At 39.3% G+C, this 72,089-nt stretch overlaps 2 protein-coding genes across 2 annotated transcripts; one reads left to right on the top strand and one right to left on the bottom strand.

The window, feature by feature from the left end:
- Positions 1 to 22,847: 22,847 nt before the first annotated feature.
- On the bottom strand, positions 22,848 to 43,007 carry LOC121301417 (pyroglutamyl-peptidase 1-like). The gene is made up of 5 exons (XM_041230797.1): positions 42,810 to 43,007; positions 39,243 to 39,295; positions 31,414 to 31,530; positions 27,345 to 27,577; positions 22,848 to 26,674 (listed from the first exon to the last, which is right to left on the bottom strand). Exons 1-5 carry the CDS (start codon positions 42,841 to 42,843, stop codon positions 26,482 to 26,484), a joined length of 630 nt encoding a protein of 209 aa, XP_041086731.1. The 5' UTR covers positions 42,844 to 43,007; the 3' UTR covers positions 22,848 to 26,481.
- A 3,159-nt stretch (positions 43,008 to 46,166) lies between these two features.
- On the top strand, positions 46,167 to 54,386 carry LOC121301486 (U6 snRNA-associated Sm-like protein LSm4). Its single transcript, XM_041230937.1, has 5 exons — positions 46,167 to 46,268; positions 46,730 to 46,771; positions 47,259 to 47,357; positions 50,871 to 51,063; positions 51,497 to 54,386. The coding sequence occupies exons 1-5, from the start codon at positions 46,266 to 46,268 to the stop codon at positions 51,607 to 51,609; spliced, it is 450 nt and encodes a 149-aa protein (XP_041086871.1). The 5' UTR covers positions 46,167 to 46,265; the 3' UTR covers positions 51,610 to 54,386.
- The last annotated feature ends 17,703 nt before the right edge of the window (positions 54,387 to 72,089 follow it).

The raw sequence follows: 72,089 nt of genomic DNA, 5'->3' as shown, positions 1-72,089 counted from the left end.
GGAGATTTCTTATCTTCTTCTATTAATCTCATCACATTTACTACATATTGTGTATACTATTCACTACATAATCACCTCCCGAATCCCCCAAAACTAGTAAATCAATCATTCGTAAATCTTGCACTGTTCTTATTTGATCAAAAGTCACCAGTGTATATACCACCGCCCTCGCCATTTTAAGTCTTCAACTGCTAGTGTTGTCTTTCAGTGTTGAAAACTTCATAATCATAAAAGGAAATACAATCCCCAATTTTTATAAAAACTGTTTTACCTTTCCCTTTGATCTTTATTATACGGAAGCACTATGGCAGATAACCCCATAAGAAAACCAAATGAAAGAAACTGGTTTAATTCCAGTCCAGTCCCTGGCCCACCCAGTCTCTGGTCCTTCTGGTCCTTGTTGTTGCGGGGCCAGTGCTGGGCTGCACTAAACAGGCTGTCTCCTTACCGCCAGCACCAGCTTTCACAATGCAAAAAGTTCAGCAGAAGCTGCTACTAGGACCTCCAGAGACCCAGGTCTGTCTGACGGTTTCACGGGACTATTTTAACATGAGCTTAAAAGGTACTGATAGGGCACTACACATTTAAATAAAAACACATTACAACTTTCGTATAAAAAAAGGCTTTCGTTTTTTGTTTAAACAAAATAGATGCCAGTACATTTATAAGATTCTGAGGTAATGTGTCGATACGGAGAACAATGAAATGAAACCATGTCAGCAAAATAATAAACTGGTGCTGGCTATTGCACAATATTATCTACTACTATTATTATCCTTGTTCAAAATCGTTTTTTTTTTTTTTGTTTTAATAATTTGTACAGTCAAACGATTAACTGGCTTTACTGTCATATAAGAATGATTGAAACTTCCTTCATTTGAGAGCATTTTCTCCCTTTTTAATTAGTTGTTCTTCCCTATAAAAAAAAGTGAGCGATGAAAACATTGAAAGAGCCGTGTTGTTTGGAACCTGGTAGCAACCATCTCTAAGGAAGTGAATGTCAATGATGAAAGCACTAAAGAGCCGTGTAATATCACTGTAACAGTGTGATTGACAAGCCTTGATGAACATAGCAGTAATTAGGTGCTACTGTAGGATCATTAAAGAGTAAGCAGCTCTATAACTTTAAAGTCTGTTTTAAAGCTAATTTCAAAATAGCACACTGGAGTTTGAGATCTGTCCTCTAAATCACTGCAGGAAGAGCGATTAAAAAAACAGAAACATAACAGCAAGTGCTTCGCTTTTCTGTTCCGTACCACATCATGGATCATTATTGCTGTGTTACCTGTTTGACAACGTGGGCAATAATCCTGACACTATCAGTGCACTAGAGCAGACATTTTGAAAAGCGCTTTGGAACAGACTTTAAAGTTATAAGTGTAAAAAGTTGTCAGCATGTTAACAATGAAATGACAGGTACGTGTGAACGTGTGGGTGGCAGTGTGTAGCTGAAAGGACGATCCAGACATCGATAAACACAAAGTTCACGGTTCAAGTTCTTTTTATTTTCTTTTACTGATCTCCTTGACCATTTAAATAATAATCCTGATCATGACGTCATGTCCCCCTAAAGTACCCTACCCGCCCCCCTTCGATAGCTAGTTCAATCACGTCTCCTCCAATCCATGACTGAAACTTCGCTCACCATACTAGGGTGATGACTCCAGGTACAGTGACGCTGCCCCCTTCCTGAATGGCCAACTTCCGACTGCCCCCGGAATGAACTGCCTAACCATTCAGTACGAGGCACACTGTTCCTGCTGTACAGTGCCCTCACAGGTCGGGAGGGAGATTGTTGATTCGGATTCATTTGTTCGCTGTCACAGTACGTTATTTAAACAGTTTTAGCAAACATGTGGGGATGTGCAACGCTATATTTTTCAGAACTCCGCTTCTTACTCTAAGGCAAGTTAAGTGTAAAATTCTAATCTCCGTTGAAACCGAACTGACATAACACTGGGCGAATATAAAAATATGTTTTATTGAAGACAAACATGCAAAAGAAGTGTGATAATTCAAAGACATGTTGGTAAATACAGTTCTGTTCTGTTTAACAAGCAGAAAGAATGCCACACAATTCAACTATAGTTCTGACTCTTTTTTTTTTTTTTTTTTACAGTTTATGCTGCCGAAAGCAGTGCCTTCCAGTTTAGCAAGAAAAGAGACACAGGGTGTTCTGATGCAATCGACGCTATGCTGTTGCGGGTTTCCTTATACAGTGCATGCAGAGGAAATGCAGCATGAATCATAGCTAGATACATGTATAGATATATGTAGTGCTGGGACAAATATTCAACTGTGTTAAAGAATTTCATTAGAATACTTAACGAAACTTAATAAATTCAGTGTTTGAAACTATCGTTTTGGCCTGCTCAAATCTCACAGTGCATAATGAAACTTCAACATGGACAAAATAAATTGATCAAATTGGATACAAAATAAAGGAATTATGGCTATATATATATATATATATATATATAATATATATATTATATATATATATATATATATATATATATATACATACACACATATACAGAGAGAGACAGAGACAAAAAGACACACAAAAAAAAAAAAAGACTCACTAGGACCTGTCGTGATCTATATAAAACCTGTTTGTGTGTTTTAAATAAAACCAAAAAAACCCCAACATTCAGATTATGCATCCCAGGTACCCTGATCATGTGACACAAAGATGAGGCTATTCACTGTGGCTTGAATAGCCAGCAAAGGTGGTAACCAGGGCAACATAACGCTTAAACAGCTCTGGTCTCCTGCATTGCTGATCCACAAATATACATATATATATATTATATTTATATATAGATATCCTGATTCATATGGTAATATATATATATATATATATATATATATGACACCGAACTATCGGTGTTGCACCATATTTGTCGAGACCAAGGAGGACGTAAACTAGGGGTTTCACTACACACACATATATATATATATATATATATATATATATATATATATATATATATATATATATATACACACACACACATATATATATATATAATATATTATATATCACTATATTTGTGAAACACGGAAGTTACCACCATTTCTCTTATTTTGTAAAGATTTTGTGTGAAAATGTTTGTTTACTGCCCTGAGGTAGGCCTGTCAAAGCAGCAACATTCCAAAACACACATATTCAAAGCCACCTCCTAATGTGGTCATCTACCGGAAATACACGAGTAGGCCCTCGTTTTAAAAGTCTGAATCTCTGTATTGCAAGCAGGGCTGTCTCTCACAGTGCCTGCGTAAAAAAAGTTAAAGGGCCAGATCGCCAGCGGGATAGTTAACATTGGGTGGACCCTAAAAGGGTAATTAAATTGCATATCGCATTGACTTTGGTTTTGTCGCAGAGTACCACAGCATATTTCACCATTTTTATAGCCAATTTTGGCTGCCGCTGCCTGCTGAGCTCCTGGGTGGCTGGCTTGGGGATTGGAGGACACCCATTGACCTTCAGTGCTCCTGAGCTGTTGTGGGAAATTGTTGCAGTGAAGGAACCTAATTGGAAATTCTAAATTGGGGAGAAAATCAGGCGTACAATAATTCGGTACTCTAATTAAAAAAAAGAGGACACAGCTGGAAATTAAATGGAGACGTTCCTTTACACAGAGTGTTGAGAGAGTATGGTATGGGTTACCAAGCCAAGCTGCTGCTGAATCATTGGGATCCATAAGAAATTAACAAAATCACACTGCTTCACCAAAATGATATAATTATATAAAAATTCCACAAACCGAGTCCTTAATTCGTTCCCTGATGAAAACACTAGCCAAAATGTTTGTCTACTTTACTTAGTTTTACCTTTCAATTTTGATTGAGCATTTTGAAGTTATGGTAAGCCTTTTAAAAGTTCCCCACACTAAAAGCACGGTACAATGTAATTTAACACAGTGAAAGCATGCAAAGTCATGGTAAAGAATGTTAAACTATATGAGAAACAGATTATTTTAACAGTGCTACAGCTTGTCTATGTGTGTGAATTGACTCATATTTATGATTTGTTTATTGTTCCCTAGCAGACTAATTGATCATTTATTGATGTTGCTTGTGAAAACAATACAATATTCATATTTAAGAAAACATTTCTCGTTAAATTACTATTTTCACAAAAGAATCAGACACAGGATGTGGTTTTGCACAGAGCAGAAATGAGTAAACTCCTGTTTATTTAAATACCCACACAGCAGTGCTGACGTTATTAAAGGCTGATTAGTACTGCAGAACTCACTGCACCACAAACCAGAAGCATCAGGCTTTCTGATTGGATGACATGTCATCAGGCATACTCAGAGCTTGTTGAGGTGCAAGCTGCAGCCAATCAGGACGCAGCAATAGTGTCTTTGTTTCTCTAAGAGCCTATTTTAATATTCTAAATGACATCACCACACTGAAGTTTTAAACCACAAGCTTTTAAAAGGCATATACAGTACAGTTAACTCCTGCAATGCTGCAGGCTTTGAAGTGCAGGGCTGAGACTGGTCATGCTGCTCTTTTCAACATTGGGTTCTAGGAAGCAGGTCTTGGTAACACTTTACATTAAGTGTCTCTAATTACTATGTATTTACATAGTTGTTACAATGTTATTATGCATAGTTACAATGCACTTAACGCTATTTTTGCACTATATATGTAAGCACACAATTAAGTACACCTGTATTTACTAAGTAACAGTAATCAGAGACACTTAATGTAAAGTGTTAGCCAGATCTTTTACTTTCTTGACACACTGACAGTGTATAAAGTGCTGCTTCAGAAAAGTTGGCTTGAGCAACAGTCCACTAATTCACCTGTGTTCTTTAATAACAGTCCTGAGGAAATGTAGATACACGTTCTTTTTAGTTCCTAATGTACAGACCTTTCCAGTGGCCCACAGTGTTGTGTTGTGCGTGGGGTGTCTCTCACTGTGTGAGAGGTGTCATCTCATGCAATGTGGGCGAGAGGACAGCAAAGCAAACCTGTGCAAAATGGTGTTGTATTAAGTTTTTATAAACTACGATTAAACATATCACAAGATTTGTGCAGCATCCTTACCTAATTTAACAATAGTACCCCAGATATTAAAACCAGCAAACCCGTGATAGCCATTGTTCAACACGCAAAATAAAACAGACTTGTGAGATTGGATTTAAGGCTGTTTCCCCGTCTCAGTGCAGAGACTCAATAACCAGATGAATGCAGAAAGTGGATTAAACTGTTCAGTTAATGAAAAACAAGCTTGTCATTATCAGCGTATGATTGTATGAACACTCCATTCACTGAGGTGTTCTTGAAAGTTGCAAATGATATCATTTTAAATTAACCTGTGTTGCTGTGTTCTTTTTCTTTTATTGATTCGAAATGTAATTTTAATTATTCTGGGCGGATTGTTCTGGGCCTGCATTCCAGTTGATGAAACTTGGGACCTAAGGCAGCGAGATCGGATTTGAAAAGGATTAATAATATTGTAATCCGATCATCGCGTTCTCAAGGGAGCGAGATCGGATTTGAAAAGGATTAATAATATTGTAATCCGATCACCACGTTCTCAAGGGAGCGAGATCGGATTTGAAAAGGATTAATAATATTGTAATCCGATCACCACGTTCTCAAAGTAGCAAGATTGGATTTGAAAAGGATTAATAATATTGTAATCCGATCACCGCGTTTTCAAGGCAGCGAGATCGGATTTGAAAAGGATTAATAATATTGTAATCCGATCATCGCGTTCTCAAGGCAGCGAGATCGGATTTGAAAAGGATTTGAATCAGGTAACCCGTGTCTGCAACTCCCATTACCTGGAATGGGATTGCAGAGAGAAATCCGATGCCTAAATCTGATTGCAGAGTTTCCGAATCTGATTGATCTGTAATTGGATTTGAACAGGATTTGAAGCGCCATGTAAACGCACTGTAGGAAAGGTGGTTTTGTTTTAGTTTTTTGTAGTAGGGTTTTTTTTTTTTAATGAGAAATAGATAAAGTCCACATGAACTGAGTAACCGTTTCCAAGGTTCCCATTTTTGTATTGGGTGTATTATCGATTAAAAATGAAAATCAGAAGGCCTAATCTCAAGGTTATGTCAGTATTTTTTGTGATGACATGACCCCTTCCTGGGTCGGTACCCCCAGTTTGAGAAACATTGATTTAGGGTATAAAAGGTTGTCTTGAGAAAAGAGCAAGCACTAGCCTCTTCTGAGAGAGGCACAGTCTAATCTTAACTTAATCATTAACCTGCCCCCCTGCAACACTCCCAGCGGAAGTAATAAATAGTGCACTGTGTTTTTCACATCTTGTAGGGGCAGAGCGTTACGGGGGAAAACTGTTCCTGACTGGCAGACATGCTTCTGAGAGCTCTACAGAGACCAAAGGGGGGCTTTGAACTGTCTTAAAAAGACACCAGGATGTGAAACCGAAACCGAAAATGATACAAAAGAAATCTTAACAACAAGAAGAATACATTCACTAAGACAACTCTGATATTTCACAACCAAGTTGCTGTTTAAGTATTGTCTAGATCAACCACACAAGGTGACTTCAAATCGAAAAAACTTTGACACTTCAGTGCCAGATGCATATATTAGAGAAATAAACAATTGCTGAGACAGAGAGACAAGCTGGAGTGAGGACACAGAAGAGAGAGCCAAGGAGAAGCAGGACTGCAGAAAAGAGAAAGCAGAGACTGCATGCAGTGGCTGAAACAATGTGTTTTTGGACTGTCTTTTCTTTTATTATTTGTCAGTCACAGAATTGCATTGCGCTGCTCAGCTGTAGTTGTACCATGACTGGTAAAGCAGCACGCTTTTACCTGCCCAGTGTAGAGCCCTGGCTTAATAAACCATAAATTCCCGAACCTGCAAATATCAGCGTGAGCTTCCTTCATTTTCCATGTAACCCTAACAATACATTTTAAGAAAAATGAAAAAATATTCTATACCACTCAAGCGGAACAAGCTTCTATAATTCAGGGTAATTGTGTCATTCCTCATTTGTGGGACAATTCAAGATTCAAGGCAATTACCTCTGTAGCCTTCCCACGTGAGTGCAGTGGCTTTCTTGCTCAGACCATGAAAAAAAAACAACAACAGTTGTCTCTTTTTCAGCTCGCATCTGCAAGCTCGTGACAGGAAAGCCTGCATTATCAGTTGTGCTGATCTCTGAGACCCGCAAAAAGGAAATGGCCCTCCTTCTGCCCCCCTTCAACACTTTAAATGGGTGGCTTGAGTACCTGTGCTATTGGCTGGGCTCGAGTGAAGCTGTTGCTAAGGGAGAGCAGCAGGAAGGGCACACCTCTGTGATTGGCTGTGGGTGGAATGTAGCTTGAATGTGATTGGTCCTTGTGTTTGTTCTATTTCCCCCAGATTTTGGCAGGCCTTACTTTCTCACAGTGTAGCTGACCTTTCAATGTTCTCTCTACTTCCTGTCTCATAAAAGTTTCAAAGGAGGTGTAGCTGCAGCAAACAAAAAATAATACAACAATGGGAAGTTTATTTTTACACAAAAGGTTAACACGATTAAATAAATCATTGAAACCTTTTGTGTACATCCAAAAAAACCTCTTTCACTATCTTCATCAAGGAAGCATTTTAATGCAATTAAAAGACTGGCTGAACTTGTGCTCACTTTGAACAGTTTTTCTTTTAATGGAAATATTTTCACTCAAGTAAGGGGTGTTAGCATGGGAACTAAAATGGGACCATTATGTGCTTGGTCCCAGCAATGCAGCAATACAATGTTTACAGCAATACAATGGAAATACAACCAAGCTACATCTCAGATAAATTGACAGCCAGCTCCCCAGTAATGTTGTTGAAGCTGATGCCCTGGGATCCTTCAAGAAGCTGCTTGATGAGATTTTTGGTCAATAAGCTACTAACAACCAAACGAGCAAGATGGGCCGAATGGGCTCCTCTTGTTTGTAAAGTTTCTTGTGTTCTTGGATTTGTGTACTTTTGGTTATATGCCCAAGCATTCTGTTTGCTTGTTTGATTGCTTCCCCACACTCTGTGGTTGCTGACAGCATGAGTCTCTTAAAACACCAAGGTCCTTCTTGTGGTGGGTCAGCTGTAGTTTAGGATTATGTGATAAGCATGGTAAAGAATAGATAAGCATGGTAAAGCTTATTAAAAAACATGGCAAATCACATTAAAGTACGGTAAATGTTTCATCATGGCAAAAGTATGGGAGGAAAACTACAAGATTACTGCGGATTTACTATGGTAAACTTAGGGATAGACTGACGAGTATCATTCAGCCAATCAGAGCGCACGTTTCACCTGTAGTATTCAGCAACAAGTCACAGAGAAACTCATGACATCAACCGTACCATATTGAGTTTCTGCCGTGCTTTATTTTCAATATTGGTACAGCTGACGTGACGTTTGAAAAAAAAAAAAATCATACCTTAGGTTCTTAATTCACTTCAATTGCAACTTTCTGCTAATGCTCCATGACATTCTGCCCACTGTATTGAGTTTGTCCGCTGTATTGAGTTTGTTTGTTTGAAAGCAGTGTGTTAGAGGTAGGATCTAGTGAATGAAAGTGCACACATAAGATTTCTGAAACTATTTTGTCAGCTTGTGGCGCAGTTGTGTCCCAGTCCAGATTGGCAGTGACAGAGACTCAGATGCAGGAAGCTGCAGGTTAAACTGCGTTAATGTGCTCTTTTAATTAAAATAAACTAAAATAACATGGACAAAACACTTACAAAAACACACTTGACAAAACGAAAGGCACAAGTGCCAAAACAAAATATTTTACACACACTCACAAACGTAAACAAACAGCCAGTTCTTTCCCAGGGTTCAAGGGAAGTCAGCCAGCTGGGAAGAGGGCGAGACTCTGTTGCAATAACGCATTGACCCGGAAGGGAAACGACGTGGCAGCCGCAGATTGGAGAGGCGGTTGCACTCGTTTACCAAGGGGTCATGTGTGACATCATAAAAGGGGATGGAAAATTAAGCCTGTTCCTTTGTTTGGTTTGAGCATTTAAACTGTAAGGTCTGTGAGAGACCCTGTGAGAAACACCATGTTGCAAGCGTGTCTTTTCATTTAAAACCCTCTGTTACTACTTAAAGAACGTTCTCAGTTTCTTTGCCTTGCCTTCTGGGAAGCCCGACACTTGAACTTCCTAGATCAATAAACCTCAGAAGTCTGGCCTGGGTCATGCATCTTACTGGCTGCACAGCATACCAGCCATTAGGAGAATCAGCTGGCTGGTTACTGACAGGAAAGAAGGCCCTGAAGAGCAAGGCTGTCTGAAAGCAAGGCCAGCAAACAGCTAATTCTTTAACATGGTGTAGTACTAGATATTTTTTAATGAAAATACTGGTTTGCTAAAACATAGGTTTCTTTAAAAGATAGTGATGCACTTCTTATAAAAGCAAAAACTGCCAGACATATGAAGCTGGACTCTGTGGCTTGTGTCTGCAGCGCTGCCTGGATGATGCACCCTCTCTTTATTGCTTTGTGTTGCACTTCATCAAAGGGGCCCAGATGTCTACTGTATACAGTGAACTGAACAGCCAGGACTGTGTTTGTAAACTTTGTAAACAGATGAAATCTACCAAGTTCCTGTACAGAATGTTCCCAGTGAATTGGCCTGGACTCATAAATAGATGGCAGTGTCATCAATTTTCAGCCTGCTTGTAGAGACCCTAACCTTTAGCTTTGACATGATTCCACAGGAGCTGGGATCAGACAGCCAAGTTCACTATACGAGATCAAAACCACAGTGTGTCAGGATCTACTTATCCTACAGATAATACAACAGACAGTTCATTCATAGTCTGCAAGAAAATCAGGTTTACACATTTTAGGACGGCTGTTTTCATCAATTTTCTTTTTTAAAGTTTATGGGAAACTTTTCTTTAAATAGTAAAGCAACACATATGCACAATGTGTGCTGGTTTATTCACTGTAAATGTTTGACAGGGGACGAATTGCCAATAGTGGGAAATTAGGCAGGTACTTGTCTTACCAGACATTGCAATGCACCCAGTAACCATTCAGGAATTTAGGGTCCTCATCCATAATTGTAAACAATCAATAGTGCTGAATTTAGAAATACTAAAGAAATGTTTTAAGCCTTCTAGTCAAAATGTTTCTCTTTGAATGTATTGAGTTCCTTTGAGAATTTAGAATTGCATCTCAGCTGTGAAATGTTGTGCTCCATTTGACTCAAAAACAGACAATCCAAGGAAGAAAACAGCAGCAATCCACTCCAGAAAACTGCAAAACTGCAGGCCAGGCTGCCTCAAGGGGACTCCCATCTGTGTTTAGTTTACAATGCTCATGTAAGTGTTTTGTCTAGGGCCTGGTAACACTGCTTCGCTCTTCCTGCTTGGCAGAGGGGTCAGAAATACTGTTTAAAAAGCTGTTTTGATTTGTGGAGCGCTGTGCTCCGCTGGTACATGGTGTTTCTTTAGACTGATCAATGTGAGCTATCAGCCCTGGGCAGCCAGCACATCTTTCATATACACTCCCTCAACCCAAGGAAGATATATGGGAGTGCCTGTCGTTCAGTACATTTATCCATCTGTATGTCAAACACTCAATTTTGCATATATCTTGAGAGCACAAGCAGTGATTCCACATACTAATGATATCAACACTTCATTTGCTTACCTAATGATATCTAAGACTTAAATACCACTTTCCAATTTTTATTAAAATATTCCTTGCCATTAGCTGTTTCATCACACTGTTAGCTCTAATTGGGAATTTACAGCCGTGGCGGGAAACAGATGTTACTGACATACATGTACAGCTCTGGGCAAAAGTTTTGTATCACCCCATAGAAGGAACTCACTTTGCTTCCTTAAGTCAAATGAAACCTGCTGAATAATATTATGTTAAAATATTGAGTTACATACCGCTTTGTAGTTTTCCATATACTGACAAAAATAAATAAAAGTGACGTTCCGAAATATAACATGAAATACTGAACTACTATTATGGTTCCACTTTTGCTAGATCATTTTGTAATGTATTTGATTACATGATGAAAAACAATGTCTCAGTCCTAAAATTCTAGGTGATGCAAAACTTTTGGCCATAGCTGTAGAGTGCAGTAGACTGTATAATTCAAATAAGTTGTATTGATGAACAGTACTGTAAGCAACATCTAGCACTATAGCTTGTTCTGCGGTATAACAGGCTATTGTTTATACATGTACCAGCACTTATTTTGGGATTCACTGTATAGAAAGTAGGTTTGTAGAATACGGAGCTCACAGGCATTTCCAATCACTCTCCCTTCCTCGGCTTACAGGAAGAAAGCAATCTTACGGGGCTTACATTTTGATATTTTAAGCGCCTATCATACCTTGAAGATATATGATGTTTATGACTTTGCATTTAGCTATGACACCCTCAACCCCACTGCCCCCTTACAAGCAACAGATTTTTACATCCTACTTATCCCAGCTGATTCTGGAGTGTTCCTATTTTAACAGCACTCTATGAAACGGAATGTGACAAACATCTTTAGGACAGATCATTGGGTTCTGCACTGAAAGCAATGGGTAACTGGAATTTCCCTATCGAGTCAGTACCTGCTGGTTCAAACCGGTTCTCTCTCCCTCTAACATCCACAGACATGTAAATACAGCGCTGGCAGCACGCCCGGATTAGTCACTTTGGTGCTAAGAGTGTAGGCTGGCCAAGATTGGAGTCAACACCCACACAGACAAACAGCAGCGAGAGCCAGCAAGGAGCTTGCTGTAAACACTGCTGTGATGAGAAACCCTCAAAGGTTAAGGAGCATTGGCCTCTGCTTTGAGAGAGCGGAGAGCTGTGATAAACGGGAGAAGAATGTGATGATGAGGTAGGGATGTGTTTGTGTGGGTTACATTGCTGATGTGCCAGTAGCTGTGCTCCTGCTTGAAATGTGCTAGCATTTTTAATGCAAACTTAAAGATGGAATTCCAAGGTCCTTCTCAGTGCGAGCACCACAGAACTGAGTTCCCAAAGACCATATCTGCATATGATGACGTTGGAACATAAGAAGATTCACGAACAAGAAGAGGCCACACCGCTCGTCTGCTTCCAAGTAGATGATTGATCCCCAAGTTTTGTCTAGTGGGTCTTATAGGATGCTTCAGCATTAACGATGTGGCTTTCTAGCCCATTTTATACTCTCAACACCCTCAGTGTAAAGAAGTGTCTCTACTTCATTTCCATTAGTATCCTCCATCTTTAAGTTTCTGTGCTGTGCTGAAAATATTGGTTTGGGTTTTACTTTGTCAAATCCTTTTGAGATTTTAAAGATTTCAGTCAAGTGTCCATTCATTTTAGTCTAAAAGCTAACTAAACTTGCTCTTCAGAACTCATTCCTTTACAGAGTAAGTAGAGGGTTTCTGAAAAATATAGCATTACACGTCCCCACGTGTTGCTACACCTGTTTAAATAATGTACCTGTAGTTTTTTTTCAACAATCATTGTTAACAAATCCTGCCACATTTTTACACGTATAACTTTAAAGTCTGTTTCAAAGCTCTTTTCTAAATGTCCGCTCTAGTGCACTGGGGTTTGAGATCTGTCCTCTAATCTAAATCACCACACCAAGGGTCGTTATTGCTCTGCTACCTGTTTGACAATGAGGGCAGTGATCCGTGCACAAGAGCCGCTATTTTGAAAAGAGCTTTGAAACAGACTTTGAAGTTATAAATGTAAAAAGTTGTCAGGATGTTAACAATGAAAAGAAAAACGACAGGTACATTATTTAAACAGGTGTAGCAACACGTGGAGACGTGGAATACTGTATTTTACTTATTCTTTAAGCCCTGGAGTAATCTGGCTGCTCTTCGCTGGACTCTCTCCAAGGTCTTTAGTAAAGTGATGGATACAGAATTCAAAGTGTGGTCTCATCAATGGGTTGCACAACCTCATAATACTCCCCTTGGATTTACACTTTTGCCTTTTTAATTGGTTGGTGACAGAGAAGAGTCTCTGACGACACTGAGGGCTTTGTCTAGGTGCGCTTGTTCTCATTCTATGCCACCCATTTGGTATGTGGATCCTACATTTTAGTATTGTGGTGCAACACTGTTGACATCATATTTAATTTGCCGCGTTTCTGCCCCTGTCTATATGATTCGAGCTAAAGGTGGCTGAAAGCATGCCAGCCACTCCTCCAAGCTTTGCATCGTCTGCAAATTTGAGAAGCTTGCTAATTATTCCCTGATCCAAGTCAATGAATATATAATAAAGAACAGCTGGAGGGGAGGGTGCCCTAAACAGATCTTCGTAACTTAGGCATTTCATGCCCGGGATTAGGCTAAACGCTTTTCATTAGAATCTCTGCAAAGGCCATACTATCTTTTTTGTAATGGAGTGAAATGTTTGTCATGCTAACTGGATATATTTATACTTGAAAATATTTAGAGTTCAAAACTCAATATCCCTCAGCTTGACAAAAGTGCAATTGGAGTCCGTGAATGCCAGTATTCCACAAGCATTGTAATGTGACTGATAAGATTCACTGTCCACATCAAATCTAACACTAGAGTTGTTGAAGAGAACTCAAGCTACAAGCTAGGCTACAAACCAAAAATAGGACATATTTAGGACCATAAATAGGACAGCTGATTCCAGACTATGGCTCCAATATTGATGTAATTCATGGTTCTGCTTTATGTGTCATAGCGTATTTGTGCTGACATCACTAATTAGATAAATATATGTAATAGCCAGAAATCAGCTATCCTATAAGCAAGGTTTAGGCTATTAATAATGTATTACACAAGGTATATGCTATTAATAAGACTTAGGTTAGGATACATTGATGGTAGAGTTAATTAAAAAAAAAAAATTACTTGGTCATATAGCAATAGTCATTAATCTAAATCAACTCTATAACTGTGCTCTATATACAATAGTCAGCAATCTTGGACCCTCAACATCGACCTGTAGATTCCTCATTTCAATGTGTCTGTTAGTTAACAACACCAATATGCTGTACTTCTTTCCAAGCAAACTTTTTTTTTTACATTTGTATTTCATAAATCAGTCTGATTAGATAGCAAATTATTGACCCTTCTTGTATACACTGACTTCGTGTTTCTTAACTGTAATATTTAAATGCTGCTGTATCTTTAAACCATTCCCTACTATTTTAAAAAAAACACACAAAAACAACAACCAAAAAAAACAAACATGCACTGGTCTTCGGCAAGGCTTGTGTTGTCTGTTTAACAATAAAATCACTGGATCAGAATATTAGACTGATAGGACCAATCATTTATCCATACTGGCCTATCCCATATACTATAACATGCACTGTGTGCATCAAGAGTGTGTTGCTGTGATTACAACAGTCAGCATAAGGCAATCAAAGTAAGAACTCCTTGACAAACCCAAAACACAACACTGTTACTGAAGTAGTGTTTGAATCATGCATTCTGTAAGTTGGTAAGAAGCCGCATCTACAGTGAGGCAGTGTTTTCATTTGAACACCAGGATCCAGCATGAACCAGTTTGTCAGGCTGTTTATAAGCCTAGATCCCAGGTCTCTATACATGATCATGCATATTACAGGGGAGCGCAGGGGTCTCCCTTGGTAAAGACACCTCTGTGTGATGTGCAGGTTGAGTTATGCAGTCAGGGGAGCATAGGGGTCCCTGAGGGTCTCCCCTGGTAAAGACACGTCTGTGTGATGTGCAGGGTGAGTTATGCAGTCAGAGGAGCACAGGGGTCCTCGAGGGTGTCCCCTAGTAAAGACACCTCTGTGTGATGTGCAGGGTGAGTTATGCAGTCAGGGGAGCACAGGGGTCCCCGAGGGTCTCCCCTGGTAAAGACACGTCCATGTGATGTGCAGGGTGTGTTATGCAGTCAGGGGAGCACAGGGGTCCCCGAGGGTCTCCCCTGGTAAAGACAAGTCCGTGTGATGTGCAGGGTGAGTTATGCAGTCAGGGGAGCACAGGGGTCCCCGAGGGTCTCCCCTGGTAAAGACTGGGTATTCCACAGGGACATTGGCTCTGGCACACCGACAGGTTAGGGACCCCAAATCAGCAGGGACTGTTTCTCCTCATCCGTGCTCAAGATCCTGGATGTAAAGAGGCAATTGGATCAGGAATCAGACGACCCCCACTGACCTTTAGTCCTCATGAGCTGTTGTGGGGTGTTGCTGTAGTGAAAGAACATAACTGAACATTATAAACTGAGAATTATAAACACTGGGGTAAAATAACCGGGCAGACTAATTAAAAATACAAAAAGGGCATATATTAAATATGAGGCTTTTAGTTATTGCAGAAACTGACCTAGAAACCTGCTGAACGGCCTTCCAGGAGGGACTACCCTGAACATCTGAGAATCACCCAGCAGTGAGACGACACAAGAGCAGAACTGCTCTGGAGCAAACCCCAAACTGCAAATACAGGAAACGAACAACACATTCTGCAATTTCCTGTTTAATGCACATCACATCACATGCTAATGTATATTGTGTAACTGTACTGGGTCATCAGATCTAAACACAGCACGTGCCAGGCAAGTTCTCTTAGAAAACCTCCCCACAGTAAAGGGTGCCTGTAAGATTTCCTCCCTGCATGTGAAATGGTGAACACAGGGCATAAAGGACATGTGTATACAGACAGAGAGCCGGAAACAATGTACAGAAAACACGCACACTGATGCACAGATTGTGTCTCAGTTCCACAGAATGGGTGCAATCTGCCACATACATAGTCATGCAGCCACATGCATGGCTTTTATTATTATTAGAATTGAGTTGTTAGGAAGTGTGGCTACACTTTCAAGTTTATATAAAGTTTGGACTGGTTGTTTCGTGAAAATGATGAAGTAGGGCAGGTAAAGCAACAGATTTTTTATTATAGGCAGAAAAAACTTAAGGGATGTAATGTGTGCACATAATTCTGTGTTTCTGTGTATTTATCACGTCAAGTCAAATATATATTTTTTTTAAAAGCCATGAAGAAAACTAAAGTCAGCAAGCAAGACATCCTGATCTGTGCTGTTTATTGAACTTTATTTCTGGCACTGTTTCCATGTCCAGGCAGTACTCATTAAACTTGTCACATGACAACATTGGGGGCATAACTGTTGGGTCAGCTGGGGACCTCTATAGCCAGATCTGGCTGCAGAATTCCACACCTCCCCAGTCTGGAATTTTGGAACCTTATGACCTATAGTCCAGATCTTAGTTGCAGGAGGTTTAAAAGCATTGTGCACTGCACAGCGTATCTGTCTCAAGGAGCGTTGACAGCTTTCAAAACTCATCTATCCTCTCTGCTTCTCTTCTCTTTTCATTGTGTGTCTGGGATGTTAGATTACATTTCCTAATAGCTTAAACTTTAGGATTTAACACGTTTAAACTTAACATCTACAGCAGTGTGCAAATTTACTAGCACACCTCAAGAGGTGTCATTTATATCCTTATACCTACCTGGATGAAAACCTCAGGGTGTGAGGACTTCAATTTCCGGTCAGTAATCAGTGATAGAGGAACAACAGGCACTGATGTGTGAAAATGCTAGACTGCTTTGTGCTTCAATTAGACATCTTAAACAACTTCTAAAAAGTTTCACGCATTTTGCCATTTGTGGCTGTGTGTTCCTTTTCTCCTACTATTTTAAATGAATTGCATATGGCCTATTAAAGTCATCAATTCAATTAGACAATCACTAATTTGCCTTTGACCATTTTCCAAGATTTTCAGTTACAGTGGATTGATTTCATAGGCACAAAAAGTCTAACCTGCAGAAGCAATGGGGCCCTCCAATGCATGTGCACACTACTGCAGCATTTTTATAACCAATCAAAAAAGCTATCAGGAGAAGCCCTCCATTATGAGGGCTGTCATGCTGGTCTGCAACACCTGTGCGTATGGAAAACAATGTATATTGAATAAATAATTTTACACTTCACAAACCCTGCTGTAGAAACCCTACAGCTGACCGATATATTTCACATGCACTTTCGAACCGTAGTTTGGAAGATACTTAGTCAACTCCTTTTACTCCAGCTGTGTTTCAAATGTCTGCATTTCCACGCATACTCAATATTAAAAGCACATAACCAAACTATATTTAAAAACAAAAAGCGATCTGTACGCTGATGGAGGCGTATGAGTCGAAATGTTGGTCTGTTTGACGTATTCAGGTTTATACATTTTGTAATATCTGCGTTATTTTGTGACGAAAACAAAAGGAAAAGCCCAAGAGGCGCATAACTAATCGCATGTTGTTCTTTGTGCCAGACATCTTATTCTCTTGTGGGTTTACCCCCGAATTGAAAAGGAAAGTGCCTCAACTTTGACAATTTGTTTTGTTGCTAGGAAGTCGGAGTCATTGCAAGGAAACTGCTTGCTTGATTTGTTCTTTCCTTGTAGAGCTAGCGGCCTCTAGTGGAGAAAGGCTGTCATACCATTTAGCTGAGCACACAACTAAAGCAATTCTAGCAAAATCATAACTAAGAAGTAGAATTGGAATGGCAATTTGGCTGTAAATGTAAACAGGGTCTACATTTGCATTTACTACTATAGTTGATTTAAGTGTCTTAAAACAGAAAAAAAAAAAAAAACGATTTAAAGTACATTCTCTTATCTCTCATTTCTATATCTGCCTGATTTATAAACTCCTGTGCCCTGGAAGTAATTTAAAGCTAATTCATCAATGTTGTTAATTGTATTGTTTGTCTTAATCTTCATTCACTTTATAACCCCTGACCCCTGACCCTGACCCAAGTTCAGCATATATTATCAACTGACATAAAACAACTGAAAGCAAAGAGAGCCCTTGTTTATAATTGTTGTTCCTGTAAACTCTGTGCAGAAAGTTGGAACCTCGTCAGCCTTCTACAGCCCCCACCCTTGGGCAATTTCTGCCTGTTTACAGCAACACAAAGAGACATGCCGTGGAGTTCAGACTGCTGTTTTGAATTTGTTTACAGCTTCCCCAGAAACAAACGAGGGTCGGCATTCACCAAGGCCGAGAAACAACATGTGCTGGGTGTGGGGAGCAAGGCTGCAGCTTTTTTTTTCTTCTTCTCAATCTGGAACATTCCCACACTCAAGGGAACTGCCTGGAATTTTGTTTACATTCAAAGCAATGGATGGAGTTACAGGCTTCTTGGATTTAGAGAGGCAAGCACAGTACACACACACACACAGAGTTTAATTTTTTTATTATTATTCTGTTATTATATACTTATTTTAACTGCTTCAGAGTTGCTACAGCTCCAATGAATTGAAGAAAGAAAATGCCCTGATCTTTTGCTCTGTAAATCTGGTAACCCTAGCCCCAAAACTCATAGCCAAGAGTAACACCAAAACACAAACAGTATTTGAACAACACGAACCTAAATGATTGCATGACAGAGACAATCATAAGGAAAGCTGTTTTTTTTTTTTTTTAAATGAAAAAGACCCTGAAAACAAACTGTAACTGAAGCTTTGAACATTGAAATTGCAGTTTTGTCTCATTCACAGTAAGATTTTCTTTTCACATTTAATAAAGGCTCTGATAAATGTGGCCCATTGTTTTGAAAGTTATGTGCAACAGCTGTGTGAAGTGTTGTCAGTGGCGTCGTTTCGGAGTGGTGACTGAAGGGAAAAAAAGAAATAGGGTAAAGGTGAGAATGAGCAAACAGGACGAGCACAGCTGGGCTTGTTTCACTAACACGCCATGCTGAGCGGTTCTCGTTGCAGTGACTCCAGGTCACCGGAGTTCAGAAGCTGCTCTTCAGTTCTCCTTGCCAGCCACAGCCATGTAACAGACTGGATCAGCCAAAGTGTCTGTGTTAGGAAGCGCCTGGCAATGACCTAGCCTGTGTAATATACAGTCATGTGTACATTTATTAGAACACCTCAAGATTGGTCATTTATATCCTTTATATACCTACCTGCATGAAAGCCTCTGGGTGTGAGAATGTTAGACCTATTTGTGCTTTACCACTTTAAATGAATTGCAGGTGTGGTCTATAAAAGTTCAGTTACATTAGACAATCACTAAAGTTGCCTATTTTCCAAGATTTCAGTGGCTTGATTTCATATGCACAACCAATGAAAATGACAGAAGCAATGGGGTGCTCTAATACACATGCACATTAATGTAAGTCTATGGCAGGCAATCAGAACTGAAGAGCAGCCCCTGAGCTCAGGTGAAAGCACTTACCGAAAAAAACAAGACTATTTTAGTGACAGCAGTAAGAACAACTGTGAATGACTGCCTATGAAAACCTAGGAAAAGTCATTTTAAACAACTTCCTTTGTTGAAAGGATTACAAAGAAGCAGGGTGCATTGAGTAGCATGTTGAACTGCGAGTCTGTACAGTTTGTAATGAAAGCCGAGATCAGGAGAGATTTGTTACCTGATCTCTCAGTCTGTTCTCAGGAAAGCGTGTGATCTTTGCAGAATTTCTTAACCCTATTACTGTTTATCGTGCGGGTGTGTGGTTGCAGTGTGTTTGTAGTGCGGGTGTGTGGTTGCAGTGTCTTTGTAGTGTGGGTGTGTGGTTGCAGTGTGTTTGTAGTGCGGGTGTGTGGTTGCAGTGTGTTTGTAGTGCGGTGTGTGGTTGCAGTGTGTTTGTAGTGCGGGTGTGTGGTTGCAGTGTGTTTGTAGTGCGGGTGTGTGGTTGCAGTGTGTTTGTAGTGCGGGTGTGTGGTTGCAGTGTGTTTGTAGTGTGGGTGTGTGGTTGCAGTGTGTTTGTAGTGCGGGTGTGTGGTTGCAGTGTGTTTGTAGTGTGGGTGTGTGGTTGCAGTGTGTTTGTAGTGTGGGTGTGTGGTTGCAGTGTGTTTGTAGCTCGGATGTGCGGGTGTGTGTTTGCAGTGCGGTTGTGTGGTTGCAGTGTCAATGTGTGGTTGCAGTGTGTTTGTAGTGCGGGTGTGTGGTTGCAGTGTGTTTGTAGTGCGGGTGTGTGGTTGCAGTGTGTTTGTAGTGCGGGTGTGTGGTTGCAGTGTGTTTGTAGTGCGGGTGTGTGGTTGCAGTGTGTTTGTAGTGCGGGTGTGTGGTCGCAGTGTGTTTGTAGTGCGGGTGTGTGGTTGCAGTGTCTTGTGTGGTTGCAGTGTGTTTGCAGTGTGGTGTGTGGTTGTGTGTTTGTAGTGTGGGTGTGTGGTTGCAGTGTGTTTGTAGCTCGGATGTGCGGGTGTGTGTTTGCAGTGTGGGTGTGTGGTTGCAGTGCGGTTGTGTGGTTGCAGTGTCAATGTGTGGTTGCAGTGTGTTTCCAGTGTCACTGTGTGGTTGCAGTGTGGGTGTGTGGTTGTAGTGCGGGTGTGTGGTTGCAGTGTGTTTGCAGTGTGGGTGTGTGTTTGTGTGTTTGTAGTGCGGGTGTGGGTATGTGTTTGTAGTGCAGGTGTGTGGTTGCAGTGTGTTTGTAGTGCGTGTGTGTGGTTGCAGTGTGTTTGTAGTGAGGTGTGTGTTTGTAGTGCGGGTGTGTGGTTGCAGTGTATTTGTAGTGTCAGTGTGTGGTTGCAGTGTGGGTGTGTGGTTGCAGTGTGTTTGTAGTGCGAGTGTGTGGTTGCAGTGTGTGCAGTGTGGGTGTGTGGTTGTGTGTTTGTAGTGCGGGTGTGTGGTTGCAGTGTGTTTGTAGTGTGAGTGTGTGGTTGCAGTGTGGGTGTGTGGTTGCAGTGTGTTTGTAGTGCGGTGTGTGTTTGTAGTGCGGGTGTGTGGTTGCAGTGTGTTTGTAGTGCAGGTATGTGGTTGCAGTGTGTTTGTAGTGCAGGTGTGTGGTTGCAGTGTGGGTGTGTGGTTGTGTGTTTGTAGTGCCAGTGTGTGGTTGCAGTGTGTTTGTAGTGCGGTGTGTGTTTGTAGTGCGGTGTGTGGTTGCAGTGTGTTTGTAGTGCGGGTGTGTGGTTGCAGTGTGTTTGTAGTGCGGGTGTGTGGTTGCAGTGTCAATGTGTGGTTGCAGTGTGTTTGCAATGTCAATGTGTGGTTGCAGTGTGTTTGTAGTGCGGGTGTGTGGTTGCAGTGTGTTTGTAGTGCGGGTGTGTGGTTGCAGTGTGTTTGTAGTGCGGGTGTGTGGTTACAGTGTCTTTGTAGTGTGGGTGTGTGGTTGCAGTGCGGTTGTGTGGTTGCAGTGTCAATGTGTGGTTGTAGTGTTTGTAGTGCGGTGTGTGGTTGCAGTGTCTTTGTAGTGTGGGTCTGTGGTTGCAGTGTGTTTGTAGTGCAGGTGTGTGGTTGCAGTGTGTTTGTAGTGCGGGTGTGTGGTTGCAGTGTGTTTGTAGTGCTGGTGTGTGATTGCAGTGTGTTTGTAGTGCGAGTGTGTGGTTGCAGTGTGTTTGTAATGAGGTGTGTGGTTGCAGAGCTGTTTGTAATGTCAGTGTGAGATGCAAAACTTTTGGCCATTACCTTATTCCTGTCTATTTCTAACATGAGCTGAGCACTTTCAGATTTCAGATTGCTGTAAACAGTTTCACTGCTTTGAAGTCAGAGTAGACAGTGTGAAGCATCCTGGGCTTTTCCACTACATGCATCTGTTGCCCTTTTTGCAGCTGTTCATAGTTGTGATTCATGGTACTGCATGTATTAAAAGCAGTTGTTCTAGACCTGCATTTAGGTTTCTGGTTCAAGCTAAAATCCTAGTATGATAGTTTTGTAGACAATATCCCCCCTCGCCCCCTCACCCAATGAATGGGACAAATGAATTCCAAACTGCGTGGGTTTCCAGAACAGCCAACCAGAATTAAACACACAGCATTGGGGAGTAACACGAAGGACAACTGCCCCACCCAGCTGTTTTACACTCAAATATTTAGTGTTAAATGTTTTGAATTTTGCCTAAATGTTTAACCATTGTCAAAAAGCTGCCTGCCAGATCTAAGTGTTAGCCTTAGTGTTTATACAGCAGTAGGTATCCGGTGCAAGCCAATTTCATTTCATATACAATATGTCTTCACTGTCTTTTCTACACCCAGTTAAATGCAGTAACACATGGTTTTATTTTGTGTCATTGGTTCTACTTCTGAATAGTGCCGTTGCTCATCAGTCCCAGGTTCTAGTTTCTGAATCGGGTCAAAGCACTGTATCAAAACGTAAAAAAAAAATCACACAGTATTTTAATGAACTGCCGAGCAAACCACTCTGATTGAAGACATCATAAAACAAGTTAAAGGTACTGTATCTAAGTCAAAAACATTGGGCCAAATTCATACCGTCTTTCTGTGCCAGTTACTGCACTGGAGTGCTGTGGATTCCCTGGCATGTTAATGCTTTATAAATACACCCTCTAGGGTGTTACACTGCATTGGGGTCTAGTCTACTTTTGATGATTTTTGAAGTTTAATGTAGGTTGTTAGACAGATATGGAACCAATACTTTGCTGCAGATTCCTCTTTCCATCTTGTTGCTTGTACAGTTGCGGCCAAAAGTGTTGCACCCCACTGTAGAATTAACTAATTTAGCTTCACAAAGTCACATGAAACCTGCTGAATAATGTTTATTGAATTACATATGCCTTGTAGTTTCCCATATACTTCATCAAGAACGGGCAAATTGTAAAACGTTACATTTCAAAATCTAACAGGAAATACTGTCCTACCATTCTTGTTTCCTGTAGACACTTGCGATATCACTTTGTAGTTTCTTTGATTACATGTTAAATAGAAGATTATTTTCATATGTATTTTTTTGTTTTTATTAAAATGTCTAAATCCCAACATTCTAGGCGACACAAAACTTTTGGCCATTGCTGTACCTTAACTTGTTTTGCATTAGTTTCATCCAAATCGGCCACCTAGTGTAAAAACAAGACAGCAGGTAAGTGCTACAGTGCCACCTTCTGTCAAAGATAGTACTGCACCCTCTGTCAAACAAAATGGAGTAAAAGCACAATAAAAAAAAAAAAAACACATTAATTTAACAGACACAAAACACAAAAATATTTTCAATTTTTTATTTAATTTTTTAAACATTAATATTTTCAATAAAAAAAGGTGCATTACCCCTTTTTTTGTCCCAATTTTAATTTCAATGTCACTTACAAAGTTACAAAGACAGAGTTTCAGCTGAAAAGTCTGACAACAAATTGTACTGGAAAATATATTTCCTTTAGAGTGGAACCCAATATAAATCTAGATGCCATATTTAAAAATGGTACAACCCCGAAATCAGAAAATTACATTTTAAAAGGAGGGGGAACAATATCACAGAGGTAGGTATTCAGGTATTAGATCTATATTGAAAATATATTGAGCTTAAACAGTGTCACTCAAAACTGTTGTTATATTTCATACAAGCCAGAAGTAATAATAATTTACTAGCAAGACAGAGCCCTTTACAACACTCCAGTTAACAATAGGGTTTTAAAAGGCACTGCAGACAGACAATAAAACAGAGAGCTCACAGTTGTAAACCACGTCTATAAGTCTATATCCCCCCATCCCCCCTCCAATGAATGAGAAGCAACATCTCAAATACAAGACTGTTCTGTGGCATTTGTACTTAAAGAAAGAAACTTAATTTCTTCATCTCGAAAGACTTTAGAATTTCTAAAATGTACCATTAGATACCATACCATTATCTTAACACTAGATAGGTCCTCAAGTCATCGCTCGGTTTGACTGTAAACCCCCCCCCCATAAAGGAGCAGCTACTAAACATTGAGACAAATACCAAAATTACTGGCTTATGATTTCACGCAATACAGCACTGTACATCCCTACCACTACTTTCAATACACACTGCAAAAACTGCATACAGAACCAAAGTGGCACTGAAATACAACAGGCCTGTCACTCTGCAGATACTGCTTTCCAGTGCCCAGTTTAGAGCTCGCTTTCATGGCTACACAAAGGGGACACAGGGGCAACAACGTCCTGTGGAATTTGTATTATTTATTTATTTATTTTTTTTAGGACTTTACTTCCTTATTGATTTAAGCAAAACCGCTTATACAAGCCTAACTAGAGCAATGCCACCTTACACCACCTCTGTGTCAAAAACAGTGGTGCCAACGGTCTGCAGCAGCTGTGACACACTAGAGTACTGTTACCTTGAGGCTGCATACTGATTTCATACATCTACACCACCTCTATAAATCAGAAGTGATGGGCAGGCTTCCTAGTGCTCGCTGTGTCCAATGGAAGAAACAAGGACTGCAGTCGCTTCGAATAAGGGATAAACAACGATAAGGGTGAATAGGTGAAATGAACTCTTATGAGTTTTATTACTATGATTCTTAGTACCTGCTTTATTGTGCCAATAATCATTTGGTTCTTCAATGTTTATGTTAGTTCTGGACTAATTTTAAATACAATGCTGCATCCGGTGCGTTTACCCAGAGATTAAGGGAAACATCATTTTCCCTTTAATAATAAAAAAAAAAAAAATACAATATCAATCCAACAGGTGGCACTATGCATCAAGAAAAAATATTTCAGAATCAATATGCAAAAACATACATCTGTTGCTGCTTCCCAGTACCTAACCACTTCTGACGTAGGTCAGATCTACTCCAATGGTCTAACTGCAACCAGAGTCATGTGACCCACAGCACAAGGCATATCCTGCTAAAATGCCAGAAGAACCAACCGATTTTCAGCACACTGAAGACAGACCCAGTGATAATGCTATGAAGCACTAATCCTTGGTTACCTATCCATGAAATAGCTGTACACGATTCCCTTTAAGACAGTTACAGGAACGGAAGGGATGGGACATCTCGGTCAAGCTGCATAAGCGTCCACTCTGACAAGCAAGTTACATAACAACATTGATGTACTGAAAATACACACGTGCCATTTAGACTAACACTGAGTAAAGCACGAGTGTGGGAACCCGGCTACAGCCATGCTTCCATCTGATACAGAGCAGAAGTTCAAATCTTTGTATTTTTATATGCATATCAGGTCCTGGAGACATTCGAAAGAGATGAAAATGCATGAACGGGAATTTGAAAGAAAGCGACTCTGAGGTAATGTTTTACGTTTGTGTCTGGAAAGACTGACAGCAGCCCAAGTGCGACATCAGAACAAGGGGTTTATAGACTAATATAGCACTTAAAATAATGGATGCCATTTGGATCAGTCCGGAAATAAAAATCTGGGGTTGAATATCAGGGAGGCTGCCCATGTCTACCAACAAAAAACAACAACAACACAATGTGGTTACAGTGCAGATCACACTTCAAAAACAATCCTACAAATACCATCTATAAACCAGACCACTAGAAATAGAATGAGAATAATATGCTGGAAATGTAATAATAATAATTCACATTACAATTTCATGGAAACAAAAATCATGGAATTAGAAAACAGCCAAAACCATCACAGTCAACCATACTGTTATCTACCTAATAGGAACTATTCACAGTCCTATTGCCAGTGCAATAGTTTAAAGATATCCCTAGCTACAGGCCATACGGTTCTGTTTAAGGAACAAGGTGACAAGGGGAATAATCTAATAAAACAAGTATATTTAACAAGTGCTACTGGTTCAACACACAGGGTCACATATGACACATTAGAACAATAGAAATCACAGGAATTAATTTTTCTATTTACTGCTACGCAAATTAGTTTTGAACCACGTAATTTAGTTGAAGCGGTTTTGTAGTAAAAACTTGGTTCACTTTAACTGGTAAATGTACTGTAATCTGGATTAGAGCGCTCAAAAAATTCAGTACTACTTTTATATATAAAGATCAACATGTACACATCTGTACATATATCTTTCATCAAATTTTCAAATCTAACTGTTCTCTCAATCCAACTAAAAATGGACTAGAAGGAATGTTTGGCTAGTTCAAGTTTAAATTTGGACCGCAGTATGTTTAAAAAAAAAACAACCTTTTTTGGCTAGGCCCATGACCAGAAAACTGATGGGATTTCTGATCAGTTGCGCCACCTTTAGCTTTTTTTGAAATGCGTATTTAAAACTCAAGCAAAGTTTTTTGTTTTAATTATAGGGAGGTATACAATAGAAAGCAGTAATTGTATATATATTTGTATATAATTAGAACATTTTAAAAAGACTGTCTTCATAGAATACTAGATCACAAAACTAAAAGATAGATTATATATAAAAAAAAAACAACAATTACCCTATTTTATATTTTACTTCTAAGGTATCTTGATCATCCTTTGTTGTACACTCTAATGCACGCTTGTAGGATCCAACACAAACGTTATGATCAGGGGGCACAAGTGACCAATTAGGCTAGCTGGTATAAATCTTGACCAGAACTTGGATTCTTGTGCCTAGACTTCTTAGTGTACAAGCAGTCTAAAGCATAAACTAGCACCAGTTGAGGTTCTGAGCAGGTGAAAGTGGCTGGATCTAGATTGCTGGACTCGGAATCTTGGCAAAGAGAAGGAAGGTCACATGACATCACGTCGTCGCAGATCCCATGTCAAACGAGTTCATGTCCCGACCTGCTCTCACATTTTTGGGTTTTTATTATTGTTGAGGCATGATCTTTTTATTTTTCCCTAAGTGCAATGTTCCAAGGGGTTTCTCTAGCCCCCTCTCTCTCTCTCTCTCTCTCTCTCTCTCTCTCTGTTCCCTGTGTCTTCAGTGTGCGTGCTGACAGTTGATTTTCGCCTCGCTCTGCTCTTGGATGTCCAGCATCTCTCGCACAATGGCCTGCAGTGCCCGGCCCAGGTCCTCCCCAGTGTAGGGCTTGCCCAGCGGGGGCACGTGGATGAACGCGGACCGGCCGTGGCTCAGGTACAGGGAGGTGTAGTAGGTGAAATCGCACAGGTATCTAGGAGCAAACAATAGTTACTGGAACCTGTGACTGATGAAACGAAACAGGCTGTGTCTGGATCTCTACCATGTGCTACTGTTTAGACAACAACTCCATTCAGTGCTGCAATGAATATGAAATTAATGAAAACTACAGTATAGTATAATGTGTAGCACATTAGAGTACAAAAATATCAGTACCCCAATTAACTATTAAAGAAAGGAGGACAGAAACAGGTTTGGTTTTACTGTGCATGACATCTCTGATAGTCAGCCATTTATAAATCGTTAAAACATTGGTGTTTTTACCACAAAATACATTTCAATCTGTATTCTCATATGAATATTAATAGGCTAAAAGTATCGAGATAATGCAGACCATCTTACATTTATAACTCTGTTAGGCGAAACATTCTCCCCAGTTCCTAGTTTGCTCAGCAGCCTGTGTCTGTCTTTTGAACAAAACTAGAACAAGCAAACTATGCAGGAGAGAAACATCTCCAAGTATCAAATCTGCCTGCTGGCACTTCACTCTGTGAGCCAAGCAAGTTCTGAAATTCACTTAACAAGCTACTTCAAGCTTTGTAAGTAAAACATATGGTTTTGTTAAACTAGTATCAAATCCACTGTGAAGATACAGCATTTTGGCCTTTGGGTTCAACTCAGTTCAACATGTCTTTGACGCCTACCTGCCAGCATCCTTCGATACAGAGACTGCAACCCCCAGTCCCGAAGCGGCAACTCTTTTACAGACAGAGTCCATGTCAATGACAGAGTCTATGCAGTCAGGACCTCCCTCCACACAGCACTGAGAGTCTGGACAGAAGCTGCAGTTGTCTAGCCCCTTGTAGCCGTGGTTATGGCCACACTTTTCCAGGGTCACTGTGGTTGCCATTCCAGAAAGCCCAACATGGACCACCAGCTGGAAAAGCATGAATGTCTAAATGAAACTTATTTCAGGAACATGCACTCCTCGAACAGCTGTGAATAAAATGCAGGCTGTAATAACGGCACTAAAATGCATGTGCAGTCCATAGACCTCTGTGTTCCAAGCTTAAATGCTTTTTTTACATTTCGGGTTTAATAAACCATTAGCATTTCGGATGTCCGCACTCAAGAGATGATGTCAAAATGTCTTCATCTCTTCATTTTGGTATTCTTTCTTCATTGACTACAGAGGTTAAAAGTACAAACGAACATGTTTCGACCCTAAGCTGCAATCCCTTTACCCTGTCCTTTTATTATTTAGACAAGGGTTTACAACAGTAGGTGTCGTTTTAAGCAGGGCTACACTAATATTTAGGATATTATGCATCATATAAACATCCCAATAAAGAAACGCACACTGCGTTAAAAGGGTGTTCACAGATTTTAGAACAATATTACAAAAAAGTTCGAATTTTACTTTTAAATGTGGCTGTCAGGGTTTACATATGTAACTGGAGCTTTCTACTGGTTAGCTCTGCTTTTTTAAAAAAAAAAAAAAAAAAAAACATATTTGACGCTGACTACTACATGTAACGTTTTTTTTTTTTTTTTGTTTTTTTTTTTTTTTTTTCTTTTTTTTTTTCATTTTTTTTTTTTTTTTTTTGTTTTTTTTTTGTTTTTTTTTTTTTCCTCTTTTTTTTTGTTTTTTTTTTTTTTTTTTTTTTTTTGTTTTTTTTTTTATTTTTTTTTTTTGACTTTGGTTTTTTTTTTTTGTTTTTTTTTATTTTTTTTTTTGTTTTTTTTTTTTTATTAAATATTTCTATTAAGAGTCCCTCATAGCACAAAAAACCCTTCTAAAATGTGCTGTGCTAAAGCTACAGCAACATGCTGGCAGTACTGCTAATTAAACTGAAGTGAACTTGTTTAACTATGTCAGTTAATATATGTTTTGTTTTCTGTTACTCAGCATTGCAACCATCAGAATCAGAATATGATATTTCTTTTTAAAGAATTAGTCTGGTAAAAGGTGTTCGATTCTTACCTTCAAAATCAATACATTTTCAAAAGAAAGGCTATTCTAAGTATTTTGTATTAAAATATTTTTCAACAGGGGGGGTTCATGCTACAGTATGATCTCAAGGACCGCAAGCTAAGGGCTTACTGTGTGACCTAAACACAGAGTTAAGCTAGTTGCTGACATTTCAGTAATTTATCACTGACTGGAGGTTTGTATATCAATTTATATATTGCATTTATAATTTCTTCTTAGGAGATATTAGATTCAGTGGACAGGAATTGGAGTGTACAGTGAAGGCTCTACCCAAGGAGGCAGGAAGAAGTAGCAACAGGCTCTGGCTGAGGAAGAAAGAGGCTGATTGGGGGCCTCACAAGAGAGATGGTGGAGAACATTAACATCAGTAAAAGGAAAGACTGGCTAAGTAAACTCAGCTGAGATGGGGAGTGGTGCTGCATTACTGTCGAGCCTTCCCGAGGTGTCGTGGGCTAGTTGACAAAGCACTGAAGATGGGACGTGCCCATCTGATGACCCCTACGAAGTGCCCCACCCTGCACTTTGTACAGTATAAACAGATTAACCTGTTTTGAGAGTAATCAGAGAGGTCTGTTGTCAAATTTCTAACAATGTACAGTACCAGTCAAAAGTTTGAGTACACTTGCTAGAAACTAGGTTTTTTTCATAATTGACAATGTTTTACGTCATACGTTTCTGTAAATACTTGAAAATGAAAACACGTTACAATATACAAAACAAAACATAAGGAGTATCAAAGCAATGTTCAAGAAAATGGAAAACTGTCTGAATCTTGGATTCCTCAAAATAGTCACCCTTTGCCTTAATAACAGCCTCACAAACACGAGGCATTCAGTTAACAAGTTTCAGCAGGAAATCACCCGACATGTCTTCCCAGCGCTTCTACAGCAATTCCCAGAGATGTATGGCACTTGTGGGTAGCTTTGCTTTGACTCTTCTGTCCAGTTTGTCCCATACAAGTTCTATGTGATTGCGGTCTGCAGACTGGGCAGGCCAGGTCATTAGATTGAGTTGTCCTTCACTTTCCTTCTTCGCCAGATCTTGCACAACTTTGAGGTGTGTTCTGGGTCATTATCTTGCTGAAGAATGAAGGACTGCCCAACTAGCCGTAATCCTGATGGAATGGCATGCCTCTGAAGTATGCTATGATAGCCATGCTGGTTGAGCTTGGCATGGACTTGGTAAAGACCACCAACTCTGTCACCAGCAAAGCAACCCCAGACCATGACACTGCCTCCTCCATGCTTGACAGTAATCCACACATGCAGAAAATCATGCGGTCACCCTCTCTGCGTCTTACAAATACTTGGCGGTTGGACTCAGATATTTCAAATTCTGACTCATTGGTCCATAAGACTGACTTCCACTCCTCAAATGTCCAGTTTCTGTGTTTTTTGGCCCAGGCAAGTCTCTTCCTCTTATTCTGCACTCTTAACAATGGTTTCTTTGCAGCAATTCTTCCAGTTAGGCCAGCTTCACGCAATCTCCTCTGAACAGTTGATGTTGAAACATCTGTACTTCTAGTAGCATTTAGCTGAGCTTGTATTTCAGGGGCAATTAATCGCCGGTTTCGCAGACTTGTGACTCGAATGAACTTGTTCTCTGATTCTGAGGTCACCCGTGGCCTGCCTGACCTTGTTCGGTCCTCATGAGTGCCAGTTTCTTCAAATCGTTTGATGGTCTTGGCCACAGCAGTTACAGACACTTGCAAAGTTCTTGCGATTTGTCTTAAAGATTGACCTTCATCTCTTAAAGTAATTACAGACTTTTCTCTTTGCTTAACTGAGCGTATTTTGCCTTTTTCTGCTCCCTTACATTCAAGAATGACAAACTTGTCCCTATGCTACCTATATTTATAGTAATCATGGACCCTCACCTGTTAACAATAATTGGTGACAAAAGGTTAATTAGGTAACAGGCTAGTTAACTCAGAGAACATCTAACAAAGAAACTTTTATACTTAGGCCAGTGTTCTAACACCGTGTTATACACATTTCAGACTTTTAACTGACTTGTGCTTCAGTCTGAAATCCCCTTGCTTTGGGTGACCATTTCATTGAAATTGACAAGATTTACATTTTCATTAAAAAATGTAATATTTGAATGCAATTCATTTATGATTATCAGCTTATATAAGTACACATATCATATAATGAAATATTAAGTGTTTATAGACAAGTTTATTACAGGTAAAAGCATAGATAATCATGAAACTTTTGATTGGTACTGTACTTTTGACAACCGTAGGGAAGCACTGATGTACAACCGTAGGGAAGCACTGATGTAGCGCGGGGCCTTTTTCGCTGGTTGGCATTTTTTTAATATCGTGTTTCATTGGGTCTTGCATTACTTGTTCTGAAGCTGTGCGGTAAGCATTTTTTAACACAAGATTTGCAATGTGATTAATGCAGAGAAGGAAGTATACTTGTCTCATTAAGATGATGCTTCTTCAATTTGAAACTGATGCCTTTTGACCCATGGAACAATGTTAATAATACCAAAATGCCACGCCAACCGTGAAATTGTTAAAACCCAGAAAAGTATAGCATGAAAATTCTAGGAAATGGACGTTGTAAATGTATCCAATGTTTTTCATTGGTTGCTAATGTTTCCAATGTGTTTTTTTAATCAACAGATGGAAATAAGAAATCTTTTGGTTTGCAAGTTGCTATAAATAAACCAAGTGTTTAAGCTTTGTGAATAGGAACCTTCATTGCCTGTACAATTAGATGCAACATTAACCTTCTCTTTTTGGGCAGAGTTTCAGTGACGGCACTAACCTGCGGATGGTACTGCTTCCACAGGGAAGGCACTAGAGTTTGAACAGTCTGGTACTCCACAGGAACCTCGTACACATGCAGCTCCACCTCGTTGCCAAGACCCAACTTTTTCAGCTCCTAGGAAAAGAGCAACAATAACCAAAACTGTCCAAAAAAAAAAGGGGGGGGGGGGAATCTGAAAGTTGGGTACTAAACTAAATTAACAGACCAAATTACAGTCAACTCTGGTTTGCTTAGGATTACATGAAAAGTAGTTTATGTGTGTGTTTTTTTTTGTTTTGAAGTGGCACCTTCATAATTTTTTTTTTTCCTGCGTTAATGCCGATTACATAAAAGGAACGCCTGGGTAACTTCTTGTTCTGTAAATGTATTTCATGTATTGAATATATATTTTTAATATTGTACTTTACTGCACCTCACTGTAAAACCACATCTAGAAGCTCCTTTATGTAAAAGCAGAAAAATTAAGGAAAAAACAAGTTTGCTTTTATCACAAGGGACATGATATATATTTGCACCATACAAGATATAAAAAAAAAAACCTCTCTCCTGCCAAGCACAACACACTACTACAAGTACTGTTAGCATGAAAAAGTAAGCCACCGTGACCTACATCCTTGTAAAAAGGATCTTATGCCTCAGCTTCATCAAAACAGGACAAGCACTTTGCAAGAAATAGCCTTCAATCAGGCATCAGTCTCCACTAGCAATGGCAAGCTCAATACACAAAAGTTAACACTTACAGTGCATTACAAATGCCCTAAAAAGACAACAGACCACTACAAATGAAAGCTGTAACAAGTTTAGTTACACTGATGGTACTGTATATAAAAACAACTGAATTTGTTTGGTCTTCCTCGACTTCCAGATGGCTAAAGGGAGACTGATCCCCAGGTACAATCAACTAGGGTGGCAACAAAGGGCACATCTCGACTTTCGCAGGTTCGGAACAGATTCCATGGTGCTAATTTGCATAATTTACTAGTGATGTAACCTTAGCTACTAGTTTATATTTGATTGAAAATCCCATTTTACAGGTGATCCATATAAATGGATTAAAACTTCCACATAAGGTTTAAAATACGTTAATACAGAACAGTAATCATGTTTTTATAATTTAAATAAAAACACATTTATGTACACGTAATTGATGCTGTTTGCGATGTGCATTAAGCTTGCACTGCAGCAGCACCTTTTTGCAGCCAGTAAAATAACTGCAGCAGACTTAGGCAAAAAAAAGCTTTATTTAACAGTCACTGCTCCAGGCAGGGTATCAGTCACATTTTACTACTACTACAAATAATAGTAATAATAATAATAATAATAATAATAATAATAATAATAATAATAAAGTGACCCCGGATTGATTGTGCCTCCATGATACATCAACAGTCGCTTGCACAGTTTGCATTCAACTTTTTTTTTTGGTCGTATGGGCATTTAAAAAAAATTTCCCCAAACAGCAGAGGGTTTGAGACATTTATTTCAGTACAGCTTACCCTATACACACTTTGCTGTCGAGAACGAAGAAATGAAACGTTTGCCTCTGGACAATATGAACTGGAGCGGGGAGGGGCGGGCGGTGCACAGATTTAGAAATTAAAATTTCATTTTTGTGTTATCGTATACTTTTTACGGTTTCAAACATATTCTACCATAGCACTTCTCTTACTGTCTTGTACACAAGGTATTCAGTACATATTTTACTGTTTATTTGTGACTTAATAAAATCAACCTATAAAATAAAGTTTGTATGACATCAGCTAATTGGGTACTGAAGTTGAGTTTTTGTTTTTTCAAAAAAAAATTTTCTTTAATGAAAAAAAAAAAAACCTAACTGTAAGGCAGTTGTCATTGCCTATGTTAAACCAAAAAACCTGAGGGGTTTACCTGAGGGGTGTCAAACTCCAGTCCTCAAGGGCCAAAGGGTCTTCTGGTTTTCAATCCAACTTAGCAATTAACATAATTCATCTAATCATTTGTTCAATTGGACATATTTAATATTTTCAAGGCCTTTTAAGTTGATGGCTTAAATACACTAGATTCAATGTACACTACCTATAGAAAATCCTAAGGCCTGGAGAGGTGTTAAATGTGTCTTAATGAAATAATTAGACCAATTAAGTAATTGAGAGCTCTGGAGTGTTCAAATAGTAATTTATACTTTTATTTTGGGTGCAGCATTAGCTGTCACAGTAACTCTGTAATCGAGCATACTGTACAATCCTGTATTGTTTTCCAGTCCCAAGCGATTATTATTATTATTACTATTATTATTATTATACTATTATTATTATTATTATTATTATTATTATTATTATTATTATTATTATTATTATTATTATTATTATTATTTCTTAGCAGACACCTTTATCCAGGGCAACTGTTACAAAATATCACAGTACAAAGCATCACATTATAAAATGTCACATTACAGTATCATATTACAGAAAACAGCAGTTATAAAGTACAGTAAAATCAGTAGCATAAAGATCAAATTCAAATAACAGCAAAATAAAAGAACACAGTGAATAGCTAGAGCTAGTTAAACTAAGTGCAGTTAAGTTGTAGTAAAAATATTTACTAAGTCCAGTAAGAGCACATAGTAAAGTCCAGCGATGCCAGATCAGACCGGTTTAACTGTAAAATGTACTCTCAAAAGTACCCCTGGTTAAAAAATAAAAACACACACATCTTGGAGTAATATGATCATCTCCCACCTATTCAAAATACTACCACCTTATAAAAAGCCCTCAATTTACCCCATTAGACAGGACACCCAGGCCTCAGCCAGCACACCAATAAATGCTGAAATGGAGCACGTGACCAGCTCCCTCACCCATCCACAATAGTCCCTTTTGTTCGGATTAAATATCCTTATCAGGTCTGTCTAGACACCCCAGACAACCATTGTCCCCATCTCATTGCACAATATAGTAAAGATCTCCCCCTGGACCCTCCCTCTGACCCTTCAGCACTTTTGATGTCACACTGCTCAACTAAAATACAGACTGATTTTTATTTTGGACACAAATCTAACTAATCATTCAAAAGAAAAAGGTTGATCCATTTTAGATGTTCTTCAGTTCATGAAGCATCATGCAAAATGTGCACATAGGTACATTTAAAAAAAAACTAAAAAAAAAAAAACCCTGGGGTGGAATCTTCACTACCACTACCAGTTCATCAAGCAAGGTTGTCATTTGGCACATTGAAAGGTAAAGTTCCCATTGTTTTTGGTTTAAAAAAAGTCCAGTTTTTTTTTCACATTCTGAATGCATTGTAGATAAATGGTGTCTATATTTTGCAGATTTTAGAGCTTCATTTGACAAAACCTCCTGACAAATAATGCACTGGGTTTTGGGTCGTCCTTGGATCCAGTAAATACTAGTGTTAAATATTCTGAATTGAATTGATGACACAAAGGCTTTCTTTTCTTAACTTCTGTTACTATGCAGCTAACCCCTCCAAAAGCCTCCAATATGGAAATACAGTAGAGTCAATGATCCAATCTTTGATCAAGTGAACACATCTGCAATTCCACGTGGTGTATTATGCACACAGCTTCTGCTGCTAAAACGGCAGATTCACTCCCAAAAAAAGCACCAGCAGGCTGAGGCAAATGAAAGTTACAGAATTATTCAGACCACCACAACTTTAGCTGAAGCACTGGGTGCTTTAAATTGTAAGCAAATTAAAACAAAGTCACACACAGTTCTTGATTTTTCTTCTATTTGGTGAGTAAGGGCTGGAGATCCTGTCTTTTGCCGAGTAGCTAAGAACTCATTCATTTCGATTACACGTTATTACAATGCCTTAACAGCAAGTATCGAAGAAACATTTTAGTGCATTTCTGAAGTTTAATGATTCCTAAAATTCTGTAATGTGTCAAAGTTGCACTGAATTGTATTCTTGAAACATTCAGAGTTTGATAGATGGTACATTTAATGACAGTATTTCATTACCTTAACTGCAGGTATTAAAGTTTTACTGAATTGCATTCATTTAGTGATTTGTAAAGCTTTGTAATTTTGCATGCTTAATGTGACAGGTTACTAGCTATATATCATTATCAGGTACTTATGAAAACTAACAGTGCATTAAAGAGCAGTGTTTTAGCACTGTGCATTTAGTTGTTCTTTACATATAAACACATGCATATAGTTTACAACAGAACAAATACATTTGTGTATCATTAACTGGAACAAAACAATCTTATATAAAAAAGGTATGAATTGTCGATGGACGAGAACTATCAATTGGTGTTTTACTGTGTGCATTTGTATAAGACTGACTATGTTAAAGAAGAAACGTTTGGTGACGTTGGTATTATGTAACTGAACTGTATCCCGTAAAGACCACCCAGGCAGCACCAAACATGACAAGCAGGTTTGCCAGATGATATTAAGAGAGGTCATTTCTCATAAAACCTATGGTGCGCAGCGAGTGGATTTTGAAAAATCGTGATAATAAAACAGGGTATGATATTATGCGAGGAGATATAAAGCTTGTTCATCTGTACTTGCGCATGTATAATAAAGTATATTGTTATTAATACCTGTTCGATTATCCATACAAATCGATTATGCAAAATAGCATTGGTCCCAATTGAATATTCCTATATCCATGGTAACACTGCAGCACATATTTTATATTGATGAAAATGAAAAGTATAACACAATCCTTAAATTACCATGTGACTTTTGTCTAATGCTCACCGGGTTTGTCAATGTGAATACAAACATTAATTATATAGCTGCAGTATCACACAATCATATTCACTTTTAGAATAAAAAGTGTGGTTCCTTCTACTACATTTCCTCACAGTTTACCTAGCAGCGCAGCTTATTAAAAAAAACGTTTGTTTGCATGTTTCACCTGCTGGGTTAATTCAAGCCACTTTGTCAAGGACACGGACAGACAGACGGAAGGACACACACACACCAATACCTAAAGAAATTACACCTCACAATGCAGATTACCTGTATCTGAACCACGAGCACACTGAAGGAGACACGAGTCCAATCACTTGTCTACATGACTGTGATGGATATAGTTTAAGGAAACCCCAAGGCGACAGGTCAAAGCAATACATGCTATGGTATTTATAGGCTGCTTTGTATGATGCCCAATATGACTGCATTATTAATGATGGACTGTTTTGTTATGGGGAGCATATATTAGGGATGGGCATTTCCGTATGTTTTAATAAACGAATACGTGTAATTTACTGAACGATTACACTATATTACTTTACATCAATGTGCCACTGGCTAAAATAATGCTTACGTAATACCAAAATAGAAGGAAAATAATAAATAAATTACAATCACAGTACCATTTGACAATGCTTCAATAAGTAGCTCTTTATATTAACAGGAAGTGTAATACAAGTACAGTATGTGTAAAGCCCAACAGCAATTAAAGGCAACATAAGAATGCACAGATTATAATGAATCAATACATGATGTCTTCAGTGAACAACTATAAAATATAAATACCTGTTTACATGAAGTAGCACATCATATTGAATATGATACATACCTCCCGGTCTTGGTATACGTTCTGCTACACGAAGCCTAATAAATAAACAATGTAGTACAGAGTAGACGTTAAATCAACTCAAAGTCAACAATGCCGACAGTCAATTTACCTGTAACGCTCATTTCAACCATTAGGTCTGTTATTCGCTCCTTTGTACATTTAGTGCAGGAAGCCACTGGTTGGTGGTCCAGTGGTTAAAGAAAAGGGCTTGATACCAGGAGGTTCCCGGTTCAAATCGTGGCTCAGCCACTGACTCGCTTTGTTACCCTATGCTATTTATGCAACATCCTTGTGCTCCGTCCTTTGGAAGAGACATAATGTTTTGGTCCTATTGTAAGTGACTGTAGCAGCAGCAGTTGTCGATACATAGTTCACCCCCTAGTGGACAGAAGTCTGCTAAATGACCAATGAATAATTAATAAAGGCATGCTCTCAGTCAATGGAGGCTGAGGCTAACGGCTGAGCCTCTCTCTGCACTGTATGATGCCTCTACAGCGCTGGTGTCGCCCTGCACTTAAGAATGCCTGTACTTTATTTATTTTCTCTCAGGACCCTGAGACATATAAAGAAACATGGATGTAATACTTACTGGGCTGCAGCGGCAGGCTCAGTGTGGATAATAATGGGTCTGTGAGGCACGAGGCAAAGTCGAGTGCCTCCCACCCTAGAGAAGTCTGTATATGGGAGACCCTGAAGGGTCTTATTGCATTTATAATCCAAGATTTGACAGTGGATTTGGAAAAAAAAAAAAAAAAAAAAAAAAAGCATATATGTTTAAAATGTTTTTCTTTTTTTTTTTTTTAAATATTCTTACGCCAATAAAGTAGTCTCATTTATAATTTGAACTACATGTTAATTAAGCCGAGTAAATTCATTTAATTGATTTTCCGTTATTTTTGATACGTGTTGAGTTGTACACTGCCTTGAAAAGATCTGCCAGGAGGCGGAGTTGAGACGGCACAGAGTTCATTTTTTTGTAATGTTGTTGGAGCAGAACGGAGGGACGAGAGGCATACAAATAAATTCAATGCCGTCTCGGATTGCAATAATTTGTTAAGGTCTGTGATGGAAATGGGCTGATAATGTGCAGAAGCGTCTTTTGTGGTTTTCTGCAGCGTTTCCAAACCGCTAGAAAGACATTATTCGAAGTGACGAAGTCGGGGCGAGTGTGTATACTGACAGATTCCCCAGTTTTGTTTTCATTTAGACATTGGTTTATTCCAGCTCGGAGATGAATGTAGCTTGAAATGTTATATTCTTCCCAGTGAGCATTTCTTACATCTCAATAGAAATTCCTTAGTATTTTGAAAAGATTTTCTTAAGATGTACATCCACAGTTGAGACAATTTGTTTTTGTTTCAGTCAGTCCTGAAAGCAAATTTTGCTGGAAATTGGTCCCTCAGTTTTATAGTTACTGTAAACAAGACAGCTACCGGTACTTTAAATTCTGTAAGGCAGCTCAGTGATTTGGAATATGTAATAAGGCTTCAACTGTCAAAATCCATCCAATACAGAGACAGCTGGAACCTTGCCCGACCGGTCACATTGTTTCACGTCACATTGCCAGATCTGGATTATAAGATTAGTACTTTTCTAAACAATAATTTTCTAATGTATTATTTGCATAAACGATCACACGTGTCCACAGACACCAACTATACACTATCATTCGTGAATGGTTGGATTTCATAGCTACAAGTTACTACAGTATACAGTGCTTTGGGCTGTCACATTCACACTAGACACCTCGAATACAATACATCACGTGAAGGAAATGTCACTATTCAGCCATACACAATGAATTGTTGCACCACAATGAATCACAAATGAGGTACAGTGCTTCCACTTTAAACTACATAGTTATAAGGCAACATGGTTGTGGCTCCCATATTGCCTGTAAATGCCTTGCCACTAGCACTTTCATTATCGTAAGGCAGAACACAAACAGACCAGTCTCAGAACTATGGCTCCCTACTACAGCACTATAAAGGGGGAGCACTGTACTGCATTTCTGAAATATGTAAAAACTACTACTAATCTCTATGAGACGCTGAACATTTAACTACATACAACAAACCCCCTCCAGTTCACCAAGGAAAACTACAGACTTTCTTTTCATTATTAATTACAGTCTTCTGCCTTTGAAATCCCAGTTCCTATTTGTGTAATGGTGTAAAGGGAATTTGTTCGTAAAGACAAGCCAGCACGGTTTCAAAGACCTGGCCTAGACACTTAACTGGTGCACAGGAATCACAAAATGAGAGTCTGTCATGAACTGAACATACCTGAACTGCAACCCAGCTGGCATTGATCGAGTGTTCTCCAAATGGACCAAACCCTGAAAAAGAAAAGTGAACACTCATTATGTTGCAACTTGTCGTTGTAAATCTACGTGTAACAGATTAGTGTAAAGTTGGTGTGTAACAATTTACCGGTACGCAAGAGTCACTGATACAGACTCTAAAGCAACGTTTCTCAAAAGCAGCCACTGTGGCTGCATGTGGCCACCAGCGTGACTTTGTGCTGTTACAGCAGCCCCCCAGAAACGCCTCTCAATCAGCCTTTATCTTAAACAGCATTGTTATCCAGCTTTCATTCAGCACAGTTCATGATGCTTGCATTCTGATTCCTCATACTGCCTCTGTATCAGTTAGCTGCTATTGGCCAGCGTTAACATTAGTACAATCGCTGCATGTTGATTGGCCGAGCTTTCATTCTAATCAGATTTAATTTTGGCATCCGTCACAAATCTCCACCCATTTTGCTTTGTGTCAGTGCTGATTGGTTGATCAAATCAAATCTTTTTCTTTAGTTCAGAGAAACTATTTAAATATTTAAATACACATTACTGCACATGAATTTGAAGGCAAAAATCCACATCTGTGGCCATAAAATGGCATAGTTGATAGATATTAGAAATGCTCTCAACTTGATTAGCGGTAGCAACAGAACTCTTCTATACACAGGGATGTAGTTAAGATTTCAAATAGCAGAGATTCTTAGGAGATAGGGTAGAAACCTCTGTCGAGTGTAGCGAGATGATCATAAACACAACATCTGGGCAGTTCATTCAGCAGAATATTCACTATATACTGAGTATTTAAAACACCTCTACTAGTTGGGGTAAAAGGTTTATTTTGAAACTACAGAAATGGCTTCTTATCAAAGGAAGTTTTTGGTCATCAGTGCTCATTTATAGTGCTATCGGACCAATGCAATCAGCAATGACACCTGCAGTACAAGGTACAAGAGCAATTTTTATATTGGAGGTTTGCACGTCTCTTTTTTTTTTTAATGTCATGTTGATATGAACACGAAATCATTGAGCAGCAAAACTTTCGCATTTTCAGGAAGGTATCCGTCACGTTTCTTGAACAGCAGCTTTAGTTACACCAGTATGGAATAAGAGAAAGCGAGATTCCCCCCCCCCCCCACTGCAATGCCAATGATAACCTCCACAACGTCAAATAAAACATGGGCAGACTATTTTTATACTTCCTGTTCTTGACATTTGCACTGCAAAGCAAATCGATTGTTTATTTATTTATTTATTTATTTATCTAACTAACTCCACCTCAGTTTCACTTCGCTACAGTCCTTCTCTGTTTCTTCCGTTGTATATAATGTATAGAGCAGTAAAAATGAGAGTGAACACGTATAATTATATGAAAACCAGCGAGATTATTTTTGTGTTCTTAAATACAAATGTGTTTACTTATTTTTTAAACACTGATCTCACAGCACCTATCCCAGAGACTGCAGCATTTCCTCACAGTGCCACTTTTCATTTTAAACATACATTTAGACTACTTTCAGCATATTACTCTCACAGTAAGAATCCCTGTGTTATTGTCACAGTACAGTAAGTATGTGTGTGGAGATGTTCTGTAAAGCAGATCAGCAAAAGTTTCAGGCATGAAGGGAATCTAAGAATTGTAGTTTTACTGGATTTTTTTTTTTTTTTTTTTTTTTTTTTTTTACACACAAAAAAAAAAGAAATGTGTTGTATAAAACCTTTATCACTGCAAGACTGTAGACAGTATTTCCCCTGTCAGTGGGTGGCTGTTTTCTGTTATTGTCTACTGTACTGTAAAAACCTTTGTCCAATGCTCACAACAACTCAATTCAGAGAGAGCGCGCACTGGTGTATATGAATTCACCCAAATCGTCACGTAGAGTCTAAAGGTTACACTGGACTGTTGCAAGAATCCTTTTACTGAGAAACTGGTTAAACAGATACTAACATAGCTGAAAATAACCCAGTCCTTCGTCAGCACTTAAAACACGAACAAGGTAAGTTTCCAACAACAGGTGTCAAATAAGGTAACCATCCATAACTAGCAAACACGCAACAGAACACCAATAACACAAAGAATTCAAACCACCAAATTAAAAATACAAAAAGAAACTTCAATTCGATTTTTGGCTTTGGGTTTATCATTACGGATTTTTTGGGGTTTGGGTTTAACATTGTGGAAGGGCCCAGATACAGCTTTTCTTTCCCACCATTCATCTTCCTTTGGCCCTGGAAAGCAGCCTGTGAATCTTAACTGCCAGTGAACAGGTGATCAAACCCACATCCTGCCACAGCACTGGCATCTGCAGCCCTGTGCCACTCAGGTTGTTAATACAAGCAGATTATGGGTTTGATCTGATCAGCCTATTCAACACTGGGGCAAGACTCTGCTGGGACTTTATATCTCGCTGGATTTCAATCAACCACCGATTCCTGGAATCACACGGTAGGCAGCTGCAATCCTCTGTGATCCCCTAGATCTGTAAACACTGCAATGCAATCTACAGCTGTGGCCAGGAAAAAAGTCTAATGTGGTGGCAGGAAATGCACGAATTCAAAATAAAAAAGGATGGCATTAATTACAGGAGATTAATACAGTTATTATGTAGAAGCTCTTATGGTCTTAAGTCTAGGCATTACAGTGCAAAACTCAAAAAGCACTGGTTAAAGTAACGGGATTGTAGCTACTACATCTCTTTTTTCATGTGTACAGTACTGGTGTTGATGCAGCCAAGCTGTCTCGTGTACATTGTATATAGCTGATGTAATAAACTAGTCTTTTCTCATGTTTGGGGGTTGGGGCGCTCAGGCGCTCTGCAGCTGCTTGTCATTCTGTCTTTTGTGTTGCTCTTCTGTTCCCAGGCAAACTGCATCTCATCTCTCTCCTTCCCGTCTGACCCGGGATTTCGCCGAGTTCACTGTGTCTTTCCAACTGTTACGCACCCTGATTAAATAGGATTTTTAATTCCAGATCGACTCACGGGAAACATTACCGTGTTAGGAAGATTCTGCTTCAGTTTTACAATGCTCGCAAAGTTTGTGCATTCCCTAAACTCTGAACTCCACTTGCCAATTTCCAACCAGTTTCCACAGCTAACAAAACTGCACCACACAATTCTTTGTTACCCGTCTACAAACTTTCATTGTTTACTTAATAAACAAAACCTATACACGACTACTAAGCTACATACGGTAATTTTTGTTTTCTGAAAAATGCATCTGTGCCGTGCGTTTGGAGAACACGAAAATAAAAACAACATAATCCTACATATTATGACGTAAAGGCAATAAAGTTATTTTTTTTAATACACAGCGCAGTTTCGCCAGTACACGCCACCCTTTGATTTTTTTTCTTTGTTTACTATCTCGACATACAAGTAAACTTTTTTTTTTTTTTTATTCTGTTGACATTTATTTTTGGACGGACTGTATTAAAAGCATTTTTTTAACATGATAACTCGTTACAATGCTTTTCTTTTTTGCAGTCTCGGAGTTCAATCTGCATTAATAATCGAGCCGGTTACGCCGGCCAACTTTGAGTTGGCAACTAGCCTACCTGTCACAACAACCGTCCTTTTGTGGTTGTCCATTCTGCCTTCTCTTCCAAAGACAAATGTTCAGCGAATCCTTGATAAGTGTGTATTTATTCGCTGAAATAGCTGCCCTGCTCCGGAATTGGTGATCCGGTTGCTTTCTGTTCACCGTTTCGGTCTGCAGCCGCCTCCAGACCCCGACTTGAACAGATCTCAGCAAGGCTGCGTCTGACGTCGCCACGCTCGCACCGGCATCAGCTGACACGGTCTACACACGTCCGTCTCCTTGTAGTTTACCAGTCAGCCTGAAAAAAAGTCTTTGTCACCAAGTTCAATGTTGAGGGGTAATGGTAGCCAGATGTCCCTTGGTAACAAAAGGGTTTGATTCCAGACCAGACAGTCTAAGAAGATAAAGGAGAATGATTCAGGAATGCTCAGAGCAATTTGTGTTTAACTAGGGGGTTTAAGGGTTAGGACAGCGGTGTCAAATTCAGTTCCCGGAGGGCCGCAGTGTCTTCTGCCTTTCGTTTCCATCCGAGCTCTTTGATTAATTGGACACTTTTAACACTTCTCCTCAGGCCTCAGAATGTTTCATAGGTAGTGTACCTTGAATCCAGTGCATTTTTAAAACCATCAACGGCAAAACACCTTGAAAAATATTAAATATGTCAAATTCAACAAATAATTAGATCAATTATGTTAATTGAGAGCTTAATGAAATGAAAACCAGAAGATCCTGTGGCCCTCGAGGACTCGAGTTTGACTCGCCTGTGTTAGGACATTAGGTGACACATCACCTAAGACCACTTTTGAGTAACAAATTGGAACTCAGCATCCAGAGATGAAAGGCATAATATTTTAACAAGACAACAGGCCCGCTTAATCACTTAGACCTACTTTAAAAAACAAAAACATAGCAGTTAGGATGGTGTGGTTGGCATCTTGCATCATAGGGGGCGCTGTTGTGGTGCAGGCTTTGACAGCACCTGACACCTAGACCATGCATACCATCCTCTTCTACATTGTCTACTGGTGCTGCTTCCAAACTCCATTGCTTTTGGATTGGGGCAGAACCAGGTTACGCCTCGTGCCTTGTGAACCTCACGTGGAGCTGGATCCATGTTAGAAATAGATTACTATGCACGGACACTTTCCTGTTAATCTCTAAATGGCTTTAAACACTTTATTTTAGTTACCTACTTTATTATAATAATACAAGATAAATCAATAATATAATACCATATCGTTGTGCTTTTCGTCTTGTATCACGATGCAAACTATACATACCTTCATTATAATACGATACATCATGAAAATAAAGTACCATGATTCATTGATGCACATTCATTACACCCCTGGAAGTGAAACAGACTATTTTTACTGGACAACCCTTGTAATGGAACTGTATTGAGAGGATCCGGGAATACAGCTGTGCAACAAGTGTGAAGACACTATCTGAAAGGGTGAGGGCTATATTATTGATGTGGCACTAGTGTTCACAGTACAGATTTTACTTCGTAACCCAAAGGAGTGAAAGGTCGATGCATGGCTCCCGCCAAGATGACCAAATCAGCAAGACAAGCATTCAACCCAGGAAGCCCCTGATTGTCTGACTCACCCTGTATCATCGTGCTGCACCATTGTGCATCCTGAGAATGTTATGATTGATTCATGTACAGAACCTGATTATTGTCAGAATATTGGAGAAGCCATGGAATAAAACTTAAAAAAAAAAAATTATATTGGCTAATTCACTAATACTGGCAGCATATTTGACTGACTCAAGTTTTTGGGTAGACAGGGTTCCAATGCTCGTGATTGCTAGTGCAGAAACATAAAGGGGGATTCAATACTGTAGGAGTTTGTTAAAAAAAATAAAAGCAAAATACACTTGCTGAAATGCATATAGAGGGCTAAAAGGATTCGATAAAAGCTGTGGTGTTTGCTGGGTGCTATTTTTGTTCATTTTGATTTTTGTTTGGTAGATTTTTTTAAACGCTTGTAAGAACACTGTACCATCCTTTCGTTCTCACAACTCTTCAGTAATTGCAATTATTCCAAAACCTTTAATCAAGACATATGTGCAAATAAGTTTGTATGTATTTATTTTATCTTGGAACTGCCACCGGCCAAGTTATCCTTTTAAGTCAGACATTTTTGTAACTAATTTAATATATATTGTAATGGTAAAAACAGAAGCATGAAGCAGGAGTTCTTCAAAATCACTTTCACTTTGCATAAAAGCCCAGGGATACCCAGGTCAGCAATACTTCTCCAACTCTCCACCCCACCACATCCCAGGCTAGCACAGGCTGCCTCTTTTCTATGCCAGGAGGACTGCAACACTGTGGGTTAACCTCGACCAATCAGTGGCCGCCATCAGCCCCACTCTCTCCGGCTCCTGCCAGGTGCACTAATGATCCCCGGGAGCGTTTTCCCGCGCTTGGTAGGGGTCAGGGCTGGATGTTTGCAGCAGGGTTAGCGCGGGAAGCACGGTTGTATTGTATACCGTGCAACTTAGCATCAGAAAGCGGCACAGTTCAAACACAGACGCACACAAACAACGTCCCATCCTTTGTTACAATATGTATGTACAGTGCACACAATGTTTCATTTTGTAATTATGTCTGTGTCATTATATAATTATTTGAACTGCTTCAGGGTTGCAGCTTTTGGCAGCTGTTTAAGCATGACGCCACCTCAATGCACTCGCTCTTTGTTTGCCCCTAGTATTCTCTCGTAAAGGCACTTTCTAGTCGAGTTGTTTAAATGTTATGATAAAATAAACACGTTTAAATATTGATAAAATATTTGCACTACTTATCAGAGTATTTAATCTACTATAAATCAACTGTCATGACAGTAAAAGTGTCTTTACCAGGATGTTGTTTTTTTATTTCCCAATTAACTGTTGCTATCACTGCGCTATTTTAAAAAAAGGTAAATCTAGTCCATTTTTTAAAAATATTAACATTCCTGCCGTATACGTGGACGTTTTTGGACACGACAGATTAATCAGAATTATGTAACAAGGCATTTCAAGAACATATTCCATCAACACCGCGGGAGAAATTAAACATCAGTCTAGAAAACTGAACTTAATTATTAAATGCAAACAAAACATAATGCAATATCAGCCCAGTCAAATCAACAGGTTTTTTTTTTTTTTCTCGTAATGAGCCTCCGCTGCCTAGGTGGCAGTAGCGGGTATAAACGGAGCCGCAATTGCTTAGGCGCCTCTCTCGGGTTTTCAGAACTCACGTTGGGAGGATTTTCACATTGAAACCTAACTATCCGAGGAGTCAGGAGGGCCCACCTCTGCTCGACGCTGATTGGCTGTTACAATCTCTTGCCTGCAGTTCGACATTGCGATTGGAGGGTGGAGCCCCCGACCTGCCACCCCAGGGTTACATTGTGAGACTCGTTGGCGGTGGGTTGCGGATGAATTCAGTATAAGTGAATTATAGTGATTATTCAGAATGGTGAGTTTAAGCAAAAACAGTATCGCGCATAACATAATGTGTGTCATATAAAAAATACGCTTCTTGTCCGTCCTATCTTAAGAGTATCTGTTTTTAGTTCAGGTGACCGTCATTTCTCTATTTTTAATGTAGTTGTTTCCTTGATTAAGTATTAAGGTGGTCTTAACTGACAAAGTCACTCTGGCCATGAACATGTTAAAATAAATAACGTTATGTAAGCCGTTTTCGTTTTTACAAAAACAATCATGCTGGATTTGTGACTCCGGCTGTGTGTAAGTGCTCAGCCAGTACTGTGATTTATCAAGACGAGGAAACTAAAAAACGACTCAGCATCATTACCTGTCTGAGTGATTATAGCTGTCTGCTTAACAATTTACCAGTTTTAAAATCGCAAAGGCAGGTACTTTTCATTGCATGTATAACAGTGTAATGCCTGAATTTTCATTTTGCTCTGTTTTCAGCTTCCCTTATCATTGCTTAAGACAGCCCAGAACCACCCCATGGTAAGTGAATAAACAAAACCTTAAATAATGGCTAAGGACAACAAAGACTCTGTATTATTATTATTATTATTATTATAATTATTATTATTATTATTATGTTGATCACCTTCAGTATTTTCCCCACAGACCACAACCAGCATAGGCCCCAAAAAATACCCATAATAGTACACTCCTTTAATCGATGGCTTCTTTCTGATGTTACCAGATACTGTGTTTAAAAAAAAAAAAAAAAAAAAAAAAAAAAAAGTTTCTGTAACATGTCTTTCAAAACTGCACGTTTGAGACCTGTGCACCCTTTGTACTTGCAGAATAGGTAAGACTTCTGAAATGTGTTTGGTTAGTTGCAATTACTGTAATAAGTATGTGACACCCCCTTCCCTGCTACGCCCTTTGCTTTAGATGAATGTCCTGTCACCGATGAAGAGGTGTTTTAATGTCCCCAAGCCCTGGTTTGAGCCTGTGCGTGCGGTTTGTTTTTTCTCTGCAGCTGGTGGAGTTGAAGAATGGGGAGACGTACAACGGGCACCTGGTGAGCTGTGATAACTGGATGAACATTAACCTGAGGGAGGTCATCTGCACATCCAGGGTATGGGGCTGTTGTTTAATGACGCATGTTTCAAGTTTGTCAGATAACTTCCTTCCTTGTCCTTGCACCTATTTGCACAATGAAATAAGCAGTGCGGTACTGTTGTCTTTCATTTTTGCCTGTGTTTAGTACCCTGTTTACACTAGCCACTTTGAGACAACTTAGGGCAGCTTCTTTTTTTGGTATTAGTGTTAGTGAGCCATTCCTAATTCCAAATGCCACAAAAATGGCCTAATCCAGAGCTGGCTTGGGTCTGTTTCTCTGCTGTGAGTGCTTCTGTCCCTGAGTCTCAGAGGCAGGTTTTGAACAGCGTTCCTGGACAAACTGCACAAACACATTACTTGGATAAGCTGTGGCCTGGGCTAATTTATCATTCCAACTGAAGAAACAGTTGCTTGGAGTTGTGAAGATCGCAGTTGTCCACTAGGTCTAAGTAGTGTGGGGTTCTGGACAGGTGCACATGACTGGGTCGCTGTTGCTTCACAAACACATTATCACCTTATTCTGTTGGCCAATCAAAGTCTGATTCTTGTGGTGGGCATAGTAACTAGCTAAACTAAATTGAAATACAGGTGAAACCGTTTTATATCACCTCGCTTAATATCATGGCCCGTTAATTGTCATGATTTTTCAAAACCCACTCGCCGTGCGCCATAGGTTCTTTGAGAGATTACCTCAATATCATCTCATGTTTTGTGCAGCCTGTCAAGTGCTGTGTTTCTGGGCTTTACTAAGTAACCACGTGATTAATTCCAATGCATCTAACAACAACCAATAATCATCTTCGCTGATAAACTGACGTTTTGTGCAGCCTGTAAAATGCTGCGTGGGTGTTCTTAACGGGATACAGTTCAGGTACATAACACTAACGTCACCAAACAGTCAGTCTTATTCACAAAAACCCACCAAGAGTAATGCCTGATTGATTGACAATTCATGCCTTTTTTTAGATAACAAAGCAGTTTGTGTCAAGCCCGTTAATGATACAAAACGCAAGTTCTGCCAGTAAAGTTATACTGTGTTTTGCATAAACAAGACGTCATTAAAATTTATACTTCTTACTGATTTACATGTGATCATTTTGTGATCATCATTTTTTGTTATGTGTGTTTAAATATGAAGAATGACTAAATGTACACTAGTAAAACACTAGTAGTAAAAAAGTGGTGTGTGTGTATATATATATATATATATATATATATCTATATATATAATATATAGTATATATATATATAATATATATAATATATATATATCTATATATGAGTAACAAAGTAGCATGAGATTTGAGCCACCGCTGTAATGGTACATTTACCAATAATACAGTGTGTAGCACACCTATGACTGTGAACACTAAAATTTACAGATTCAATTAAACACATTTTTACATTTTTTTTTTTTTATTCCTATTTTAATATTGTAAAATAAACTGAAATGTAAGATTAACAAACACAAATGCAGATCTGGAAGTATGATTTAATCATATTTTAAGTGGAATTTTTATATTGCTGATTTGTAATTATTTTTTTTTTTTTAAATGTTCTGTTGGTATGAACATAAAACTCCCTCAGCAGCAAAACTACAAATTTTATGAGTCTTATTTTTTTCTTACACGTCTTGCACATATTTTCAAACGCTGATCTCACAGCAACTATCCCAGAGATCGCAACGCTACATTTCACTTTAAACATGCATTTATTTTCAGCATGTGTTTGTCTCGCATTAAGCATTCCTGTGGTGTTGTCACATTACAATTTGTAATGTGGAGGTCTTCTGTACAGCAGACCAGTGAAACAGTTTCAGGCCCACCATTCCTGTGTTTGATCCAGTGTGAGGGGAGTCTGGGAATTGTAGTCTTACTGAGTCTTTGCTGTGCTGACATTTTACACATGCCCTCGAGTTTTATAAAAAAATAAATTGTAGAAAACACATTATTGAAAAACCCCCAACTGTCTAAAGATTGTACCATAGTTACTGGTATAATAAACGGGCAGTATCCAGTGCATGAGATTATGAATTGCAATTTTTCTTAAACCACAGCAATATTAATTGTCAAAAGAAAACTAATGCTATCAAAATGCAGATTCCAACATGGCTCAATTCTAAAACGTCAGCAATTTTCATGACAGTTAACTAGATTAAAATAATTCAATTTAGTCGAATAAATGGCCACTAGATGACTCCAGAGTACTGAGGTTGGTTTACCTGCCAAGCAACGGATCAAGACGGTTTACTGTTGCGTTTTCCGGGACCAACCTAGGGTTCCTAATGAGGAAATATCATTATTATAAAAACCTGTAAACAGATGTAGAACCTTGCAACACCAGGCTGCTTGCTGAGCACAAAGTTCCCCAATTTGAGGGCCAATGAGTTTTGAGTGTCTACTGAATATTAAAACTGTAAATTCTCGTATCTGTCAAGAAGTTATAATATTATTGCGTAACAGCATTTAAACTTCTGACGGAGGTGAAAAATCTTGTTTTGAAGAAGCGAAAGATAAGTAAACTTTGCTTAGTTGTAGTAGAAAGTGATACCAACTAGGCAGCACAGATATTCACTTAATTCTCCAAATTGTGTTTTTGTAACCTTTTTAAGGTTGGGTCTTTTTTGGAAATGGGCTTTTCTGTAGTACTTTCTCTAGTTTTGTACATGTGAAATGTTTTCGTATTTTTATAGTGCTGGGATTAATTTAAAACTATTCAAACACAAGCTACTGGAAATGTATTCAGTTGTCATTGAATTATATAGCTCATTTAAATGACTGAATCAAAAACATGCAAGGGAAACCAGTGCATAAAAATGACATCTGAAATCACACATTCTACTGTACAGAAGTGTTTCTCTCCTAATAGGTCATTTCAGGGGTATTAATACTTTAATAGTATTCAACCACATTTGATCAACATGCGTAGGTGAAAATGACTTTGTATAAGTAAGCTTAAGACCAGCTTGCATGTGGAAACTTGTTTCAAGCAGCACATGATCATTCCTGCTGCATGCTCCAAAAATGGAGGAAAGCCTGGTGCTGCACTTCAGCTCTGTAAAAAAGGGAAGCACAGGGCAGAGTCGTGTGGACAAGGGAGTAGATCCTAAACTGTGAGGAGAGAGGAGCGTATCGTCATCTTTTGAATGAGCTGCGCTTATCGCAGTTTTGTTCAAATGGATCCAGACACTTTAGGGGAGGTGGCTTCATCGAAGCAGGATTCCAAACCAGGTCATATTCTGTAGAAGTCGCACAACTTTCATAATTCTGATCGCTGGTGCATGCTCACTGAGTCTCTCCTGATTGGCTGAAGGCAAAGTGTTTTTCAAAGCAGAACCCTGGTCTACTCCGGGGAAACAACCAGCATACACAAGGAAAACTCGTGTTTGGAAACATTTCCTTGTGTATGCTGGGCTTTACACTGTACATGTCCTACTGTGTAAATAATGACCTGCACATCTTTGAGAATTAGTTAAACACTATGGATCATTTGTGTGTATTGTGAAGAGATCCCTGTTCTGTCTGTGCAGGATGGTGATAAGTTCTGGAGGATGCCGGAGTGTTACATACGAGGCAGCACCATCAAGTACCTGCGGATCCCGGATGAGATCATTGACATGGTGAAAGAGGAGGTGGTGTCAAAGGGCAGGGGTCGCGGTGGCATGCAGCAGAACAAGCAGCAGCAGCAGCAGAAAGGCCGTGGGGCTGGAGGTGCAGGCAGAGGTATGAGCTTCTTGGGGGCTGAATATATAAATCAGACTGAATTATATATTCAGTCGCAGACAACAGTATTGGCACCCCTGCTTTAGTATTTGGTGTATCTTTGCTTTTATTATAGCTTTCAGACGGCTATGATAATTAACCAGCAGGTTACATCTTGTCTTGCATATTTCCTCTAATAAGCGTAGGCAGTACTTTTGTCTGCTCCTGTATGTATGTTTTCGGTATGTTCACATACCTTTGTCAAAGGAAAGTATGTTTGAAGTGTATAGTATATATTTCTCCCTTTTCTAGCAGTAAAAGTTGCAGTTTGGTGCAATTGCTTCCCATGCTGTACGTGGTCTAGCTGCAATTGGACCATGTGACCTGCAACACTGGAAATCATTAGACTTTATGAGTGCTGAAAATGAATGTGTGTTTTGTCTGACCCCAACAGGTGTGTTCGGTGGGCGTGGCCGAGGCTTGGCAGGTGCAGGTGCAGGTGCAGGTGGCCGAGGGCAACAGGAGAAGAAACCTGGGAAACCTCCAGGAGGAAAGAACCAGCACTGAGAGGCCCAGCCTGTCCGCCTGTGTGTGCTGGACCTCCCACACAGCAATGTGAAGGACACTACCTGACTGTGTTCTACTTCATGTCAAAGCTACATTGTGGTTCTACTGAACGGAAGTCCATGTTTTGTTTCATCAATAGCCCTGCAAGTTAGAATATGTTAACTAGTGTATTTTTCTGTTTTTGGGAGGAAGCGGGGGTGGGTGGGTGAAGTGAAGTAAAGCCTAATTTAGGGGTTGGAAACCTGACATTTTTAATAAAGGCATACATCAGCATAACTTTCTCATTGTGCCTTTTAGTGTTCTAGGGGTCATTTCCATGAAGCTGAGCCCTTTCTTCTTCTACAACACTTACAAGTTCACTTGTAAGACTCCATATGCTGCCCATAGGAAGCTATGTGGGAGTCTGGATGTGGGGTTATATTACCTGAACTACAGGAAGGAAGTCAGAGGGACTGAGCACAATGGTGATATGCATAATGACTTTAACAGGACTTCAGCTGGCAAAGTAGTTATTAAATACAGTGTTCACAAAACAGATCTGCTTGATTTATTGTTGGTATTCCATTGATTGCAATAGTTTTCATTTGTAATATTTGTTTTAGCTATACTTTACATGTACACACATTGCAATTTAAAAAGAAAGTGGTATTCAAAGTGATATAAAATGGGGGTGGAAATGCACCACAAATGCATGTGCGTGATATTAACCAGAGTGTGACAATACCTGAAGTGATGTTATCTGGAGCTTATCCCCACTGACTCCCATTCTATTCAGATCAGGACATTTCAGTGTGGTGAAGGTAAGCAAGTAAGTGATATTAAGCAGGTTTGACATTCATTGAACTTGGTGTTGTGGCAGGTCTGGAACACATTAAGGGAGACTGTTATGCTAATAATGGCCAGAGACTTCACTACAGCTTTGGGTCTTGTTCTAATGAATGTATTGTGTCCTGGGGGCATCACTTGATGCATGCAGTAATGGACAGGCCAGTGCTCTGGTTCCAGATCACACTTCACCTACAGGTAGATTTGTACTGTGTGTTTGTGTCTTCTAGTCTTGCCTGAAGTTACGCTGCGAGTTGCTTGGGTTGTGCGAACTTGTTCAAATAAGTAATCCTTTATTTTATATTATTATTATTTGTAAATCCTTATTTTTAGGACAGAAATTTAAGCTAGTATGCCCTATTGTGGACAGAAATGCAAGTTTAGCTAACGTCGAGAGGAGTCTGTTTCATATCGGTGCATCTTTAAGAAAGAAGGTGTTGAATTGGTTCTGAAAATGAAATGGACAAGACATTTTGATACAGTTCATAGAGATCAGTAGTTCTCCTAGGTGGCAATCATGATGTTTTTACTTTTAAGGAAGTAGCCATTCTTGTGCAAGGTGATTACTCCTAGTTTTTGGCAGACAGTATGTTTTGTTATTTAGTCTGTTGATTAGAAAGACAGAAACTCCCTCAGTTTACTTGGAAAATTAATCCAATTTTTTCCTTTATAGAGTGATAAAGGCATGCTAAGCAAGGTTTACATACAGTGCATTTATTTGAAGCCTTGTCAGCCACTCCTTTGTGTTGCCTTTGGGCAAACTTAAGACAATTGATTATCACGCCGCATTGAAGCTGTGTAACCAAGGGTTCAAACAGCATTGTATTGCTTCTAGTTAGCTTAATAACATAACTGTCCCCAGTTTATTGAGGTGAGAATCTTCAGTGTATTTATTTTTTTACGTTCATGCAGTGGATTTCAAATACAGCACTATAAATAACCCCAGAGTCCTGATCTGGTAGCCACTAGATCATTAATGACTTTGAGTAGGGCAGTTTGAACTACAATACATGAAGTGACAGCAACGTCCTCTATAGCATTGTCTTAACATCTGAAATTAAGCAAAAAAAAAACTAAGATTGTCAATAGAATTGAAGGGGGGCCAGTGATATTATTGCTAGAGCTTATAGAGAAATAATGAAACTTTCCCATTTAAAAATTAAGCTATAAAATACCAGGACAAAACCGGATTTTTCAGTAAGCCGCCTTCATTAATAAAAGTGCTTTAAACTAGGGGTGTCAGCCTTGCTGGTTTACATAGTGGTCTACAAAGTAGGCCTTTTTTATATTCAACATTTCTGCAATCCTTTCCATGTACAATGAAATGCTGTATGCATACACAAGTGCATGCTGCAATACTGTATAACATAGTGATGGAGAACTTTTATGGTTACAGACATTCTCAATATTTTAAAACCTAAACATGTTAAAAGCTGAAGTTGAAGAAATGAAATGGAAACAGACAGCCCTAGTTTAGACCTCTTGTTTGCTCCTGTGGTTCTGATGGTGAGGATTCAGTTTGAACACGCCTGCTTGGTAAACTGCTTCAGGATGGGCAGATAGAAATGGTTTCTTTTGGAACCAGTGCATGTTTACACCTATTTTTTGTTGAAACCACTGTTTTAAGTTCACTCCCATGAGCTGACATGACTCACATATTCTGTGCACTTAGCTAGAGTAAATAGGAAGATATTCGCATAGTAAAATCCAGCAGTAGGGAGGGAGTGGCTGTGTAATTAAGTTTTCTGTGTGTTACAAGATAAAGAGCTTGCTTGTTTAAATCACCCCCTTGTATTTCCAAATCTGTTTTGAAACAAGAGTTTTGGTTTATTTGTGAAATGTTTAATTTACAGACTTTTCCTACAATATTTGATTTGATATACAGTAGTTCTTGTAAATACGTTTTCAAGGATTTTTGTTTTTTTAATTTAATAAAAATATATAAAAATGACTGACTGGAAAGTTGTACATTGTGTGTCCTCTATTGAGTTTGGCAGAAGTGTGGACGCTTGTAATACCAAACTACATTTTTGTGTATCCTCCAATATCCCAGAACGCTTTAATATGTTTTGGCGCGTGGACATTACAAATACAGTACTCGGAACTGGCGCCTGAAGGAGTTGAGAACGACTATCCATACTGCTGTACTGTATACAACTTCTGAGGCTTGTTGTGAAATGGTGGATCATGGAGCAACGTGATCAGATGCCAAAATCAAGGCACATACATATTGGAGTGATGAAATTGGTCAAGGAGAAACAAAGCCGTAACGTTCATGCTAAGCAGCGTTATGTCTTCCATGCACGTGGGCTCTGCACTTGCAAGGTTGTAAACAGACAGTGCATGGTGGGATGCTATCGGATTTGGTTCTCGAGATCGGTTATGTAGTGTGGACAGGGCCTAAACGTGAGGTTGGTGCTGTCAGAATACCAATGTGCCTCTTTTTAAGCCAACAATTTAGAAAAGGTCTTGTACAAATTTACATTTGCACTTTACAGATTCATTAAGAAATAAGGGGAAAAAAACAGTTTCATGCCGAATATTAAAGTTTAATCATTACCTTATCACAAAAGCAACACCCCACAAAATATACAAACTGATCCATGAGGCCTTGGTTTCTGACTGTGTGTGTGTGTCTATATATATATATATATATATATATATATATATATATATATATATAGACACACACACAATCAGTCGTGGACCTATAGGCAACCCAGATACTGACTTAATTTATATACTGACACCACACATAGACATGTTGTCAAACTTTGGAGTTAGGTATTTTGCTTAATAACGACAAACATGTTCAATGGGAGAAATTGGTAATATCTATTGTAGCATATGTGAAGTGATATTATTCAACCTGAAGGACCGATTGGACTCAAAACAAAACTCAACACGTCTGGAAAAACCAGAGAATTGTTAGTATAGTCAGGTAACAACGCACGTGGCGAGTTTCAAACATAGTTTAACAAAGTCCGATAAACCAGTGCACACGCTTAAATACAGTCATAAACTCAGTCTACACCAATCTATGGGTTTTAAAGGACAAAGGTTTATAAGATGAGAATTTTGCCTCCAAGTGATGGCCAAAGAAGTTTCACCTTTAATGGAATAATCATAAGACAATATTTGTAAAAATAAACTTGTCTATTGCCACTTTTTTTAAAATGTGTTTCCAATTCAATGTATGCCCACTTGTACATTTTTGCTCGTTGTTTTGCCTTTACTCAGGGTAGGCAGTTACAATGTGCTTTTTAGAATAGAAGTGACAGGGAATCTGTATTTCATTAGATTCACAGTAAAGACTGAACACAGGGATCTTTAATTTATTGCCAGAGGAGTGCTGTGTTATTGTACTGCCTATTTCAGCTAAAGTTTTTCGAAGTGCATTTGAAATGTTTCTTAGTTCTAGAAACCCCCACACTCCCTCCCCCACTATGCTGTGCACCCTCTGCAATGCTCTCTCTCTTCGGGGGCCAGTGAAGCTCACTGTTTGCCAGCCTTTGAGCCTGGCCGTGCTGCTTAGCAAGGAAGATTCCCAGCAAGCCTGTGGGAGACCTCTGGACTTCTCCTCATCTTTTCAATTCTCCTGCTATGCTTATTTTCTGTTTCGCCTCGGGTGGCTCTCGTCATAAGTCACAAGCACTCTTCTCTCCTTCTAAACCCTGGAAGTCCTTCCTCCACTTTGCTCCTGATAATGGGACAGTTTTACCAATGTGGTGCTCCTTAGTGTGGTTTCATTTGAAAGCAAAACCTGTGGCAAAACCCTTTAACTGAGGATTTCTTGGGGCTTGCCCTGTGCTGGCATTGTGGAGTTCAGCACGTAGAGAGCCTTGCACTGGAGGCTCCACCACCTCTTCAGTCTGAGTCACATCTGTGTCTGCTGGGTCTTTATATATCCTACAAGTGTTCTATGGAAGCTTTGCCCACAGCCTGCCTCCTGTCATCCCGTGAGGAACACCACTTTGCAATTCTTTTGAGACTTAAAGAGTACTTGTTTGTGTGTCTGGTCTGTAATACAAAGAGTGCCATTAAATCTGCATTTTAAAACAGTAAAAACCAGACAAAAAGCTGGTATCAGCTTAATTCATCTATTTAAAATAAGCTATTGTTTGAACATTTTGCCATCAACATTCTGAGCACAAGATTTGAGACATCATATATATATATATATAATATATATATATATCCATTATATATAATATTATATATGTAATTTTAACTGAATATATTTAAAATCTGGTATTCAAATAAAACTACAAAATGATATGTCATAAGTTTATGGGGATGTTTTACTATAACGTTTTGTTTTCGATTTACATGATGTTAGATGTCACATTGTACTACAATCTACAGTGGAAAAAGCAATTCCGATTACCTTTTAATGCTTGTCTTACTACAGTGTACAATTGGTGTTAACTTAACAGTATTAAGCAGGTTTCATTCAACTTTATGAAGCCACATTTTTTAATTCTATAGGGTGATGCTAAATTTTAAGTGGAATATTTTATAATGGGGACATGACTTACATGAGACTGCAAGAAAGACATGTTGTTAGTGTCTTTATTTCTTTATTCTGGGCTGAGCAATGGGTGGCTCTTGAGTCATGTATAGCGCCACAGTATGGACATGAAGGATGTGAATATAATACAATTGGTTGTCTTGGCATTTCTATATCTAGAATATTGCTTATCCATTTGTAAAAAAAAAAAAAACTTGGTGACATCTTTATTGAAAGTATCAGAATCTGAGGAATACAACAGCACTGGTCTTCAAGCTGGTATGGACATGCTACGCTGTGGACAAATTAATGAGAATGGTAAAACAGACTGGTATGGTAAAGCATGGGGAACTTGCCATGCAAAATTACCACGGTAGATTTATAAAACATAATAATACATGGTGTAGCAATTCTGTCAATGGTTATCTGTATTGTTAAAATAGTATGAACAGGAAGAGCAATTGAATGGTCAGTTTACTCAATGCAGTGCAAGGCTAGAAGGCTTCTATTTCTAAGCAATGCTTTCTTAAATCTAATTGTGATGGCTGCTGGAAACCAGTGACTCTTGACTGCAACCCTCCCTCCTGCTTGTGGGATCCAGCCTACCCCGCCTCCTCACTGCTTGTGAGATCTAGCCTATCCTGCATCCTCACTGCTTGTGGAATCCAGCCTACCCTGCATCCTCACTGCTTCTGAGATCCAGCCTACCCTGCATCCTCACTGCTTGTGAGATCTAGCCTATCCTGCATCCTCACTGCTTGTGGAATCCAGCCTACCCTGCATCCTCACTGCTTGTGAGATCCAGCCTACCCTGCATCCTCACTGCTTGTGAGATCCAGCCTGCCCTGCATCCTCACTGCTTGTGAGATCCAGCCTACCCTGCATCCTCACTGCTTGTTTGCAGCTCCTCGGATCAGCACAACCCTCACCTGCTCCTGCGTCAGCCCATGTCAGTGTCGCTATGGAAACAGATGATACCGTTTCTATTCTCTGCTTCTGATGCAGTCGCTGGGCGGACGTCATCATTTCCCTTTGGAAATGCTGCTATTTTTACTGCTAGGCACCAATCTATAACCGCTCATGTGGTATATTTAGAATTGTACACAGTGTTTACACAAGAGACTCAAGGATTTTCACCAACAGCTTTTTCTATTCAATATACATTTCTGCATCCCTTATTAAAATATTAGCAGCATTTTATGTATTTTATTATTTGCAGTTCTAATCAGTTTTTTACCTTGGTTTATTTGTCTAGGAGATATGATAGAAGCTGTTATAGATGCTAGTTGTCATCAATGAAAACAAAAAAAAATGATAAATACATTTTTGGGGGTTTTTCTATGTTTTTCTAAAAAAGAGTTTACAGATTATATTTATTGATCAGCAAAATTTGCAGTGGGGTTTTAAAATGAATTCCTTGTTTTTGGGTACTTGGTAAAACGCTTTATTAAGTCACCAATCACCTTGATCGCAGCCTTGACACCTTGGCATAGACTCCACAAGGTGTTGGAAGGTGTCTCTAAATAAGACTATAAGATTTTGTTTGTTGAAACACAGTCTCCTGAACCAAGTTCCAAGCAAAAAAGTGGCAGTTTAAGGGCTCTTCAGTCATTCAAATTTGATACAATGGGGGCAGAGAAGTAGGCAGAGGATAGTGGTGATGAATGCCTCATTCAGGTTTATCCTAGACATGTTCAACTGGATTTAGGGATTGTGATTAAGATGTCTGAAATCTCTATTATGCTCCTCAAGTCATTCTTAGCAAATTGTGAGACCGTGGATGGGCTTATTGATGTCAGAAAGCAGCCGTCACGGGCAGGGTACAGTGCAGCATTGTTGGGTGCGCTTGAGCTGCACCAATGCTAAATTAAACTACAGCATTTGCTTAGCCTTCCAGGGTAATATCTGCTACTGTTTTTTAGGTCACTTGAACTTGTCAGTCTCTTCTTGATGAAAGCATGTCTCTGGCTGGTTCTAATCAGATCCTTGTTTAATGTACATTGGAAAAGAATCTCTTCGATCGGGCGTCAGAAAGCAGTGGTCCTGTATACTTCACCAATTATACACAGCGAGAACTGACGAGAACTGATGGAAGAAGTGTTAGCCATGTCTTTCAAACCCAGTTTCTTAACTCTAATTAGCTTTATTACCAATACCCCCCCCCCCCTCCCCCTTTAAAGCAGTGCCACCCAAAGCTCTCAAATCAGTTCAGCTTTATTAACATTATTACCGGCCCCATACAGCACAGAGCTACATAGCAGATGCAAAACAGGTTGGTTTTCGCGAGTGGTTTCACTTGCTGTAACCTCTTTAAGACACATGCTTTTGATTGAGCCTTTTCTTAGCTGCGCTTGTGGAGTTCTCCTGGGATGCTTGTGTAGGGATGCTACCTCATAATGTGCTCTATGCGTTTCAATTCAATTGACAGCAAATCTGTGAAGCTTGAGGGCGTGCCAAAAATCATGGGTTAAATGACCTCTCTGTCTACCCAGAATTCCCCAAGAACCCCGCTAAAACATCATTGATGCTGCATGTGTGTTTTACAATGTGGATGAAACTTCTCACACTGCTTATACTTAAAATACTGCTAGAGGCCCGAGAGCAGCCCAGGACTGAATGGCAGGCAGGGGGTGTTCAGGTTTAGGGTTAGGGCTCTCCTTCTCTCTCTCTCTCTCTCTCTCTCTCTCTCTCTCTCTCTCGCTCTCTCTCTCTCCGTTTAAATTTAACAAATTCACCCACTATTTTTCGTGACCCATTTAAACTTCTCAACTGCGTAAGAAACCAGGCGGTTGCTAGATTACGGTTTGACGTTTGTGAGCTTACGGTCAGTGTTTTTGTCTTTGTCATTAGCTCATTTGCATGTTTCCGTATCATCGTTTGGTTTGGGAACTTTTTTTTTTGTGAGAGCGAGTATTGAACAACAACACTGGGGGAGGAGGTAGCTGCACCACTTTCTTAAGAGCAGAAACAGTTTGGAGTGGAAATTGCCTGTTGTACACCAAAGCAGCTTTTCATTAAAAACAATGGTACATTTCTTTGAACTGAAAATGACATTATAAACCATGTCATCCTGTGTACAGGTCGTACTCCATGCATAGAACATACTGCACAATGCTGGTTAAGATTGCTATTTGTATAATTATAATTCCCTCACCACAGGAACGCCCTACATACAGGTCAGGAGGACTGAAGGTCAGCGGGTGTCCTCTGATCTCCAAGCCAGTCCCCTCTTTACACACAGGAGCTCTACAGCAGATGTGAGGTGCCGGCTGCTGGAGGACAAAGGTCAGCCCTGCAGGAGTCAGCTTGAACTCACTGGGTGCCTGGCTTGTTGGAGCTGCTGTAGCATGGCAAACTGCCCTCCCTGTTGTAAATGTATTTCTTGCCTACACTGGAAAAGTGAACTCAGCATCTCATATCTAGTTAGAGACACCCTACACTGGATGCACTGACACTGACCATTCCTGTTGGATATTTAAGTACCATTGAAATTGAACTGCAGCAAAAACATTGATTTAAATGCTGGGTTAACATAGTGCTTGTTTTTATTTTATTTTAAACAAATGCAGTCACGCAGCTCGTTCAGTCATTGGCTTAAAAAAACTATGTTTTGTTTAAAACTAAAATGTTCCTAGTAAAATTGTGCTTGCATTGAAATGTGCCTCACCTCTGTCTGGATACATTTGCTCATACAGTAATTTTGTCTTCTTCATGACCAGCACACCGCTTACAGGAGTGCCTATCTGGTCGCATTGTAGGCATGGTTGAGTGATTGCATACTTCCGGCTCAAAGTTGGTAGGGCGGTCAGCTCGTAACTCTGAGGTTCTGCTGAATGAGGCTATTGCAATCATTCCTTCAATCTTACCTGTTGTGCTCTTCCTTTCACTTGAAAGAAGCAAAATGTAACAAAAATGATATTATCATTTTAAAAAATGAGATCCTCTACCGCACTAGATTAAAGTAATTTGCCTTACTTTTAGAACGTTTTTACTGTTTCACTGCCTGGCTCATTTCATGTCTCTGGTTTGGAAGCCTGTTACTGGCTGCAGTCATTCCATAGGGGAAGCATCTGGTTGGTTAATGAGAGGCTAGAACTCGTTTGAAGAGTTGTGAATTTCACTCATCAGATTAAAAGATTTAGGAAGTGCACAACTGCAAACAAATACATGTTTGCTGTAACAGCACATTTTAATCCCACACTGACTGGTCGCTTTATTAAGACCTGTAGATAATATGAGGTCAGGCCACCATTTGCCCTGATCACAGCCTTGACACTAAGTGGCGTCGACTCCACAAGGTGCTGGAAGGTGTCTCGAGGAACGACAATCCATCCAGTCATTAATATTTCAACTGGATTGAGATCCAGGGATTGTGATGATCCTGGAAGAATCATGACAGCAGCTTTATAGTCCTGCAGGGATCACATCACATGAAACTCTGCATCTCAACTGGGTAGACAGGTCCTAAAACTCTGGCCAGGGACTATACAATACGAGGTGCATACTATATAGTTAATAAAATAATATACTTCTTTCAAATCTAGTTTTAAATATAGCGTTTCAGCGGGTTATCTGTAACTTCAAAGCATTAAGGATGTTATTAGCAGGATGTGGACAAAATACGCCGAGTCGGTTCCTGAGAATGTGGTTTCTGAGTCGCGCTGCCTCCTCATGAGGTGAAATCTGTGCCCTCTCCTCCGCATGTTAGGGACGCCCCACTCAGCTTCGTGTGGAAACTCACCTACACCCCGAAACTGCGTCATGGGCACTTACAAGACAGAACATCCAAAACAGGAGGATCAGAGCTGCATAAAATACAACCAGCTTTTCTGTGTCATTCACTAACAATGAGATCGAGAAATACTAGGACCCTTGAGTTCACTGACTGTGTTGGTATTTCTAACACTATTAAGAGCTGAATGGTTGTGGATGGCAATAACTAAAGGAGTTAATAAACAGCTTCAGTTTTTTTGTACTGTCCCCTCCCTTTCAAAAGGAGAGGAGGGAAGAGTAGGGTAAGGTGCATGCAAGCTCAGAGAGGTATGGTAAAGCAAATAAATAACATGGCAAACTATCGTGAATGTAAAACCATAGGAAAAACACTGCAAGTTTACCGTGGTGGACGTTTGTCTTTGTATGGTAATCTGCGTGGTTCCAAATGCAATTAAGGTGCTTTGACTGTGAGTTCAGGAGCTGCTCTTCAGTTCTAGTTGTCTGCCACAGACTTATATAACCTAAGCTAGACTAGCCACAGTCTTCCTAGTAAGAGCCAGCGCCACCTAGTGCACAGCAGTGTAATTTAAAAATTCTTATTCTTCACAGATAAACTGATTAATCAGACAACTTTTAATTCATTCATTGAATCAGCCTGCGATAATAATCTAAATATAATAAGTCCTAAATGCAAAAACTTCTGATCTTTTTGGTCTTCCTTTTTTTTAACAGCTCATATTAGCAAAACTGCATGAAGGAATTATTTCTGCAGTCCTTGATTATTGCATTCCACTTCAAGCTGACGCCCTGTGTGCTGGGTGGTGGCTCGTGGGAGGAGGGATGTTGTTCTTTGGCACACTACCACACAGTAATACAAATGAGAAAGAGTAAGCACACACTCCTGTGGTATCCCACCAAGTACACCCCCCAATCTGGTTTTATACTCCTCACAATAGCTGCATTCACACTGGGCAGAGCGACACAAGTGAAGTCTTCGAATGTCAATCCACACCAGACATGACTTCAAAATGATTCAAAAGACTGGAAATAAATACATGACCCCGTCCTTGCGTTCCTGTGGAACACACTAGAGATGGGCTGTCCCATTACAAATCAGGGCTTGTTTTGATAAAAAGTTACCACCCTGACCTCCAGCAACTCTGTTGTAAAATAAAGGTTGGGCTTGTAAAATCTGTAGATCAGAGTTATTGAACATCCCTATATATCCAACAGTTTTATTGTTATCATTATTAGTAGTAGTAATTGTACAGTGGTAGTCATAGTATTTTTTTTTTTTCATGTTACCAGTAGTCGTAGTAGTTTGAGTTGAAGCCCATCTGCAGCTGTCAGAAGAGAGCTGGTCAGTAGTAGTATAGTTGAACTGATATTTTCAACAACATTATTTTATTGTTATACATTTATATATGCAACTTGCTGCAATCTCAGTTGCGTTTCTTTACAAATTCCTTCTGTGATCCTTATTGTTTATTAACTTTTTTTAAAAGTCCTCTGTATTCCTGCTGATTTTTATTTAGGTAAAAGTCTTTCATATGGGACTTGGTAGGTCAAATTCTTTTTTTCATTAAGATACATTACTGTCATCTACATTAGCTATATCCTAAAAAAAGTCAAGTAGGTTAGTCAAGCATGACACCCCTCTTCTGAACCCACGCTGGGTAACCCCTAGAATACTGTTGCTGTATAGATAAGCTTCAAGCTTACCTCTTAATATTGCTTCCTTCATTCTGCAAGTTACAGAAGTTAAACTAATAGGTCTAATTGCTTGGGTCTGTCTTGTCCCCCTTTGTAAATAATGGCATGACATTTGCAAACTTCCAGTCTTCAGGGACCTCATCTGTTTCTATAGAACTATTCATGCTTGTAGCCAGTGGTCTACTTATTTCTACCCTTGTCTCTGTTAGCACCCTTGGATAAGTCTCATCTGGACCCTGGTGATTTGTTATTTATTAGCTCCTGTAGCTTATTTAATATCTCCACTGCATCAGATATTTTGCAGTCCTCATAAACGTTGTTATCATATTCATCTTAATAGCGTGCCACCCTTTTTCTCTGTTCTTTTACTTTTCTAATATTGGAAGACATTGTTAGGATTAGGTTTTGCATCCCTGGCAATATTTCTTTCTAGCTGTCTTTTTGCCTTCCTAACATCCATTTGACCTTTTCAAAAGCGACTCCTTTATTCTTCCCAATTTCGTGCTCTTCTTTCTTTCCAGCCAGTCATATAGAGCCTTATTCTTTATTTTTACAGTATATATTTTTAAGTTCATTGTGTATTGATGTGTATCACCCATCTTAGCGACTGCTTGTTAAATCTGATGTTTTTCATTTCAGACATAGTCCTGCATGTCAGCATTATAACTTTAAGCCTGTTCCATAGATCTTCAGCTGTCATATCCTCCGGTATTTTCATTCTATGAGATTTCCACCCACGCCTTTCTAGTCTTCCTAAGGGTTCTTTCTGTGCTCTGTGCCAGAATATCTGCTCCCCTATCATTAAAGTGTAAGCCATCTTTCTTGTAAAGCTCGCTCCCCGCCCCCCACCCCCCTCAAAAGGTGCTCCAGTTATCTACTAACTCAAAACCCTCCTTTCTGCATTCATTCTCTAACCATATATTTCAACCAATTACTCTGCTAAGCCTCTTCTTCCCTGCGCTCAGAACTGGAAGCACCCTGGAGAAGATTACGTGACTCCTTTTCTCTTCAAGCCTGGCAGCGAGTTCAGTGAACCTCTCTTCCAGTACCTCTGACCTCCACCTACATGAACAATCACTGTTGGTTCTGTACGAATGTATGTAACGCTATCGTATGTATCTACTGATGTATATTAAAATGAAGGTGTATATATATCTACATAATATGTTTCTAAAATTGATCTCTGCACTTAATCAAAATCAATACTCTATATTTGTGCATTAACTGAATATTTTACTGGAAAATTTGAATAAAACCACTTCAGAAATGCAGCTTTCAAGTCTTTTCAGAAGCAGCCCCTGTGTGTGAAAAGGGACAGTAAATGCTAGGGTGTTGTAAAGATCTTAGACTTGTCATAAAAAGTGATTTCAGTATTGCTAAGTATGTGAAGTTGCCTTGCACGCTGGGGTTGCAGGAACCACACACTGGCCATGACTTTTGCAAATATTAAAGGTTTGCTGACATAAGGGGGTTTAAAGGTAGAGTTTTGAGCAAAATACCAGAGAAAATCTGTCCAGAGAGATGTCAGGAAGAAGGGTCCAAAATATGGGAGACTCCCAGTGAATACAAAAGAGTGGACAGGTCTGCATAAAATGTTATACATTATTTAGTATAAACTATTTTATAATATCACATTCTGGTTGTATTATTAATATATTAAGCATTGTTGTCATTTAACTTTTTTTTTAAATTAACTAGACATCTGAATGATTGATTGACTATCTGAAAGCAATGCTATCCTTCAGGGAAAGCACAGTAAAGCACATGTAAGCATGGTAAAGCACAGGTAAGCATATTAAAGCACATGTAAGCATGGTAAAGCACAGGTAAGCATGGTAAAGCACGTGTAAGCATGGTAAAGCACAGATAGGCATGGTAAAGCACAGGTAGGCGTGGTAAAGCACAGGTAAGCATGATAAAGTCCAGAGAGGTATGGTAAAATATATTTTAAACAACAAGCCATGGTAAACTATAGTAAATGCATAGTATAACTACAGGAAAAGCATTACTGTTCAAATGTTCTGCAGTAAACTTTTGTAAGGGTTGCTGACTGGGTAGCTCCAGTCCTCAATAGCAAACTGGGCTAGCAGGGTTACATTTGATACTGTGGATAACTGACGTGTCACTATCTGAATCACTTGCAACACCTGTACTGTCTCTTAGCTAAGTAGTTAGCATGTTTCCAAAAATCAAGCAATGAACTGCACAGTTCATGTTACTCTTAAAGGTTACTTCATTAGTTTTACACAAAAGACTTGCAGGATACTCCAGGGGGTTCCAAATGTTCTTGGCTCAAGGTTCCCCAGATCATTAGACATCCTGACTTGAGGATCTCCACAGGATTGTTTTTTGGAGCCGTTAGTGAGTGAGGCTGTTCGTTTGTACGGTAGAAGTACATTTGCTTTCATTGTGCTCAGTGTCACTTCTCAGAAACCGTCCCATGATTACTGTGCGGACTGCACATGCAACGTGACCCTGCATGTAAAGGAAAGCGGGAGTGATGTGTGTTATGTTATTTATCTAGGGTGAAGAAAACATATCAAATACTAAAATATATTCAAAATAACACCAATCTTCTAACAGCAGCTTTTGTGTAAAGTATTTGTGGGGAACCTTGCTTTGTCAAGGGCTTTTGGGAGATAATTTGTTTGTCTGTGCTACACCCCTCCTGAGGCCATCTCATACACCCCAGGCCCCTGGACCCCAGTCTGGGAACCCTCTACATTTACAGAATATGTCATTTCTTACCTTAAAAGTACAGTTTATTCAAATCTTTCCCAATGTGTCTTTTAGTTATTGGGCTGTTGACCATGAACTTAGAAAATGACCCAATACAGTCTTTAGCATCATCGGACCTCATGGCTCTCCTACACTTTATTAGGGTACAGACTGATTACAGGAATTGTAGCTAAAAAAAAAAACTCAGATCTTACTGTTAATGTGCAATTTTGAAAGAAACACATGTTATAGCACCCATTTAAAAACATAACTGGTACTGCTGTGGGTTAAAGGAAGCTCTATACTTGTTATCTGTAACTTGTACCGCCTGGGTCATTTAATCTCAGCAGTCTTCTGGGTAAAAGCATGTTACTCGCTGAAACCATGACAGACAATAGTGGAAGAAACTGGTTGGTTTAATGAGAAAAATGACCAAGGAAGTACAACACTAATTGAAAGCATAGATTGTAAACAGATATTTCTTCAGCAAAGTGTAGTACCAGATCACGTTTCAAAATAAAATTACAAGTTCAGTATAACACTTGTTTCTTTCAAAACCTAGCACCTGAGACTTTTATAAAGGAATACAATCGGCAAGACTTAGTAGCGAATGCTGTAGTCGAGAGGTAAGTACGTGTCTCATGCTAATGTCAGTATCCTTAACTCATCAGCCACTAGGAGGAGAGTCACTAGAATTCCATGAACAGTCATGGAGTACTCTTTTCATATAACCAGTCCAGTGTTTGGAAAAGTTGATTTTGGAGAATTGCTTTCATTAGATTAAGCTCTGCGTCTGCTTAGCAACATCATTTGGATTTGAATGATTCCAAAATGAGATCAAAAAAATATTCACTAAGGAGAAAATGATTCAACGCTTGTTATTACGAAATGATCTGATACGCAAATACACTTTGTAAATGCATGTTGTTAATGTGTAAGGTTCCATGCTCACAGAACTGTCTGCTGGGGTCATGTAGTTAATATCAGCGAATGATAACTGCAGGATAACTGCATGCGGATAATGTGCCTTTATTTCTCTCTGCATTGCTTCATTGAACATGCATGCACTTGAAAGATCCCAGAATGGAAAACATACATTGTATCTTTTGACAGGCAGGATATTTTCCATTCCAGTTGTATACTGCCAATGCCAAATATTCCAAATCGAGATCTTCCAGTGTGCCTGGACATGTTGCACAAGAAGGGGGGAAATCTGAATCAATAACACGCTCTGTTGAGAGTGCATTAAAACAAACATGTCAGTAACATACTGTACATCTCCTGTCACAGCTGTAAGTTCAAAATTAGAGCATTACTTAGCAACAGTATAGAATAATACATGACAATGAATAGTTTAATAAAAATGGCATAATTGGCATTTAAAACCTAGATGTCTTTAGGGTAAAAAAATGAGGGGTATATTATATATATATATAATATATAAATATATATATATATATATATATATTATATATATATATATATATATATATATATATATATATATATATATATATATATATATATATTAAATGACTCATTTACAGTATGTAAATGAACTCCTTATGTCCTCAAAGATATATCGACATACATATACACCTAGAATCTAATACTAATCATTAATACCAAGTTTCATCAGAATTGGATTGACTTTTTTCTACACATAAAAAGAGATTTGCCTACATGATTTTCAAACACTTTGCTTTAATATATTGATTTCATTTATTGCTTGAATTTAGTTTTTAGATGAATGGAATTCCGAGAGGAGTTCATGGTTTCCTACAGCAGGCCAGGTAGGATATTTATTACCATTCCAGAACTTTTACTAATAATCGTTTCACCTATGACCCAGTATCGTTCTTTAAAATGAATACGATGACCATCCTTGTTCTGATGTTCCAGGGGCTTGTAAGACGACTCAAGCAGTCCAGTTTATCAAGGCCCTGTGCTCCAGCAGATGAAGCGAGAAAACGAGAGCTGAGTTTCAGTTACAAGGTGTGTTTGCAGACATGCATGAGACCCACTTTCATAGAACAGACCGCCATCGAACTTGGTGGTTTGAGTGTTTCGTGACAATGTAATGGAAGCGTTTCTACTTATTCCTACATTTCTTTACACCTTCGATGTGTGATTTTGCAATACTTCCTCTTTTAAAATTAACTGGGGCTAATGTGTGTCAATTAAGCTTGGTTTTGAACTGTGGAGACTTGCAGAAAGGCAGTTGATAACAGCCGAACCTCACTGCGAGGGGAATCAGCACAAGGAGGAAGCGGAATCGATTAAGGGAGGCACAGCCTCTGCTTCAGCCACAGCCTGACCAGGTGGAGGTGTGAGACGTGCAGTGGGACAGACAGAGGAATGGCAGAACGGACAGCAGGCATGGGACAGTCAGGCAACTAGATACCTCCAAAACACCCAGACATCTTCATAGCCTCTCCCAGGGGGTGACTGTTTTGTACAGTATAACTCATCTTCACCCTGCTCACACCTTCTTCTCTAAGGGTATATTATGGTTTTATGATGAAAAATTAAATAAATTCAGGATTTAATGAAAAACAAAGAATTGGGAACCACATGCCATGGCTAATACATAGTTGAGAGAAATGCTTAAATTCCATACACCCTATTTTATTCTCCTTTTAAAAACAACAAGTCTTAAGGCTAGAGCTAAGGGCACATTTAGAGAACTTGGAGTGCACCTTGCTAGTATAAAAATCGTGACCTCTTTACCATTGTGATGGCTTTCTGTGCTTATTCTCAAACTGCTCTGAGATCTTTGAGTGTTTCTGAATCCACACTTGACCGTCTCTCTGTACCTAGCGTTGTTCTCCGCATTGCAGTTCCGCTCGGATGATCACATCTAGTGATGACATTCCTCCAGTGGACAGGTGGGTCTTGTCCAGTGTTTTAGGTGATTGGACTCACTGTAGCGCATGTCTGCCTCTTGTCACAATAAGATACATTCTGACCTGCTTGCATCTAGTTTCCAGTGTTGATTTTCTGCAAGCCATTCCATTCTCCAATGTTTCACTGTGACTTAGACTTTTGAGCTTGCTTTTTTTTTTTGCAGTTTATATAAGTCTAGCTGATCACATCACTCTCCGTAAACACAGTGTGTATGACATAAATAAGCCCTGGAGACATTAAACATTTTTTAAAACATTTAAAATACAAAAAATTAACTGCAGCAGGGCCATCAATTAACAACAACACTGATTCCAAATCCAGCTGACGTTCTGGAGATTTACCCTGCCAACTGTGTAATCCCAGCAACTCCAGAGAAACTGATTGACATGCAAATTCTGTCTATTGTGCAGTATTACAATCAGACAACAATGAGGATTTATCTCCACAATGATGCTCAGAGAATTGGGTATTGGAGGTGCCGAGTGCTGCATGTCCCTCAGTCGGCCCCTCCACGCAGATGCTGCCTTCTCTCTATACAAACCCAAGAGCTCACTGAGCAGCCCATTGTCTCCAGTCATTCCCCTGTTAAACTATTAATACTCCAGTGATATCAAACATCAGTCCCTCTATATGCAGCAATGGAGAATAAATAAGGGTCGTTCTCTGCTATAGTCTGGCCACACCAACACAGTTTCTTTGGCATCGAGTCCTGGGAACACTGATCTTTAAGGCAGTTTGCCTTTTTTTCAGATCTTCTTAAAAGTGAATGAATTCTAAACGTTTATTCAAACATATGCCTTTATCATCTTCCTGTTCATGATGTATTTTTATCCAGTTTGGTTGCTGATTAAAAGTTGTCCACTTAATGAACTTCTTTGGTACCCCTAAAGCAGAGAATGACCCATTTATAGGCTCCCAAATAAATACATGTTCCTGTTATTGTATTAACTGCTTGTGCTCATTGCAATTCTCTGCAGCTGTCTAAGCACTATTTGCCATGCTTACTAACTATTCCAGTATACCATAGCCTCCTTAAGCCTGCGTGAAATACAACGTGTCATGATAAAACAGAACATAACAATGTCATGATGGTACTACCAAAAGGCTTCACAATAAAAATCAAATAACTCATACCACATTCCCAGGCATCTAGGTCTATGGTCTTAAACGCCATAAGCCTGAGTAAACAAGAGGTTACTTTAGTTTGGACTTAAACACAGAAATAGAACTGATATCTATAAGGTATTAGGCATTAAATTCCAAAGTGCCACACAGCAATTAGTACAGTCACTAAAGGTGGCTTGTTTAAATCTTGCTGTGTCCGAGAAGCCAGTCTTGGTGTTAAAAAGGGGATGAGCTTTATTTTAGAAATGGCCCACCTGGTAAATGCAAGGCTTCACGGTGTACTAAGTGAGTCATACAGTCAGGGGAGCGAAGTATCCTGGCTGTGCGAAATCGCTGGGGTATTCCGGAGGGAGCGTCGCTTTGGCTCTGGCGCTCCTGTGGGTTAGGGAGGCAAAACCGGCACAGGCTGTTTCTCCGCATCGCTCTACAGCGGACCCTACTGCCCAGAGCCTGGTAAGCGCAACAGCAGGTATTAGAACCCAACTTGAAACTTTGCTGTGGGTTTATCATGCTGCACAGGATGTGAATCTATAGCGTGATAACAGGATAAATGCTAAAAAAAATGAAAATAAAATTATTTACAAAAAAGTTGTTTGGCTAATAAGTAAGAAAATAGTTGGTTACTATATTTAATTCAACTACTTATTTAGTAAGACAATATCAATCAAACCAAACTAAACTAAAAACTGTTTTTAGCTGATTTAAAAAAGTCGAGCAAAGTTTTTAAATACAAGAGAGACACAAGATGTGAAATGTGCTGACTAGAACGAATGCGTTGAATCTATACTTAGTGTGTTTGCAGCAGATCTTTTGGTTGTTATGCCCTTATCGTGAGGGCAGAGCCAGATTTTCCATTGATAACAACACAGGAGATTTGAATAAGTAATAAACTGGAAGTCAAGTGTGATTCAGTGGTATTTAAATGCCACCTTCACACACTGATCTAGAGTTCAATAACAACATTACAGGAAGGTGTTAATGTATGAACATAGGAGACATGAGGCTATTGGCAATCCAAATCCCAAGGGCTGAAGATCAAGTGAACACTGCTCCTGCAATGAAGCTGAACCTAAGGACAAGATGTTACCAAGCTGCTAAGCCCTGGTGATGAAGCCCAGCCTGGGAAGTCTCCACCTAGTCCAGTCCCCACAGGAGAGCAAAGGTTAATGTGGGCACCTATGATTCCCCCTGCACTCCATATGGAAGTGGGGCAAATCTTCTTTTTAAAGAACTGCATAAATGAAGGATCCAAAACCTAAAAGGGGCCACAAATAATGCAGAAATAAGATGCACCTTCCATGTCACTGACAATAATAATACCCATCAGGATTTACCAGAAATCTTTTTTTTTTAAAGATGGGACGATAACGGACCGGAATCTAGCCTGGGTTGTTTTTTTTTTTTTTTTTTTTTAAACGATAAGAATTAAAAAATGAATGTGAAAAAAACATCAGATTAATTACAAGCCATGAAAGTTAAATGTGTGATTTGTTTCTGGCTTGGTAACTGTATTGATTAAGTTTGTCTTTGAAGTTGCCAATCTTTTCTGAGAGCAGGTATTGGCTCTGACGCTCTGTGACAAAGTGATTAGTGGTGTGCAGGTGCAATGGTGATATAGTGCTTAAACAGCAACACACAGACAGAGTTCACGGTGCAAACAGTTCTTTTATTTTCCTGAAAGCGGTTTGGCACCATTCAATAATAGCGCAATAATGCTGGCTTGAAAGCAACAGCTCCCAGTTGTTAGCCGTCTGATAATTACAAAACAACAACAATGAACAAACTAATACAAACACTCACGGTTTCATTTTGCTTTGGTTCGTCATTTACAGGTCTTTTGCAACCATAACCAATAAACAGATTGTTTGGCCACATCCCCTGAAATACCCTTAGTCACGCCTCCTTCGGTGGCAAGTCTAATCACGTATCCTCCAATCCGTGACTGACACAACGCCAACCACATTAAGGC

Source organism: Polyodon spathula, chromosome 27 (genome assembly GCF_017654505.1).
Source record: "Polyodon spathula isolate WHYD16114869_AA chromosome 27, ASM1765450v1, whole genome shotgun sequence".
Classification (NCBI taxonomy): domain Eukaryota; kingdom Metazoa; phylum Chordata; class Actinopteri; order Acipenseriformes; family Polyodontidae; genus Polyodon; species Polyodon spathula.
Note: the sequence above shows the minus strand (reverse complement) of the source record. Positions and strands in the feature narration are given on the sequence as shown.

Coding starts and splice junctions, on each gene's coding strand:
- LOC121301417 (XM_041230797.1), bottom strand. CDS start 42,843: ATGGACAACCACAAAAGGACGGTTGTTGTGACAG. Junction 39,296..42,809: donor AAGGACGGTTGTTGTGACAG/GTAGGCTAGTTG, acceptor TTTCTTTTTCAG/GGTTTGGTCCATTTGGAGAA. Junction 27,578..31,413: donor GGAAGCAGTACCATCCGCAG/GTTAGTGCCGTC, acceptor ATGCTTTTCCAG/CTGGTGGTCCATGTTGGGCT.
- LOC121301486 (XM_041230937.1), top strand. Junction 46,772..47,258: donor CAGCCCAGAACCACCCCATG/GTAAGTGAATAA, acceptor TTTTCTCTGCAG/CTGGTGGAGTTGAAGAATGG. Junction 51,064..51,496: donor GGCTGGAGGTGCAGGCAGAG/GTATGAGCTTCT, acceptor TGACCCCAACAG/GTGTGTTCGGTGGGCGTGGC.